Source organism: Nicotiana tabacum, chromosome 2, assembly GCF_000715075.1.
Source record: "Nicotiana tabacum cultivar K326 chromosome 2, ASM71507v2, whole genome shotgun sequence".
Lineage (NCBI taxonomy): Eukaryota > Viridiplantae > Streptophyta > Magnoliopsida > Solanales > Solanaceae > Nicotiana > Nicotiana tabacum.
The window spans coordinates 31,655,876-31,727,964 of record NC_134081.1 but is presented as its reverse complement, the minus strand read 5'-3'; the positions used below and the strand labels follow the sequence as shown (position 1 = coordinate 31,727,964).

The 72,089-nt window shown below is 38.8% G+C and overlaps 3 protein-coding genes and 1 long non-coding RNA gene across 4 annotated transcripts; 1 reads left to right on the top strand and 3 right to left on the bottom strand.

Annotated features, from left to right (window-relative positions):
* The first annotated feature begins 11,906 nt into the window (after nt 1-11,906).
* LOC107828770 (KH domain-containing protein At2g38610) lies at nt 11,907-18,085 on the top strand. The gene is made up of 7 exons (XM_075232353.1): nt 11,907-12,179; nt 12,307-12,398; nt 13,574-13,725; nt 16,547-16,663; nt 16,773-16,889; nt 17,151-17,294; nt 17,380-18,085. The coding sequence occupies exons 1-7, from the start codon at nt 12,100-12,102 to the stop codon at nt 17,524-17,526; spliced, it is 849 nt and encodes a 282-aa protein (XP_075088454.1). The 5' UTR covers nt 11,907-12,099; the 3' UTR covers nt 17,527-18,085.
* Nucleotides 18,086-25,398: 7,313 nt separating this feature from the next.
* On the bottom strand, nt 25,399-31,286 carry LOC107825479 (uncharacterized). Its single transcript, XR_001657082.2, has 4 exons — nt 30,736-31,286; nt 28,086-29,452; nt 27,957-28,014; nt 25,399-26,370 (listed from the first exon to the last, which is right to left on the bottom strand). It is a non-coding gene; the product is annotated as an uncharacterized LOC107825479 (long non-coding RNA).
* A 3,069-nt stretch (nt 31,287-34,355) lies between these two features.
* Nucleotides 34,356-34,712, bottom strand: LOC142166406 (uncharacterized). The gene has a single exon (XM_075225610.1). It carries the CDS (start codon nt 34,710-34,712, stop codon nt 34,356-34,358), a length of 357 nt encoding a protein of 118 aa, XP_075081711.1.
* A 36,679-nt stretch (nt 34,713-71,391) lies between these two features.
* LOC142166405 (uncharacterized) lies at nt 71,392-71,806 on the bottom strand. Its single transcript, XM_075225606.1, has 2 exons — nt 71,565-71,806; nt 71,392-71,488 (listed from the first exon to the last, which is right to left on the bottom strand). Exons 1-2 carry the CDS (start codon nt 71,804-71,806, stop codon nt 71,392-71,394), a joined length of 339 nt encoding a protein of 112 aa, XP_075081707.1.
* Between the last annotated feature and the right edge of the window lie 283 nt (nt 71,807-72,089).

The window sequence follows — 72,089 nt, the reverse complement described above, 5'->3', positions numbered from 1 at the left end:
TGCTTAAATTATTGTTTTGTACTCAGTCACAGTTTACTTGATTATTTTATATTAGTCTCTATTGTTCATTATTGATGTATCATATCATTGTTGTTTGGGATGATTTCATGATTGTTGAGAGCCCGAGAGACTGGAGAGCTTTATGACCGAGCGAGGCCGAGGGCCTGACTGTGAGATATTATACTATAGCACGTGAGTTGGTCGTGCAGCACGTGAGTTATCCGTGCAGATCCTTATATTATACTATAGCACGTGAGTTGGTCGTACAACACGTGAGTTGGCCGTGCGGATTCTTATATTATACTATAGCACGTGAGTTGGCCGTGCAGCACGTGAGTTGACCGTGCAATCCAGATATTTATATTATGGTACGTAAGTTGTCCGTGCAGCACGTGAGTTGTCCGTGCAGATCATAGCGCTTGGGCTGTAGGAGCCCCTCCGGAGTCTGTACACCCCCAGTGAGCATGGGTACCCATTGAGTGTGAGTGCTGAGGGATGAGAGCTGAGAGCTGAGTGGTTGAGCTGTTATGACGAGTTGAGTGACTGTTGCCTGAGGGGTTGTACTTGCTTTTCATTTGTTATTGCACTTAGTTGCTATCTGTCATTGTTGTGAAATTCTCTGAAAGATTTTATATCCGGATTACATGAACTTGAACTGCATAAAATTGATTTGACTTAAACTGCTGGATTTGAAAGCATGTCTATTCTTTGCTGGAATTACTGAAAGCGAACTATAATTGTGTAGCTCGTCACTATCTTCAGTTCTTTATTTATTATTGTTACTTGCTGAGTTGGTTGTAATCATACTACACCCTGCACTTCGTGTGCAGATCCAGGTATTTCGGGATATAGCGGGTGTTGATTCTTTCGCACGGTTGACTTTTCAGAGATTCCAAGGTAACTGTTGTATTTCACAGACCTTGCCTCTCCTTCCCTACCTTCTTATTTACTGTATTTAGTCTTAGACTATTATGGACCGTATTTCCAGACTTGTATTCATATTAGATGCTCATGTACTCAGTGACACCGGGTTTTGGGAGTGTTTATATATGTAATTCTGAATTTTTTTTCGCTGAATTTAATCATTTTGTTTTTAAACATAAAAGATATGGGAGTTTATTGAGATTGTCGACTTGCCTAGTATTGAGATAGGCGCCATCACGACAGGTGAAAGTTTTGGGCCGTGACAATAAAAGGAGATAGAACGAAGCACATTTCACCAAAATTATTCTACACACATGATCTTCAGAAAAATGGTGATATTAATGTGCAACAAATCCGTCCAAGTGACAATCCGACAGATTTGTTCACTAAATCTTTGCCAACTTCAACTTTTGAGAAGATGGTATACAAGATTGGAATGCGGAGACTCAAATATTTGAAACGAGATTTTTATCAGGGGGAGTAAAATACGCACTATACTCTTTTTCCCTTACTAAGATTTTTCCCACAGGGTTTTTCTTATAAGGTTTTTAATGAGACAACTAGTTATGCATATTACTAAATATGTGTACTCTTTTTCCTTCACTGGGATTTTTTTCCCACAGAATTTTTCCTAGTAAGGTTTTAATGAGGCACATTATCTTTTAATGAACATCCAAGGGGGAGTGTTATAAATATATTATATTATAGATGTTCATTTAATACTCTATTGTAAATAAGCTTCCTGAACAAGCTTATCCATATGAGACTCCGCCGTAAATATATTTATCTATTTAGTACTCTATTGGAAATAAGCCTCCTTAAGAAGCTTATTCTTTCGGTACTCCATTATGGATAAATATTACCCCGATAGAAGATTATTTATATCTGGTACAATAGTAACTTATAAGCAGCTTACACAACAGCTTAGAGTAGTAGCTTACACAGCAGTTTACAGTAGCAGCTTACACAACAACTTCATTTCTTTTATAAATAAAGGAGATTTCAATTCATTATGTACACCAATTTGAAGTTGAATAATATATCAGTTTCTCTCTGTACTTGTCTTTACTTTACGGTCTTTATTTTATAACAGACGTTTTCTTTTTATTCATAAAAATCTAATATTTCCATTCATATTAGGAAGAGTAATATGAAATATATTATAGTTATGTTACCTAGTAGAAATAAGGAAAATATTCAAATAAAGACTTAAATATTAGGACTATTTATATATTTTAAATAAGAAAAGATCTAATAAGTAAAAACTTTAGTTTATTTTAAAGTTCTAATCCTTGGAAAATGATTAAATGTTTATTTAGTCCATTGTAAACTCTATTTTTAGAGGGCAAAAAAGGCTAATGATATTTCGATAAGGGCCTTTGTGCTTTTAATATAACTAGTTAGAGTACGTGCTTTGCATGTGTACCATATATTAATGAATATACAAATTTAAAAAATTGCATAACTAAAAAAGTATAAATTTCTTAAAATGATGAATGTTGATCCTATTTAGCTAGATTAACAAAAGAAAAAAAAATATTATTCCATAGAAGCCCTTAGATGCGTTATTCTGATTTCGAGGACTTCTATAGGAATACCTTATGAAAATTATTATTATTTCCACGACCCAATAATGAAATAATCAAATAACACAAAAGTACTTCTCCCACGATCTTTCAAATATTTGTCAAATAACACAAATTAAAATTTTAATTCTCTTGGTCATTTAGAGATTTAAAAATGAAGAGGTATGCCTTATAACTCCTAAAGAAATTGATAATTGGCAATGAAAAGGCTAAAAATGTGATAACCCAAAATGTAATCTTTAAATTTAATAAATAATTATGTATTCTAAGACCTCAAAAAATACCATTTATCATTTCTCGACTTGCGTGCACAGTCCGTAAAATTTTTCGGAAAGTTTTCATGTGAAAAATGGAATAAAATGTGAAATAGAGCTTTAAAACTCAACTGAGTTGACTTTGGTCAACATTTTTAGCAAACAGACCCGGATCAATATTTTGACAGTTCTGGTAGCTTCGTATCGTGATTTGGGATATGGGCGTATGCTCAGAATTTAATTTGGAGATCCTTAGCTCAAATTATGACCATTTAACGGAACTAGCAATTTAAAGGCTAAAGATTCCAAGTTTGACCACGGAGTTGATTTTTTGATATCGAAGCCGAAATCCGGTTCTGAAAATTTAAACAGCTCTGTTATGTCATTTATGACTTGTGTGCCAAATTTGAAATCATTCCGGATTCATTTAATATGTTTTGGCATGAGATTTGCAAATTGAAAAGTTTAAAACTCAAAGTTCGAATCGGGGTGTGAATTGTAATTCCAGCGTTGTTTGACATGATACGAGACCCCGAGTAGGTCCGTATTATTTTATTGAACTTGTTGGTATATTTGTACGGGGTCTCGAGTACCCCGAGAGTGATACGGATTGAAATAGGATCAAGAATTGGACTTAAGCAAAATTTAAAATTTTGCCTTCTGTTATAATCGCACCTGCGGATTTTTGACCGCAGGTGCGAGCTCGCAGAACCGAGCCTTCGATCGCAGATGCACCCGGGCATGGATGGGCAAAATTCCGCAGATGCGAAAACCTGCACACACCCGCGTGTCCGCAAAAGCGGACAAAAGAATCGCAGAAGCGAAGGCAGCGCAGGTGCGCACTTTTCCTCCGCAAGTGCGAGGCCTCGCCTGGCAGCCCCATTTCGCAGATGCGGGATTTTTCTCGCAGATGTGAGCTCGCATGTGCGAGCCCAGGCACCGCAGGTGCGAAAATGCCTGGGCATTGTATATATCGAATAGTCCGATATTATTTTCACAGTTTGGTCGTTTTGAGCTCGGTTAAGGCGAATTTTTGGGTGATTTTCACGGGAAACATTGGGGTAAGTGTTCCTTATCTTATATTGATTATATTTCATGATTCCATACTCGTTTATATCATGAATCCGTGAATTTATGGAAGAAAAATCAGATTTTTCTAAAATCTTCAAAAAACGAAAAATTTAGATTTGAAAGTCCATTTGATATCAGAATTGGATAATTTTTGTATGGTTGAACTCGTAGCGGAACATGTGTTCGGATTTCACGAGTTTTTCTGGGATTTGAGGTGTGGGTCCCACTGTCGAATATTTAAATGAATTTTGGATTTTAATCCGAAAAATTTGTAAATTCATATGGAATTAATTCCTATGATTAGTATTGAATATATCGAATTGTTTGTGAATAGATTTGAAACTTTCGGAGGCAAATTTAAAAGGAAAAGATGTGGTTGAATAATTAATTGGAATTTGCAAAGTGAGGTAAGTACCGTGGATAACCTTGACTTGAGGGAATAGAACCCTTAAATTATTTGTTATGTGAAATGCATGTGAACGACGTATAGGCGAGGTGACGAGTATCTATACATTGTCAAATTAATTGGTTGCCTGCTTACTTGAAAAATCATAAATTGTTATAAATCATAAATTAATTATTATAATAATTGTTTCTCTCCTATTCTTTGTCAAATATTAATTCTTGAATTCCTGCATTAATTGTTACATGCTATTTGAATTATGTGTTTTAATTGTTATTTGACATTTAGCATATTAAATATTAAACTGCCTATTTTTTTCCTGATTTCTATAATAATTTACTATTTGTCATTGTTGATTCATAATTAAATCATAATTATTGTATGCTTGTTGTCTTATAATTTTATATTAATTATTGTATTTATTGGAAAAATTTCTTCTATAAGAATTGATTGAAATGGACATATTAGAGGATCGGGTTGCACGCCGCAACAGACTTATTAAAAGTCAATATTGGAGGATCAGGTTGCACGTCGCAACAGACTTATTAAAAAGTCTATATTGGAGGATCGGGTTGCACGCCGTAATAGACTTATTAAAAGTCAATATTGGGGGATCGGATTGCACGCCGCAATAGACTTATTGAAAAGCCAATATTGAGGGATCGGATTGCACGCCGCAACAGACTTATTTAAAAGTCTATATATATACTTGATTGAAATAAATATATGACAGACTTGATTAAAAGAAAAATATTGGGAGAGCGGGTTGCACGATGCAACAGAATTGAATGTGAATATATTGTGAGAGCGGGTTGCACGCTGCAACAGAATTGGTTGAAATAATAATGGATTATGACTGCTGGGTTGGCTTCAATTATTATAAATGAGTTACCTGATTTATTTCTATTATTTGTTGTTGTTATTAATATTGCGTACAGGTTAATGTAAATAAACCGCCTTAGCCTCATCACTACTTCGTCGAGGTTAGGCTCAGCACTTACCAGTACATGGGGTCGATTGTACTGATACTACACTCTGCACTTCTTGTGCAGATTTTGGAGTTGGTCCCAGCGGCGTACCATAGACTTGCTCGGATTTCAGCTACCAGAGGAGACTTGAGGTATAACTGCATGGCGTCCGCAGTTCTGAAGTCCCCATCTATTTTACTTTAGCTGTGTGTTTATTTCCAGACAGCTTTATTTTATTCAGACCTTTATTTGTATTTATTCTAAAAGCTCGTGCACTTATGACATCAATTCTGGGATGGTATTTAGATACCGTTATTTTTATGGATTATTTCACTATGTTCCAAACTTTGCTTCCGCTTTTGTTTCCTTGATTATTAATAATTTAAAAATAGTTTAAAAATTTGTTAATATTATTCTAACGTTGGCTTGCCTAGCAAGTGAAATGTTAGGCGCCATCACGGTCCGAAGGAGGGAATTTCGGGTTGTGGCAAAAAATGACTAATATTAAGTTAATATTTTACAATAAATAACTTAATTTATTAAAAATATTAGAAATTATCATTTGTTGGAATTGAATGCAAAAAGAAAGAAAAATAATTAATGACAACGCATCTAGAATATATTTATCTTCTAATCTAATGTTTCATCCTTATTGCTTCAAGTTTATATTTTTATAAATTTGATTCTTAATCTCTCTATTAGCATAAAAATTGCAGGATGAATTAGTAACTTTAAGTTCATTAATTTACTCCTTTTCACAGGATATACATCCATGAAAAAGTAACATATAAAAAATATTATTATGTTATATATATAGTTTAAATAAAGAAAAAAGTTTATGTAAGGTAGAATTTTAATTGACTTTAAATTCCTAAATTTTAGGACTTCTTACCTAGTTCAAATAAGTAAATATTTAATAATCAAAATTTTAGTGAATTTCAAAGTACTAAATATTAGGATAATAATTAAATGACTATTTTGTTTAGTGCGAACTCTATTTTTTAATGGTAAAAAAGACGAACGACATTTCACTAAAGACCTTCGTGCTTTTAATATAGTACTAGTTCCTATATTCGTACTTTGCACGAATATCTTGAGCAATGTCGCTTGTCAAACATTTAAAAATACGTTTAAGCAAAAATAAATTTTGTTCAGTAGTGTTTTATGTTCCTTTGATTCTTCAATACATATACAAAAGCCATACGTTTAGTGTTCGATTCCTCTTTTCTTTTGTTTTTTCTTTTAAAAATAATCTACGTGGATGCATTATTTTGATCATGTTTTAGCAATTCGTGTATTTGTAAACTATATTTTTTTTAATCTTCTATTAGGTAGTTGTGATTTTCTTTTTCATAAAGTATTAATCATATAAATCATAGTCCCTTCAAAGACATATGATAAAATTAATATAAATCATAACTAATAGATTTTGCTCTCGCTATTAACACTTTCTAGTACTTTTTATTATTACACAGACTTCTATGGTTGGATTTCTCCAATGAAATAGACTATTAATAGTAAGTATAAAAAATCTCTACTCAAACTTAAAAAGTTACGGAATGTTATGATGCTTTTTTAATCGGAATAGGATATCAAATTGGCTTCCCGACTAAGATTAATTTTTTTTATATTTTCAACATTTAGGTCGAGATTTCGAAGTGTTACCAATGTATTACAAATCCAATTCTGAAGTGCATTCAATCTTATTTAGCACATTTAAAATATCATGAAAATACAGTGCTAAAATTTTTTGAAGTTAAAGAAAGATTAATTTTCTAATCCATGCGATACAATTTATTACAATCTCATTGAGAACTCAAAACCAAACTCTAATTTTTCTCATACTTTCATCGACACATGAAGACGTCAATGGTGCTAAACATCAAGAGCAAAAGTTTGATCATATTTAACTTGATGTGATAGTGATTCTCTGGCAGTGGGCAGTATATTTTGCTACAACTTAACAATTTTGTAAGTACCTTTTTTTTTCATAGGAAAAGTGTGTATCAGAATAAAACTCATGTAATAAATAAATTACGTAACCACCTTTATAAGGAATGTTAATAGTCTAATAGGTGGTTCAAAGTATTCCCGTTCATATAAAATTAGTATATCTTTATACAATATATCAACTAATAATGAAAAAGCTAGAACGTCATTGGTACTAAAATATATGATTTTATTCAATTGGATATTAAGTTTTCAAATCAGATACATATACTGAATCATAATTGATTATAATACGATAAATAATAATATTTTTAAAAATTAGTTCTAGTTACATTTTATCTCAACATGGAATATGTTTACAAAGTGCAAAAAAGTCTCAACATTTCACGTTTTGATTTTTAAAATTTTATAATTAAATATAGACAACTTCTTTAAAGAATCCTTTTCTTGAAAAGGTAAATTACCTTACATATAGTAGTGAAAGATGTGATTGAACGTGTTCTTGTTCATATAGAATTGGTATAGGTTGGAAGTTCGGAATAGGTGGACATTAACATGTGAGAAGTTTAATTTAATTAAGATTAGAAACCCATGTAATTTCTAATTGAGTAAAGTTTTAAATGTTACGATTTTATCCAATATGAAATTACTTTTTAAAGAAATACTTTAGTTTTTTAAAGGCATAAAAGTCGATCAATATTTTGGGGATGTTTTAGTCATCCAACATTTAGCATGGAACATTTGTGCTTTTATAATAACTAGTATCTATGAACGTGCGTTGCATGTTAATAATGACACGTGATGATTTAAAAATTTATTTATATGAAGGAACAATAAAATTTAATTAATAGGAGAAATTTTAAGTGTAATAATACACCAATCGTCTAAATGCCGAAAAATATTACTGTATTAGCATAATACATGAATTTAAAATAAAAAGACATCATAAAAATTTACACAAATAATTAATTTTGTCATGTTAGCTGGATAATTGTGTATTATAATTTTAAAGTATTTAATGTGATGGTATCTTAACGAACACTTCTTTTTGGACAATATTTTTTTGTGTATGTTTCCTCCTAATGCTTTGGTTGTTCTGCCTTAACCAGAACTCTTGTTGTCGATCCTGATATTTCTCTTGAAAGTGAAACATAGAGTTGTTCGTGCAAGAAAATATATTGCGGTAAATATAGTCCAATATTTAGGACGTTTGTCCTTGTGCTTTATTATTATATTTTCAAAACATAAACATACTGAAAATTATTTTCACACAAATTTAAAAGGATATTGCTTAGTTTCGGGAGACGAAAGTTGAATTCAGGGATAAGAATATACTTAGAAGCATATATCAGTATTATAATTTTTGCATGTATGGCGTTATTGTCAAAACTTCTATATACCATCTGTGTGCTATTACATAAGTTATTCGGCGTATCTAACTTTTTCAGTAGCATGACATGCATATTTTCTTCAAAATCAACCTATATACAATGGAAGATCAATTTTTACTTAGTCTATTATATAAACAGTGACACTAACATATGTAAGAAATAATAAACTTGGCAACAAACATGTATGGTAGAAGGTCATTTGGTATTAAAGTATTTAAGTATTCTTCTTGGTAGTAACTAATGATATCATTTTCTGCTGAGTCAAAAATAGAAAAATATTTTATTTTTACTATAAATTTTTGCAATCAACTTTTTATTTAATTGATCAACATATTCATTCTTGCTAGCTAAGACATCTTTTCAATTCTATCATATGATTTGCACAATTTGCGTCTTAATCTAATAATAGAAATATTTCTCTTATTAAATGCACTACCATTACCATTGAGATTGATAATCAAGTGTTCAGGAAGAGCCAAATCATCTTTTATTGGATGTTCTTCTTCGTTTCTAACACGAAGCAAGAAGACACTGAATACTCGATCTGTTCTTTCTTACTTTATATTTCTTGTCAGTTAAAACTTTTTCATTTGAGGCCAGAAGTATAACTTTGGAAAGCTAGCTTTACACTACTTTTGTCGATTTTGGAACTACTGGTAGTACTTGACATAAATCACTTCCCAAACCATAAATTTTTCACCAAACGGTTCATTAATATCCAATATATCTCTAGAACTCCGGACAATTATTTCGATCATTTGAAACTTAGCCATGAGTGCTTCATCCCATATTATCAATTTTGCTTTCCTTATAAATTTAGCACCATTACTCTGCTTTGATATATTTGTGATGGTTATTTAAATTGTTTGAAGAGGTATATCAAATCTAAAGTGGGTTGCCTCACAATAAAATCGTTGTAGGTACACCACTTGCTATTATTGCTAACAATGCCATGCCTCTTGATATGATATTTGCAAGTAATGCATGACATGAAAATATTATTTCGATTCTGCCGGAGGCAACTACAAAAAATAATCTCGTTATAGTAGAGTCCACTCTTTATAATATAGTCTTGAAAGCTAGTTCTTGTTTAGGATTTGGTTTTGATTGTACTTCCTCAAACACTTGTATAACATTGTGATTCTTAATAATATACTAACCTTATTACTTTGTGTTCTAACGCTCTTTTTATGGAATAAATTTATGTACCCTAAGATTTTTTTTTAAACTTGAATAAGAATTTTACTCATATGATGAATTTAAAAAATAATTGAATTGGATTCTCTTGCTAAATAATTAATTATAAAATTTAATTATTTGGTTTTAATATAAAAAATAATTTATTCTATGTTGATTCACATCTTAATATTAGTTCATCTTGTTTTGAATATTTAATCTTAATTATAATTTTGTCTACCATAAATTTTATTTTCAAAGAGTAAATGATTGATATGACATTTCACTTTAAGATCTTTATATTTGTAGAATCATTAGTGCTATTGACTCTTACCAACATTTTTTTCTCTTTCTCACACATTTATATTCTTAAATATTTTCTTAGTTGTTGTTTAATAATTGGGTATTTTTCAATATTACACGAAAAATTGATTAAAAAAATATTATTAGAGTAGAAAAATAGTTCAAATATAATATAAAAAATATATTATCATGGGGGTATTGTTTATCTCAATTTCAACTCTTTATGCAGTCTATTTAATATTACTTTTACTTTTTTTAGTATTGGACATTATGGAGTGGTAATGTATTGCCAATATGGAGGATTCTTATGAAATTGATTTTATTAAACCTTACTACATATTTGTAATAATAATTTAATAGACAAAATTTTATTAATTTAATATCTTAAATATTAAAAATTAGCATAGAAGATATTCTTGTCCAAAAAATAGGTTATTGCAGTTATGTCCTCTTCCTATGAGTTCTTCTGTTTAATAATTTAGGGCTATTTTAGTATATTAATATTGTATTTATGCTTTTATAATAATATAAGATCTCATTTTTCTAAATGAATTTGGACAATATAATACATTCTCAAATTAAATTAGTAATAAGACATTATAATACGTTTTCAAATTAAATTGGCAATAGAAATTTTTAAGAAGTATATCCTAAAAGTAATAGGATTACATGACTAAAGATATTTACTTGTTCAATTTTATATGAATTAGACAGCCTGAAAGTAATTATACTAATAGGATTCCTAAAGGTAATCATGTAGGATTCCTAACGTATAGTATTATGTCCTAAAACTAATAGGATTATAAGACTAATATCTAGAATTTCGGTTATATCCTTTTATTATGAATTACTATGTTTAATATTATAAGGTTATTTTTGTAAACCGATATTCTATTCATGCTTTTATATAATAATATAGATAGATATAGATTGATAAGATTGTTGGCCTTTCACGCTCTTCACATTTGACCCATATTTTTCTCTTTTTTCTTTTCTTTCAAATAAACGATATTAAACTTTTTTCCTCTTAACGGTTTCTTTTTTAATTTACAATACGACAATTTTTTTTTTATAATATTAGGAAAAGCAATATGAACTATATTATAATTATGCTACCTAGTTCAAAAGGAAAATATTCATATAGAGTCCTAAAATATTAGGGCTACTTATGCAGTTTAGATAAGGAAATATTTAATAAGTAAAATTTTAGTTTATTTTAAAGTTCTAAATCCTAGAAAAATAAATAAATATTATTTTGTCAAGTGTAAACTCTATTTTAGAAAGTTAAAAAGGCGAACGATATTTTGCTAAGGGTCTTCGTATAAATATATAAAAAATATATATTTTATATATATTTTGACTAGCGAATGTAATTAGTTTTAACCGACCGGTCAATTTTATATTTTTTACCCATCTAAAATTACCCTCATGTTGTATCTTTGTTAGAGATGAAGAATAGAAACAATACATTTTTCTAACTATGAGGGCAATGAACAAATAATAAAATTTCTGAATTTCAGATATTAGCATATTCAACCCTTTTCCGTTGAAAAGAACTGGAGTATTGGTCTTTCCTTAATTTTTGTGGAACGGCGAGTATGATAAAATCTCTTGGTTAGGCACCGAACGCAAATAAATCAACTTTATAAAATTGGTTGATTTTTAATCTCATTTTTCTTGCATTCACACACGTTAGGCAGAAACGGAAGGAGACAGCACAGTCTGTGTTGACATACAATTATTAGGAGACTAATAACTATCATCAATTACATACCTATTCTTTCATAGATTTTTCTCAATTATCATTATCTGATACACTACCTAAATACTCCTACTTCTATAGTAACTTCTTCAAATAGCAGAGAAAAAAAAAAGGTTTTGGCTTTCTTTCTGCCAATTTCACAGGCTTTTAGACTTTTCACCCTTTATTTACACAAAACCCTTTTCAAGGGTTCTCTCTCATTCTGTTTCTTTTCTTTTCTTTTCTTTTCTTTTCCTATCTTCTGCCGCTATACTATAACCCAGCAGGGGGAGCCATTTCAGTCTAAAAGCTTGTTCACCTGAAAAAAAGCTATGTCAGGTTTGTATAATCCCAACTTTTCACCTGCTAGAGCTGCTTCTCCTCAGATTAGAAGTACCCCTGATGTTGACAGGTATATATTGTTTTTTCCTATCCTATCATTTACTAATTAGTTTTCTCTTTTAGCTGATTTTTTCAACTTGTGTATTTGAATTTGGCTATGTGCGTTTTGATCTTCATGTGTTTCTTTTACATCTTAGCAATCAGTACTTGTCAGAGCTGTTGGCGGAGCATCAAAAGCTTGGACCTTTCATGCAAGTTCTTCCCATATGTAGCAGACTCTTGAATCAAGGTTACTTTTTTGAATCAATTCCTTGTCTTGGATCTATGTTTCTTCAGTTTTTGTGGGGTTTAGCTACATTTTCAGTATGTTCTTATGGTTTCTTGTGGTTATGGATGGCAAGCTAGATCTGGCCCGATTGTTTCTTACCATCATGAGGAAATTGGACTACTATATATATATATATATCTGTTCTTGCCCATCTTTTTCTCCAGGATGGGGCGTTGGAATGGAAAAATTAAATCTTTTTTACATTTTACTCTTCTTGGATTCTGTCTGGACTGAAGTTTCATGTATCCTTCTGCTGTTGAAATGGAAAACAATTGCAATCCCTCTCATTTGAGAAACATTCTAACTCTGGTTCATTTGCAGCTTGAGGTTCACAATTCACAAGCAAGGCTCTAATTACTATATTAAACAGATAAAAGGAGAAGATTATAGGGGCGCAAAAGAATTCCTTTATTCAGAAAGTTGCATCTTTTCTAATAGATATAACACGTTTCGGCCAACCATCCGCGACTTTTGTGCCAGTAGTTTTGCAATTAAAAAAAATCCTTTTGTGCCAATAATTATTGGGAAATCGTGATTCAAGCTTAGTGGTACTTGTTTGGTCTGCGAATTGTCGATCATCTCAATTAGCTGTTCAAGTTTGAAATGTTATCCTAAGGGCACTTGAAACCTTTGGCTGTTTCATTGTCTTGTCGCATGTTTTCTGAAAAAGCTTAAAAATAGAAAAAGAGGAAACATGAGTAAGGCAATCAAGAAGTCATTTGTGGAAGGCAATCAAGAAGTCATTTGTGGAATTACCTGCTTTGGGTTTTGGGGGTGGGGGGGTGGGGGGTTGACGCTGATCTTTTCTGGAAAAGAAGATATCTGGCCAATTGGTGACCTTCAGATTTGCTCACGGTGCAAATAATCAAATTACATGCTCTTCTTGTTTAGGAACCCTTGGTTTAGAAATCAAGTCTTGTGATATTTACAACTTGTCCTCATCCTTCCAGTGTACACGACATGATATGCTTATCTTCTTAATCTTGTCGAATTTTATCAGATTTGTTTCCCAACCTTTAATGATAATTATAGTGGTTATGGTGTCAAGCTGTATTTTCTTCAGGTTCATGGTCATCAAGCTATTGCAATTTTATTGAGTGGTGCTTGGTTTCTAAATATGATTTGGTGTTTTTCAGAGATTTTAAGGGTTTCCGGAATGTTGCCGAACCAAGGATTTGGTGAACTTGACAGATTGCGACATAGAAGTCCTAGTCCTATGGGTTCAGCAAACCTTATGTCAAATGTTGCTGGAGCAGGATTGGGTGGTTGGAATGGACTTCCCCAGGAGGTAATTGTCTTTTTCATGTTATCTTTGACACTTGGCTCAATGTGGTAAACGTCTTCTCTTAACCAGACTGTCCGTACATATCTTGCGGGTCATGTATAGGTATGAAATCCTCTTATGTCTGCCTAACAGTGATCATGCTGTTCGGTCTAAGTGAAACAAATGGATATGAATTTTTAGTGTCTTCACATTGATGAACAGTGTGTTGTCGCAACTATTGTTAATAAGCTTTTAGAACCAATAAAATGTATTGATTAGCATGTTTGCCTGTTTCTTGACTAAGTGTAGTTTACCAAATAAAGTCAGCTTCTTTTTCTTACTTTGGATCCATCCCTATTCTTTTATTAAGTGCAAAATGATGGGTACTGAGGGGAGTATCAACCATGTGATGGAGACCCAATTAAAATAAAAATAAAAAGAGATGGATTGCGAGTTCATTTTTAAAAATTCAGCAATATAAGTGGCTGATAGGGCTTCTATGATTTTGCGACAAGTGCAAGGCGGATTACAAGTGGTTGTTGAGCTGACAGAAGCTATATTCCAGTCTTTCAAAGGCTTCTCTATTCCTTTCTTTCCGTACAAGCCAGCTAAGACATGCAAGTGATTAAGCAGCACATTTTTTCATCCATTAGAGTACATGGACCAAGTTTACAAGAATTCCTTACCCATGGAAGATTATGCCCAATTGATGTTCAATAGGTTAAGAAAAGAAGATATGTTTTGGCCACTTATTTCAAAACACATCTGGTGACAAAACAGTCTAAATAGAGCAATCTTACTGTTTCAATTATCCTCACTATTCTTATTAGTGGAACTTAATAGCTGCTTTATTTCTTATTGATCATAAGCTATTAAGTAACTCTTTTAGGAGCCGAGCTGCGTTCTTCTCTAATGAAAAGACTCGTAAGTTTCTCGATGCTGCTAAATGAAACCATAACAGTGGCTAGATATCGACTGCCAATGGAGAGATAATGTCTGTGCACCCCAAGGTACATGGTGTAAAAATGTAGCAGTATTCACGTGCAATGGGAACAATCTTGTCATGGAATCAAAATAATTTTAACTTAAGCAGCTATACGCTCTTGATTTCCGTCTTTCTGAAATATGTTTATGCTGCTAGATATCTCAATCTGGCGTACATGGTTAGGTTACGTATCAAATAAAATTAAAATTTCATTGGACTGAACTGGGCTAACATGTATAGCTAATGCATAGGTCTCTAAAAAGAGATACTTCTTTTATGAGGCTAATTTAGGCTTGACTTTATTTTCTAATTTAAGTTTCTATAAATCATGTAAATTTTTTTCTCGTCGCCATGTAAGATTTTTGAAGTACTTTACTTTTTAAATAAAGTTCTTAGTCTCTTAAAAAAATGTTCAAGCTACTTTTATATAGCCCATTTGCTTAGTTATTGACTGTCTAATTCTCAACAAACCTCTAGAAATATTGGATTGCGTGTGTGGACATACGAGCCGTCACCTCATATCCACTTGTTGTTGAAAGTAAGATTAACTATTTCAGTTGTGTTTGGGTTTTTAAGTTAAAAAAAAGAAGGGAAAACTTATAAACCATTTTAAGTTTTGGTGAGAGATCTTAGAGAATTGCAGCAAAAGTACCGAATCAGCTAAAGAGAAAACCATAGAATTTCTCTTCTCCATGTGCATCTTGATGTCCCTTCCCAAGGTAGAGGTAAGATCTGCGTACACACTACCCTCCCCAAACCCCACTTGTGGGGACTCCACTAGGTTTGTTGTTGTCATGTGCATCCTCAAGGTTTGAGCAAGGTTTGCTGGACCCTGAAATTACATGTCTTGTCCTTGTCTTATTCGTTTCTTGTAAAATTTCGATTGAAAAGCTTAGATATGTTACTATTCTACTAGTTTTAATATTCAATTTTAAAAGGGAGGATGTTTTGCTGTGAAGACGTCTTCTTCAGACGTGGAAGTTCTTTAGGTCTTTGGTTTCGCTTCTCAGGCATTCCGTTTGGGTGTCATATGTGTCCATTAGCGGCAGAGTATGGTAATCGGATTGATCTAGAATTTAAACAAGCATACGAGGCCAGTAGGGATCTTAATTTTCTGATGCATTCCATGTATGATATTGAAGCCTTAAGGATGTGGATGGCACAGATTATGGACATAAAATTTTGGAAGCTTCAGCATATCTTTCGGTTAACAAGGGTGATGCGAATGTTGAATTTGCTATATTCTGAATATAGATTTTTGTGGGACAAAGATGTTTGGTTCAAAGATGAATGATGATTCATTGTATGTTGTGTTATCTTGTTGCTTCTCCATCTAGACGTCAATTTCTCATAATACCAGAAGATTGACCTCCTAAAAGAATATAGGCAAATCCGTAAAATGCAAAATTAGTTCCCTGAAGATTCTAATTTTATCATTTCTTCGGGTATAGTAATCTTAAGGTAGGGAAGTGGAATTTTTGCTGGAGAATGAGTGAAGATACAGACGGTCTCTAGCTCGTTTTGGAGGCTGTTATGTTCGGTCAGTGGCAGTGCACACTGGTTGGAACATTAATAACAGTTGAGGTCGATCTCTCTGACTGGTTTCAGCTCTATAGCTGTGTACATCCCGTTGAACATTTTCAGAAGGATTGGTAGTTACTTTTATTTATTTATAAAATACAAGTAAAAGGAGTGGTTGATAGTTTCTTTTGTGTTCTTAATACTCTTTCAGTTGGCATATTTTCCTATTTTACCATCCAAAGTACCAACCATTTTGTTGTCAGCTAACTGGTGCTCTTCTTTTTTGCTAGTTTATTTTCGTAATGTTCTCTAAAATATCAATTTCTCAAATTGTGCCAGAGGTTAAGTGGACCTCCTGGAATGTCAATGGACTGGCAAGGGGCCCCAGCAAGTCCTAGTTCGTACACTGTGAAAAGAATATTGCGCTTAGAAATTCCAGTCGACACTTATCCGAATGTAAGGCTGTTAGTGTTGTTGCTTAGTTGCAGTTTTCTTTGGGATAGATAAATGCTTAGTAGTATATAGCCTTGTCTGAACTTTGGACCAACTTCTTTGTGGATTTCAGTTTAACTTTGTCGGGCGACTTCTGGGTCCCAGAGGAAATTCATTGAAACGGGTGGAAGCTACTACAGGATGTCGTGTTTTTATTAGAGGAAAAGGGTCAATAAAAGATCCGGACAAGGTAGTTTTCATCTTCTTTTCTTTCTTACAATTTTTGTTTATTAATACTGACAATTTTAATTGGAATATGGGACGGACTTTTGGTATTTGAAAATTTAGTTTATCCAGAACTAAGACTTGTTATTGAAAAAAAGGTCGATGAAAGACTATTCAATTTCTAGACTTACTTCTAGCTCTAGGTAGATCACAGTCTTTTGTGGAGTCGTATGTGTGAACTGTATCATTGAAGTTCTAATATATTTTCGCGGTTGATAACTTCAAGGAGGAGAAACTAAGGGGAAGACCAGGATATGAGCACCTGAATGAACCACTCCATATTTTAATTGAAGCTGATTTGCCAGCCAGTGTTGTGGATATTAGATTGAGACAGGCACAAGAAATAATAGAGGAGTTGCTCAAGCCTGTGGTATGTATCTCAAATTTCGTTGCCTCTTTGGGGTTTCAATTTTTATTTTTATTTTTATTTTTATTTGCAATGATTTCATCTACAGGATGAATCACAAGATTTCATAAAGAGACAGCAGTTGCGTGAACTTGCGCTGCTAAATTCAAATTTTAGGGAAGAGTCTCCTGGTCCAAGTGGCAGTGTCTCTCCTTTCAATACTAGTGGAATGAAACGTCCCAAGACTGGCCGTTGAGAGAGGAGAGACATTGAAGTTGTTGATGCTAAGAGAGGTTTGTACTCCTCGGATAGTGAGAGGCATGCCTCGAGATTCCTCTTAACATACCATCCGTATCTGCATCACTACCTAAACCCAAGATATAAAATAGACACAGGTCATTGCGGGCGATTTTTGGTTTGCCTTTTGGGTTTTATTTATCTTTTCAGCGACAGAAATGAAACTGAGTAAAAAGGGAAAAAGAAAAAAGAGATAGAACTTATGGTTTATACAGTTGTCTTTCTGAATTAGGTTTGGTCATGTCAGTCCCTGTAAACGTCATTAATTTATTCTTGTATTAGTAATTGTAGTGTGAAGCTGTTATTGGTACATTGTAGCGTTTAGTGGTTTGAAGCCAATAGGTTTTTCCTTGACTTGCCCTTTGTGTTCGAGCTCCATTGGTCAATTATTATCAAAGAGACACCAATATTGGTGCTTTTACTAGAAATTGGATTTATTTATTCTGTCCTAATATATGACTACTTGATATGTCAATATGTAATATGTTTCTTCCTGTGGAAACAGGGATATTCTTTAATTCTTCCTTCCATTATTATATTTGCTCTTCGTTTCTTCTTGAGGAGTGATTACAATGGTGTTGCAAATGTTTAGTGATGAATTAGCCTTACTTAGCTGCTACTTAGCTGATGTGGCAACGCAATTAGTTAATTTGGTAGAAGGTTTCGGAAGTTAGTTAAAGTCAGAAAATTAGTTAGGAGTTAGTTACACTGAAGGGGGAAGATCCGTGAGCTTAGAGACATTTATATATAGTTTGTATTGTTCACATTTGATTCATTCATTACATAATACTCTTCTCCTACTTTTGAATTCTTTCCTCAAGCTAATATCTCGGTGACAACCCTCTTCTGTATTAGTGAAAAAAAGGCATGATACGTGGATTACCATCGAGGTGACCGGGCATGGTACGTGGACCATTAATATAGCGACAAGTAGCGTTCTTAATTAGAAGAGTTAAAGAATGCGAAAAGGCATGGGAGGAACACCCTCGGGGTTACACTGAGAAAGGAATCGGTTACACTGAGAAAGGAATCGGACCTGACAAGTAAAAGGAGAAACAAGAGCGGAATGAATAAAGACCGTTAAGCAGGGAAGATGCACGAACCTGTCATAAATAAGTAAGGAAAATCGATACGGTTACGGGAAATCCTCAGCCATAAATACTTCCGTTACAATTGTATATGGTAACGGGTAATCAAGTAGGGGTGTTCAAAACCGAACCGAAAACCGAACCGAAACCGAAGCTTAATGGCTTATTGGTATCGGGTTAACGGTTTAACGGACGGGGAACGGATTGAAATATTTTTATTAACGGCTTATCGGTTTGGGGGCGGATTATTCAATTTTCTTAACGGATAATCCGTTAACCCGTTAAGAATATATATATAAAATATCAAAAACCCTTTCACTTCTTCCAGTACTCCATCTCTAAGTTCTATTTTTATCCGTATATATATTAAATATCAAAAACCCTTCCACTTCTTCCAGTACTCCATCTCTAAGTTCTAACGCCTAATTCCTAAATAATCAGAACCCTTACGTACTATGCATCAGAAGATCCCAGGCTTGGCTTAGCTTAGCTTATTCTCCCACCCTACAACAAGATTGTTTAAGATGTTGTCTATGGTTCACCTCTGCTTTTGTTTTTTTTAAACTAATGCATGTTGTCTATGTTTAATAGAAGAACAACAGTGTTGTGCCACAACTTTTTTCACTCTACAACACATGACACACTACATCATTCTTATGTAGGCGTTAACAGACATGTATGTCTGGACTCAATGTGTAATTTTCTATTCTGAATTTGTATGCTAGGTGGTCAACAAACAATTAATGAACGCAATATAGATTGAATTAGGCCGATAAACCGCCCAATAACCGCCCGATAAGAGCTAAACCGTTACCAATCCGCCCGATATCTTATCGGGTGGCTAGCGGATTAATACATTTAAAAGCCGATAACCGTTAAGTCGTTCCATTAAGAGTAATTAACCGCCCAATCCGCCCGATAAGCAGCCCTATAATCAAGGCAATTAATGCCATTAGTGAGCCTCAATTAAGTAAGGAATTTCTCGGTCTAAGTCAATATCAAGAATGAATCGGGTTATCGATAACCGAGATTTACTTCACTTTTCCAACAATTGGAAGAATAAAACAGGGAATGGAAATAATTGACAAAGAAAGAAAAATATGAAATATATTGATAATTACACCAAAAATTGCGGTTAGAACCTTGAGAATAAAGTAAAGAATGATTGCATAATTTTGGGTGTGATTATTAATATATTTTGTATTTTTCTTTCTTTGTCAATTATTTCCATTCCTTGTTTTATTCTTCAAATTAATGGGAAAGTGAAGTAAATCCGCCCGGCGTGGTCACATGCATAACAACACAATCCGCCCGGTGTGGTCACAGGCATAACAATACAATCCGCCCGGCGTGGTCACATATATCCAATCCAAATCATATCACACAGAAAAAAATATATAAGATTACATGTATGTAATGAACGAATAATGGATCTCATGCTCCTGGACTGATATGAATGACCTACTAAAGTGTAAACATGTGCAAAGAGTGCTATCATAGCTCAAATCGGTGATTTCATCACTGAAATAACAATTATCAAGTTCATTCAGAGAATTAGCCTCTATGTAGCCTCAAATGTGGCTCAAATAGTTCACAACAAGGTTACAAGTATGAGATGTTGTAAAGCTTTAAGCTTAACAGTCAATTCTAGGCATATCATTGCCTAAGCACTACCCCGAGCATGAATAAATACCCCGGTGTTAGCACATGGGTTCAAACCCCACACATGTGCGCATCCATAGCATGCAGATATCACAAACAATTCAGGCAACTAGTGCCTCAACTAAATTTAGATAAGATACTTACCTCAAGCAAGCCAAATCACTCCTCTAACAAGCCCTTCCCGCGCATATAAATCTCCAGACGGCTCGAATCTTGCCAAAACAACGCAATACCATCAACAAAAGCCACAGGAAGTGATTCCAAAAGACAAAGGTAAGATCTTTAGCTCAAATAAAAAAGTCAACCCAAAAGGTCAACCCCGGGCTTGCACCTCAGAACCTGACAAAATTAATAAATTCCGAACATCCATTCAATTTCGAGTCCAACCATACCAAAATCATCCAATTCCAACCACAAATCGACCCTCAAATCCTCAAATTTCACTCTCCAATAACATAGTCCAAAAATTCCCAAATTATATCTTAGATTCATGAAAATTAGGTGTAATAATCAATGGGTATTCAATATCTAATACCAAATTCGAATAAATATCACTTACCTCTTCAATTGGGATGAGAAAAGCTCCAACAATCGCCTTAGACCTGTTCTACAAATTCCAAAAATGAGAAAATAATGAAACCCTTCGATTTTTATTAACCTGCCAGCGATTCCGCTTCTGCCTCCCCTAAACATGCACTTGCGATACCGCTTTTGCGGTCCAGACCTCGCTTCTGTGAATCCCAATAAAAATCCTGACCTACCGCTTCTACGGTCAGGTCCCCGCATCTACGCGCCCGCTCCTGCAGAAATTCTCCGCACCTGCGGTCCTCGATCCTCCGGTCCAATTCCGCTCCTATGGTCTCCTAGCCGTTTCTGCGGCCACGCACCTGCGGCTCCTTTCTCGCAAGTGCGATCACACCAGGTTATCAGAAACTTCAGCCAAGCTCCTAAGTGCAAACATGTTCCGCCATCCATCTAAATCATACCCGAGGGCCCCGGGGCCCTACCCAAATATACCAACTCATCCTAAAACACAATATGAACTCACTCGAAGCCTAAAATTACATCAAACAACACCAAAACAACGAATCACATATCGATTCAAGCCTAATGAACTAATGAACTTCCAACTTCTAAAACTAATATCGAATCATATCAAATCATTTTCGAATGAACTCAAATTTTACACACAAGTCATAAATGACACAATGGACCTACTCCAACTCCCAGAATCGAAATCCAAACCCAATATCAAGAAAGTCAACTCTCGGTTAAACCTCTCAATCTTTCAAACCTTCAACTTTCGCCAAAAAGCCTCAAACCAACCTACGGACCTCCGAATCCATATTCGGACATATGCTAAGTTCAAAATTACCATACGAAACTATCGAAACCATCAAAACTCCATTCCATAGTCGTCTACATAAAAGTCAAACTTCGGTCAACTCTTCTATCTTAAGCTTCCAACCTTGGGACTAAGTATCCCAATTCACTCCGAATCATCCCCAAACAAAACCAAATACCCCGGCAAGTCACATAACCAAAAATAAACATAGAAGAAGCAATAAATAGGGGAACATGGCTACAATACTCAATATAACCGGTCGGATCATTACAATAGCGCACTTTGCACATGCATACACCTTAGCATGTCACCTATACCAGTCCACGAGTATAAAATTTGATTTTCATTGATCATGTACATGTATTTTTGTATATCTGCTTTCTTTGTGATATGGATCTGACTGGTAGCTTTTGACCACGTCGAGCGGATTATGACTACGCTGCACGGATTATGATATTGGCACGTGAGTTGTCCGTGTAGCACGTGAGTTATCTTGCATTAATATTATTATCACGTGAGTTGTCCGTGCTGCACATGAGTTATCCGTGCAACACGTGAGATGTCCGTGCGGTTGATATTATTTGCATGTGAGTTGTCCGTGTAGCACATGAGTTGTCTGTGCATCGTGTGAATATGGATCCACCCCCTAGGGTCACCCTTTCATGTTCCTTCTTGATGGTGTACACAAGATTGTGAGAAACCGACGGGTTTTTGGTTGATGTGGACTTTGGAAAAACTGATCAGTGGTTTGGTTTGGTTATTGAAATTCTGTTGTGGGCCTGCGATTTCTATTTGAATCGGGTTACGCGCCGCAACAGGTTAATATTTGGTTATTGCATTTCATCTTTACTTGCAATTTTTCTTGGTTGTTTATCTGATTTATTTGCATACAGAGTTATATGCCAGATCGTTGACTGGGCAGAGTACGTTAAGTTATTGTGTGGATCAAGGTGGTCTTCTTATCTGTGATATCTTGATTTGATCATATTACTGTTCTGTACTTGTTGGAATTATAAACCGTGCAAGTGATTAGCGAGTATCATTTATAATTCTTGCCACTATTATCTCGTCGAGGTTAGTTATGATACTTGCTGAGTACATGTGGTCGGTTGTACTCATACTATACTTCTGTACCTTGTGTGCAGATCTTAGAGCTGAGATGTTGTGGATGACGGGAGCTGGCACTGAAGATGTACCTTCCTTTCGGATATAGCTACCACTTGTCCTTGGTAGTTTTAGATTCGAATTTTGTTTATGTACATTGCAAAAAGATTTTGTATTTATTTCATATCAGCGTTGTTTATGTCTTAGTGACTCGTGACTTGTACTACCAATCCTTGGGTTATTGTATGGGAATTCAGTTATTTCACTTATTGTTTTCTTATTATTTTCATTAGAAATATGTTGACTGTTATTTGGATTACCTTGCGGGTTGGGTTAGGTGCAATCACGACTAGATAGATTTTGGGTCGTGATAAATAAATGCATCAGACGACCTCAAGCCTACCCAGAAATGCATAACATCGGGGCTGAGCCCTACCAACCTATCTCCTCCACCCTATCACCTCTCACTGAGCCTCCACCTCTAATTAGCTAGCCTACACCTCTGGCAGGCCAGATCCTACCTCTAGTTTGCTGGGCGGGTAATGTAGAAACTGGAACTAGAATAATGGCCTGGCTACGCTACAATTCCCTACCCTACAATCCTGCGCAATACCTCTTGTAATGCCCCATATCCCCATACTTGAAGCAAACCTTAACCAAACATAGCTGATGGGTCTGAGGCTGTCCCTGATAACCCGAATCACCACTGTAGATGCTCTATATCGGAGTTGCACTGATGGGAGCTGGAGATGCAGTGAATGATGGCTGACTTGAGCAAGAACCATAGGTACCATGACTGCCTGAAGTACCATGAAAAACCTGGAGTGCAGACTAAACCGACCTGATAGCAACAAACCCCTGTCTCCAAACGAGCAACCATTGAAACCTCCAAAATGATGGGGTCTCTTATGAGAGGTCATCTCTCTCATGTGGCCTCTAATGTGCTCAATCCTCGAAGAAATCTCATCCACCTGAGTGAAAGAAGTCTTAATATCGCCTCCATGACCATCTCAAGTCTGATACCATAGGTAAGACCCTCTATGAACCTCCACACCTTCTCCCTTTCAGTAGGGATTAGGATAGATGCATGGCAAGATAAATAAACAAATCTAGTCTCATTTTGGGTGACTGTTGTATACTCTCAAACTAGCTGCGCAGCTCATCCCTCTGAGTGAGTGGAATGAACTTCTCCAAGAACAACTATGAGAACTGAGCCCAAGTAAGAGAAGGTAATCCTGCTAGCCTGCCCATCTCATAAATCTGCCACCACCTCTTGTTTGAACCATGCATCTAAAACACAGTGAAGTCAACTCCATTGGACTCAACTAGTCCTAGGTTGCGGAAAATCTCATGGCTACGGTCCAAGAACTCCTGGGCATCATCTGAAGGCGCACTGCTGAAGTGAGGAGGATACAACTTCGTGTACTCAACCTCTTCATCTCATCAGCTCACATTGCAGGCCTAACCTCAGGCTGCTCGACAACAATAGACTTGACCATCCCAACTTGTAGAACTCCTAGGGTCTAATAACTATGGGCCATCTTCTCTAGGTGTGAGTAGCGGGAGTCTGAATTCCTCCCCAGCCTGAGAAGTAGCTTATGCTATAGGAATCACACCGGCATAAATAATACTCTCCATAAGGCCAACCATGCGGACTAGGGCATCCTGAAGCACTGGGTAGCAATAAACTCCTTAGGAACCTGATCCAGTCCAACTGGCTCAACTTGAACTGGAATCTCACCCTCCGGAGCTAGCTGAGGCTCGACTGTAGGTACCGCTGCATGTGCTATAAGCCTCAGTGCTACTCCAGCCCTGTCCCTACCCCTGTCCCTCTACCCCTGTCCCTACCACTAGTAGCGGCTGTAATCTGGGGCTCCGACTCCTGCTTGGATGCGACTGAAATGCATCTGTGATAGAATAAGAGAGTAAAGATTCAAACTTTAGGATAGAATAAAGTCGCACAATAGAGAAAGAAAGAAAGTGGAGTTTTTCTAAAAGCCTTATAGTCTCTCGAAGATAAGTGCAGACAGACATCAATCCATGAGACCTAGGCAACCTAGTGCTCTGATACCAACTTATCACGACCCAAAATCCCAACCAACGGGATAATGATGGTGCCTAACACCTTTTAATAGGCAAGCCAACACTTAACATAGATAAGGAAACTAGACTAACAAATAACCGCAAAATAATATGGAATAAGAGTAATACTCAGAAATATATATAAATAAATCTAACACCAAACGATGTTTGGTTTTACGGAGTACATGAGCTAATAAGAATACTACATATAATGTCTGAAATAAAATGTAATACTGTTTGATACAAGAAAATACCAATAACAAGAGCAAATGTGACTCCGAAGTCTGCGGACGAAAAGCAACACTACCTCATGTACTTCTAGGACCCATACCAGAATCTTCACTGGATACTTCTAGGACCCATACCAGAATCTTCACAAGAAGTGCATGCATGTAGTATGATTACAACTAACCTTGTACTTTGTAAGTATTGAGCCTAATCTCGACAAGCTAGTGACGGGGCTAAGAAATAGCAATAGAGGTAATAATTAATTAGCAATAGAAATAGCAATAGAGGTAATAATAATAATAACAAGAATAAAAGTAGGAAATAGTAAAAAGAATCATATTACAAAAGTGATAACCACATTTCTTGAATAGAGCAACAAAAATCCTTCTCGGAAGCTCAAATAAACGGCGAAGAAACAATACACGTAATAAGCACAACCAAAAGCAACAAGGAAGGCTATATCACAAACAACACTAACATCTCATAACACATACATTGTGGCGCACATCCGAGCCAACACACACACAAACATTGTTGCGGCGGCAACCTAATCCCATGGCCATATTGTTGCGGCGAGCAACCCGATCATTATCATAATATTGTTGCAGTGGCAACCCGATCCAACATAGCGACTCACATAGAATCATCCAACAACACATGCATATATTGCAAATTTCATAATAATTAACAAGAAGAATAAATAAGCACAATTTACTATGGAAAGGATGAGAAATGGCAAATCCCAAATTTCTAGAGCTAATCATACTCATGTAGCACAGTAAGGATCCAAATAAGGTATTTAGCATACAAACGATTAAATGATCGTACAATCCCAAACATAACGTAGGAAAGTAAGGCATGAAACAATTATGGTTTGGAACAAGTCTAGTAAAGTCATTTTATAGGCATGAACAAGTAAAAGCATATGACAAGCGAAATCACGTATTCAACAGAAGACATGAATCATATAAAGGCTAGCAAGTAAGAACATGTGTCATGTAAAGGCACAACATGTAAATCATGTGTCAAGTAAGAACAAATAAGGGCATGGAACAAGTAAAATATGTAGTAGATTAAGGTATAGAACATGTACGAACATGTAATATATGAGACATAAAATAAACTAGTTCCACCCGTATGCTTTATTCACATATGCACTCGTCACCTTGCATATGCATGATACACCTAATTTCTTAAAAATTAAGGTTAACTACGATACTTTACCTCTTTCTGGAACCAAATCAACAATCCAATACTGCTTCTCCTTTAGCACAAGCCTCCAAACAACTAGAATCTAGTCAAATAGTGTTTAAATAAGTCAAAACAAACTTTAGAAACTATCCTAGTATAAAAAAGGTTCGATTTTTATCACATTTGGAAAACTCAACAAAAAGTTAACTCAGGCCCACATGGTCGAAATCTTATTAAGACCAATTCTCGTTTACCCATTCTCCCCCGAGTCCAAATATGTGATTTGTATCAAGATTGGACCTCAAATCAAGGTCCAAATCCCCAAAATTAGTCCTCATAAGTTTTTCCCAAAACCCTAATTTCTACCTCATAAGTTTTTCCCAAAACCCCAATTTCTACTCTTTATAATACTAGATATTGGGATACAAATATATGGGTATTTATGGAAAAAGTCAAAAATAGGTAAAAATTACTAAGCAACGAAGTTGGGATAAAAATATCTTCAAATATCTCCTCAATTCGTGATCTTGCTCTCAAAAATGGTAAAAAGTTGCTAAATCCCGAATTTTAGCCCTTTAAATACCTGGGCTTCGGGTGTTCTTCGCGTTTGTGATGGCTCCTCGCATTCGCCAAGGAATCTCCCCTCCCAAGCCTTCGCGTTGGCGATCCACTGGTCGCGTTCGCGATGAAGAACCAATTGACAGTCCCCAAGATCTCCCATGCATGCGCGTTCGCGTGAGGTTTGCCGCGTTTGCGGCCAATTCGCCCAGGACCTCGCGTTCGCGAGCTTCCCCTCATGTTTGCGTAGTGTAAATCACCCCTGCCCTAATTTCTCCCTTTACGATCGCGAGACATACTTTGCGATCACGAAGCACTATGAAACACCAGAAAATCAGTTAACTCAACAATGCCAAAAAATGATCTGAAACTCACCCGAGCCCACCGGGCCCACTCCAAACACCCACACAAGTATAATAACATTATACAAACTCTCTTGCAAGCTCAAAATGCTAAAATAACATTTGAAATCAAGAAATAAGCATCAAAACTCAAAGATTTCAAAGTTCTTAAGTTCAAATTCTCAACGTTTTAAAATTGGTGCTGAAACAACTTCGGGTCACTTGTGACTCAACCAAACGTGCGTACAAGTCCAAAATCATCATACAAACCTACCAAAATTATCAAAACACCGATCTGAGGTCGTTTATCAATAATGTTGACTGTGGCCAACTCCAACCATTTTCAAGTTCAAAAATCAGGCTTTCTTTGAAAAATCACATTTAAACTTTTCGGAAAACAAAACGAACCACGCACGCAAGTAATAAATAATTAACGCTATGTAAAGTCTCAATCATGAAATGGGAAGGTAGAACTCGAAACGACTTACTACGTGAATATCATCCCATTCCACACTATAACTGTCACGACCCAACACTACCATCCGGTCGTGATGGCGCCTAACTCTCTTGCTAGGTCAGCCAAGCATAAAAATAACAAATCAAGATAGCGAATTACAAAATAATACAAGTCTAGAAGCAAAAATATCATAAATAAAGACTGCGCCAATACAATAAATCTCCCATAACTGGTAGTATAGAGTCATGAGCTCTACAATAGGAGTACTAGTCTGATAATAACAGTAATTGAATTGAAAAGAGACGCCAAGGTTTGCAAACAGGATGCAGTTACCTCGTCTCTCAGCAACTAAACAATGATCTAAGCTCTCAGCTAGGGCCCACACTTGGATCTGCAAAATTAAGTGCAGAGTTTAGTGTGAGTACAATTGACCCCATGTAATCTGTAAGTATCATGACTAACCTTAGAGAGGTAGTCGCAAGAATCACCAATGATACTCACTTGATGAAATCTATACAAGTCATGAAACATACAAAAACGCAGTAACAATACCAAAATCTATGCATAACTTCTAGTAAAGCTCATGGTGCACATAGAGAAGATATGAATGAAAATTAAACAAGATAACCGTTTAGCATATAGAGAAGATATGCATAAAAAGGCCAGTACATAGGTACGAAGCCAGCATATAGAGGAGATATGCAGTAAAATCATGTATACACCCAAGAAATTTGCATATAGAGGAGAGATACCTATCCAACACTGATTAGTTTTTCACAACCGTGTGTAATAAAGGAGAAACATGAGAGGACGATCACCTAGGGGGATGAATCCTTATCCACATGCTGCACGGATAACTCACATGCTATAAAAATCGTACGGACAACTCACATGCCACAACCAACTCAACCCGCACGGACAACTCACTTGTTGTCAAACCAGTCTAGAATACCGAAAGTGAAATACAAGTGTATGCATGTTTGAAGTGTACAACTACGGCTCAGATTAGACGGATATGCCACAAATAGAAATTATCATGTTTGAAATGGAGATTAACCTACACATAAATCTCCAACATATTTCCCGAAGTCACATACTCGTACAACATATAAGCATTGTTATACCCCATTTTAACACGGGTCAAATTAGAACATAACCTATTGGTAGTTCTAGAGGTTTAATTGATTAAAAGATTCGCCACCTAATTGATTAAGGGTGAATTAGGAAACCTTATTTTATTAAAAAGTTAACTCCGCTTTTATGGTCTTAACCTAAAGATTATGAGTACAGGTTATATGATCCGTTAATAACGGTTAACCGATCAAACTTAGGTTGTTAATTGGTTAGTCTTAAAAAAATTCTTGGTTTAATACACCAAAGCCAAAAGAACTTAGATGTTTGAAAAGAACTTATTTTGGTTTAAAACTCAAATCTGGATACGTTATTCATATCAAAAGACTTACCAAGACCCTGGCAGAATCCAAATCCTTGAGTGTTCACGAGTTAGAAAGTAGAAATAAAGAGAAGGTTTCAAGTCTTCATATAAGTTAATGTTAATCCTATGTGATAAATGAGTATTCTATTTGGCAGAAATAATTAAATAAACTTAATTACCAAAACATATGCTAAACATTAGAAAAGCACAAGTACAAATAAAACAGCGGTCATAAAGAAGTTATATAAAATGAATGCAATAAAAAGATAAGAAAGACGCCATAGGCGCCCCAAGCGTTTCACTTTTTTTTTCTTGCTATCCGGTGTATCTATAGGAGTGTGGGATGTGATTACTCCATGCTCGGGTATGGGAGAGTCTTGCATTAAGACTCCGCCTGCTCCAAAGTGTACATGCAAAGAAAGGGAAAAATAAAGAATTAGGAGTCATCCTTAACAGTAATAGCATATAAAGGCAATAAAAACTATTATACTTCTTTTGATTCATAACAGGACCTTAGTAGTATATAAGTCCTATTTCTTGCAGATATTACCGATGATGATCTGCTTTAGTTAGTTATCCTCTGTACTAAATGTGTTAGGTGAATACATAATGAATGCACTTTAAATTATCGGATTCAAAAATAAAGAAGATATGCTGTCATACAATCAAGATTTCAGGACTGAGAGGAAAAGACTTAAATTTATAATCTATTTACAATCCAACAATATGTATTCAACAGTTAGTGATAACCATTAGACAATTTCTATGGTTCGATAAACCTACATGCGTACTCTTCTATGGTTAAACGAATCCAAACAGTAAACTACAAAGCATTCTATATTACTCAAAACCAATAGTCTTCTACTTTCAAATTCTATTACTATTATTCAAAGGAAATGGACACATAATTTCTAGATTATAACTTGAAATTATCATGCTCCTTAAAAGATAAAAAGAGACAGTATTTGGCATGGTAGGTTTCGCATACTCATGGTAACTAGACATGAATTATACTCTCTTAAAATTCTCAGCTAAATAATGGGACCTATAGGCATAGTATTTATAAACAAGTAGTTTGACTAGCCTATGACCAGAACATAACTTCCAGTAAATAATGGTAGGAATTTATTAAAAAAATGAGACCTAAATAACTAAATCACGATTTATATATTTAGATAAAAATACCGCTTAAGATACGACTTTTAACAAACTCAGGAATCACAGAATGTCATATTAACTTAATGGTTTATCAAACACATGCCGAATTCCTATTTTCATGATATCTAGGACATAAGACATGAATTAATCTCAACTTAAATCAAATTAAAAAGTATTCAAAACTAGCAGATTCGAAAGAAAAGGTAAAGGATGCAAAGGAAGAAAACACTGACCACTCAATCTTTTAAAACTACATGCTCATCTTATAAAATGCTTAAAGGCATGATTTTCACACAACTCCTAAAACATGACTCTTATACTTAAATCATAATTCGTGGCTAAAACAGCATGACCCATTTCATAGAGTAATTTTAACAAACATGTCTTCTTCACGTTTAGTAAGTAAACAACTAGAATACGACTCACTAAGGAACGTGATTTCTACAGAAGACGAAACAACAAATACTTTACATCTAATAACAGAATAAGGGAAGATTAAAGTTTAGAAAGAAAACTGACCTATTGCGGAGCAGCGAACCGAGGCACGGATCTTAGATTCCGATTTCAAGCCCGCTCCTTCGCCTCGGACAAAAGCAGATTCGACTAAAATAAATAAAGATAATCGATTTTATGCAAGGTTAAATACCCAACAGAAACAGCAGGGGAGTCAAAAGAATGAAGCTTTTCTGACTTCTGAGATGAATATCAGTTAATAGGCAAAGGATGATTTATAGAGGGGAAGAGCGGCGGCTCCGAGTTGTCCCAAAATTATTGCCAAACACGGGTATTTATAGCGGCAGATTTGAGATAGGGCTTCTTGAGCGGGAATTCTTCAGATTTTGATTTTGAAATGGAGTCAAAGCTATTGAACCGTTTGAAATTTGAACGTTGATCTTGCAGAAGAATTAAATGAGGTGCAGAGCTTCTTGTTCTAAAATGGTAATGGCAAGTCTGCCATGGCTGAGCAACATTGAAATTTTTGTAAAGAAAAGGAAAGGAGGAGAAGAAGCGACCGTTGAGGAGAGTGGAAAAATTAAAACGCTTATTGTGTTTGGGTATTTCAGTCGTTGGATTAAGAGTTTATACGGCTGAGAAAAAGTCTGGACTATTTATCAAAACGACGTAGTTTTGATGGGGTTCTAGAGTGTTCTATTGTTGGGCTAAAGTAGAGGACTTTGGGCTGCTGGTTGGGTGGATTTTCGCCGACTTAGGCTTGGGCAAACTGATTGAGAAGGCAATATTTTGGTGTTTAGCCTCCTGGGTATTTCTTTGGGCTTCTACTTAAATAAAATATTTAATAACCATATTATATAATACTACGTAATATTAGCATATAAAATATCCATTACATTAATTGATAATTATAAAACTCTAATATTCTTGGAACAAATATTTATAAAGCGTAGAATTAAAGAAACGTTACTATTTAGCTAAATAAAGGAAAATGATATGCTTTTTCACAAAATGCGATAAGAATGAATGAACGAATGAATAATAATGATAATAATAATAATAATAATAATAATAATAATAATAGTATGCATAGTAATAGTTTTAATAATAATAATAATAATAATAATAATAATAACAAATAGGCATAGTTTGTATTAAAACAAATAGTAGAATAATTATCTTATATTATTAGTGATATTAGAAGCTTAAAGAAATAATTTGGAAGAGAGGAGGGACAAAATTGGATGTCAACAGTTGCTCCTCTTTGACCGGAGACGACGAAAGAGTTTTCGGACAAAGAATATTGACTTAGTAGCCAATTTTGTCCCGACCATGAATACATGTTAAGGGTCTGGACAGAATCTTGGAAAAGTACAGGAGCAAACGGGAATTTTGGATGGTTATGGCCGCACTCCGGTCTCTGAGTTGCCTACATATCTAGGGTTGCACGAGAATCAGGCCATATGTAGTTCAAAACTTACGGTACCCTGGAGTAGGACTTAATTATTTATGCGGATCCTAAAATGCTGCCCCAATGTTGAATTATAGAGACACTAGGTACCATGATTGAAAGAAAGATGTTTAAAATAAGAATTTGATTAGGAATTCTGAGGGTCTGGCCGAGCGGAGTTCGAAGTAGATCCTTGACCTTTGTCGGAGAGTTTGGTATCCCTGTCCAACAAATTGCCCCAGTTAACTGCTAAGATATAGTTCCACGTTGTGCTATGTTTCCTGCAAAGCTTAACATGCTAGGCAAATTCGTCAGTAAAGTAGATATTGAAATGCATTGTGTTGTAAAGAAATCTTATGACACCTTTCAGATGTTAACTTATACAATGCGGCCTCGTCAGCCAAAATAATTTGATATGCATTGTGTTGTAAAGAAATCTTATGACACCTTTCAGATGTTAACTTATACAATGCGGCCTCATCACAAAGATTCGAAATAAGTCATAAAATAGCCTAAAACTACCCTGAACATGAATAAACTCGGTGCACGCATATGGGCTCGACCCCTCGCATGTACGCCACCCCAAGACCATAGACAACATCAACAATTCAAGTAACTAGTCCCTAAAGCCAAGGCTTGTCATGATACTTACCTCAAACAAGTCAAATCAATACTCCAAGAATGCCTTCCCATGCGAATCGATCTCCGAACGGCTCGAATCTATCCCAAAATAACTCAATGAAGTCAAATAAAGCCATAAAAAACAACCCTAAACATTAAAATTCCAATCTTTAATCAAATCCATAAAATTCAACCCCGATCCACACAGTCAAAACTCGAGTCAAGGGGTAGATACCAACTACCCATAACCCCGCAAGTCTAAATATGTGATTAGATTTCAAACCAAGTCCAAATCGACCTTCAAATCTCTAATTTTCACTCTTTTAAGTTGTAGGAAACCCCCCCAAATTTTCCTCAAAATCCCACATTTTGGGTGTTAATAATCCACGTAAATTCTTGAAATAACATAAAAAATATGTAAAAATCACTTACTCCAATGTCTTGCATGAAAATCTTCAAGCCAAAATTGCCTCTCCCAAGTCTAGGATTCAAAATATGGAAGAATGGGCTAAAATCCCGAAATACAACTCTTAAATGGTCTGCTCACGGGTACCCTTCGCGAACGTGGCACGTGCCTCGCATTCACGAAGCACGAAAAGTCACTGCCCAAACATAAACCTTTGCGTTCGCGGACTCCCCCTCCCAAATGCGATGCATAAGCATGCCCCTCCGCGAACGCGAATACTAGGCGTGAACCCAAAGAAGGAAACTGCCCAGATCAGGATCACACTCCGCGAACGCAACTGCCCTATCACGAACGTGAAGAAGAAACCTCCCCAGCACCAAAATATGCTCCGGGATCGCGACCATGCCTCCACGATTGCGATGAAGACCTGACACCAGTAAATTTTCTGCAACACTAACAATGCTCTGGGTGGTCGAAAACTCACCCGAGCCACCCGGGACCTCGTCAAATCATACCAACATGTCTCAATACTTATTCCGAACTTATCAAAATGCTCAAAACACCTTGAATAACATCAAAACCACGAATAGATGATCAAACCACAAGTTAAGCTTCTCTTAAGTTCATCAAATTTCAAACTTCAAACCATGCGTCCGATTCAAGTCTAACCATTCTGGATTATAACCAAATTTTGAACACAAGTCCCAAAATGACAAAACAAAACTATTCCAACCTCTGGAACAACAATCTAAGCCCGATATCATCAAAGGCAACTTCTGGTCAAATTTAGGAACTCTCCAAACCTTTAAATTGCCAACTTTCGGCAAAGAGGCCCAAAACATCCTCAGAACCTCAAAATCAAAATACGGACATACGCCTAAGTCCAACATCACCATGCGAACCTATTAGAACCATCAAAACTAGAATCCAAGGTCATTTATACAAAAGACAAACCTTGGCCCACTCTTATAACTTAAGCTTCCAAAATGAGACTAGGTGTCTCAATTCACTCAATAACTTTCCCGACACCAATCCCAACCATCCTTGAAAATCACCAAACATCAAATTCATATACGGGGGACATCAAGTAGGGGAACGGGGATAAAATACACAAAATAACCGGCCGGGTCGTTACATTCTCCCCCTCTTAAAAAAACATTCATCCTTGAACTAGTTTAGAGTCATACCTAAAGTGCCAAAAAGGTGAGGCTATTTGCTCCGCATATCATGCTCGGTCTCCCAAGTTGCCTCCTCTACCAGTTGAACTCTCCATTGAACCTTAATCGATGAAATATCCTTTGACCTCAGCTTTTGAACCTGCCTATCCAAAATTGCCAACGGCTCCTCATCATAAGTCAAATCATTGTCCAAGTGCACCGAGCTGAAATGAAACACATATGACAGATCCTTATAGTACTTCCGAAGCATGGAAACATGGAACACCATTTGAACTCCTGACAAGCTGGGTTGCAAAGCAAGCTTATAAGCCACCTCACCAACTCTCTCCAAAACCTTGAATGGACCAATAAACCTTATGCTCAACTTATCCTTCTTCCCAAACCTCATCACACCCTTCATAGGCAAAACTCTGAGTAGAACCTTCTCACCCACCATGAATGCCACATCACGAACCTTCCTATCAGCATAACTCTTCTGCCTGGACTGAGTGTGCGAAGCCTCTCCTGAATCAACTTCACTTTCTCTAAAGCATATCGAACTAAATCTGTGCCCAATAATCTAGTCTCACCGAGATCAACCAACTGAAGAATGATATTGCCTCCAATATAATGCTCATACAGAGCCATCTGAATGTGAGACTAGTAGTTGTTGTTATTTGAAAACTCTGCTAATGGTAGAAACTAATCCTATTGGCCTTCGAAATCTATAACATAGGCTCTTAACATATGCTCCAAGATCTGAATGGTCCGCATAGACTGCCTGCCCATCTGAGGATGAAATACTATACTCAACTTAACCTGCATTCCCACTCACGCTGGACAGCCCTCCAGAAGTGCAATGTAAACTGAGTGCCACGATCCGAGATGATAGAAACAGGTACACCATGCAAGCGAACAATCTCCTAGATATAGATCATAGCCAACTGCTCTGAAGTGTAGGAAGTCATGACAAAAATTATATACGCCGACTTAGTCAGCCGATCCATAATGACCCAAGCAACGTCGAACTTCCTCAAGGTCCATGGCAACCCTACCACAAAATCCATAGTGATACGCTCCCACTTCCATGCTGGTATATAAATCATCCGAAGTAAACCACTGGGTCTCTGATGTTTATACTTGACCTACTGACAGTTCAAACACCGTGCAACATGCCTAATAATGTTTTTCTTCACCCTTTTCCACCAGTAATGTTGTTTCAAATCATGATAAATCTTCGTAGCACCTGGATGAACAAAATAGAACAAAATACAGTTAATTATGAGCCTCCTTAAGAATCAAATCTCTCAAGCCATTCACATTAGGAACACAGATCTGACCCTGAAGCCTCAATACCCCATTATCACCAATATTCACCTCCTTAGCATCACTATGCTACACCGCGTCCTTAAGGACAAGCAAGTGGGGATCATCATACTGATGAGCCTTAATGCGCTCAAATAATGACGACCAAGATATAACACACGCAAGGACTCTGCTCAGCTCTGAAATATCCACTTTGTCCAACCTATTGGACAATGCCTAGACATCTATAGCTAAAGGTCTCTTCCCAGTTGGAATGAAAGCCAGATTCCCCAAACTCTCTGCCTTTCTACTCAAGGCATCTACCACCACATTACCCTTCCTCGGATGATAGACAATACTGATATCATAATCCTTCAATAGCTCCAACTATCTTCCCTGCCTCAAATTAAAATCTTTTTGTTTAAGCAGATGTTGGAGACTTCAATTCTCACAAGACATGCCATATATCTAATGCCTCTAATTCTTGAGCCCGTATATAATTGCTGCCAGCTCCAAATCATGCACTGCATGGTTCTTCTCATGAGGCTTCAACTGACACGACACGTAGGTAATCTCCCTACCATACTGCATCAATACACATCCAAGACCAGCCCACGAAGCATCACAATGAATTGTGTACATCTCCGACCTAAAGGTTATACCAAAACTGGAGCCGTTGTCAAGGCAGTCTTGAGCTTTCGAATGATCTCCTCACACTCGTCCGACCATCTGAATATAGCAACCTTCTGGGTCAATCTAGTCAATGGAGCTGCTATTGCTGAAAACCCCTCAACAAACTTACGGTAGTACCCAACTAAACCGAGAAAAATTATGATCTCAGTAGCGCCAGAAGGTCTAGGCCAACTCTGAACCGCATCTCCCAAGAATGCCACTGAATCCAACTAGAATTCACACTTGGAGAAATTTGCATACAGCTTCTTCTCTCTCAAAATCTGAAGCACAATCCTCAAATGCTTCTCGTGCTCCTCCCTACTACAAGAATATACCAAGATATAATCAATGAACACAATAAAGAAAGAGTCCAATTAAGGCTGGAACACACAGTTCATCAAATGCATTAATGATGTTGGGGCATTCGCCGAACCAAAAGACATCACCATGTAATGAGCAAAGTATGATGACATATAAGAATAAGTAGAACCAGGGTAAAATAACACTGAAGCATCCCCGTGGCACATTGTAACAATACATGTGTCACGGCATATGAAGCAACTGCCTCTGGTCTGGCTGGAAATGCATAGCAACGAGCCTGTCCACCCCTAGGTGACTATATGGGTGGTGTAGCTGCTGGAAATGGGACCATGGGCTGGGTGCCCTGACGTGGTGTACTACTCAGAAATCTGGGACAATCCCTATTGAGATGACCCAAGTCCCCACACTTAAAATAACCTCTCCTCTGTCGAAGCCGCTGACTCTGTGACTGGCCCTGAGAACCTGAGTATCCGCCCATATAAAACTAAGTAGATGGAGCACAATATGAACTCTATGCTGGTAGTGCACTGAAGGATGACTGTCCTGGAGCACTGTAGGAACCATGGCTAACTAAAGAACCACGATGATTCTGCTAAATTGATTGAGCGAGCCTGAAGGATGGACTCTATTGTGATGTCCCTGGCCTCCAAATGAGGCATCACTGAAACCACCTGAACCACGGGCCATCTTGGAATCTCTCTCTCTCTCTCTCTCTCTCTCTCTCTCTCTCTCTCTCTCTCTCTCTCTCTCTCTCTCTCTCTCTCTCTCTCTCTCTCTCTCACTCCCCCTCTCCCTCACCCGCTCCTAGCAATCTCAAATTCCTGATGAAAGGTTGTATCGGTCTCCGCCTCTTGGGCCATCCCATACCGGATACCATAGTTGAGGGTCTCAATGAACCTCCTAACCCTCTCCCTCTAAGTAGGGATCAAGAACACTGAATGATGTGCCGGCTTTGTGAACCTCATCTCATACTGAGTCACGGTCATACCCTCATAGCGTAGGAGCTCAAACTCCCTACACAACTCATCTCTGCAAGTTTGTGGAATAAACTTCTCTAAGAAGAGAGTTGATGCCATGTAGTGGTGTTGTGCCAGCTGGCCTGCCCGACTCATAGGCCTGCCACCACCTGTAGGCTGGCCCTGTTAGCTGGAAAGTAGTAAAGTCAACTCCATTTGAGTCCACTAGACCCAAAGTGCATAGAACTCATTGGCACTAATCAAGTAGACCTTTTGCATCCTTATTAGGCTCACCCCTAAAATGGGGAGGATGGAGTCTATGATATCTCTCTAGCCTCTTCTGCTCCTCAGCAGTCAAAGATGGTCTAACCTCGGTTTGAGATGCAATGATTGGCTCCACCGGCACAACCCCTGGTGTCTAATAAGCTCTGCTAACTACTCTGGTGTGCGTGAGGTAGGAGTCTGGGCTTCTCCCCCATCCTATGAGGTAGCTGGTGCAACTGGTATCATACCCGCCTGAGCCAATCTCGAATACACACTCAAAATCTGAGCGAAAGTCTCCTGAAGACTAGGCGTAGCAATAGGTACCTTCAGAACTTGAGTTGGTCCCACCTGCTCGAAAAACCCAAAACCTGCTCCTCAACTGGAGCAACTAGCAGTTCCACAGCTACTGCTCTAGCTGGGGCTCTAGCTGTGGTGCGTGCCCTACCTCGGCCCTGGCCCTTCACAACCCAGACATGAGGCAGTGGTGCCTGCTCAACTGATCTGGCAGATCGTTTATTCACCATCTGTGAGAGAATAGAAGAGAAAAGATTCAAATTTTAGAACAAACAAATCTGCATGATATGGAATGAGAGAAAGAGAAGCTTTCGTAACTATTCGGTAGCCTCTTGAAGATAAATACAAATGTATTCATACTGATCCACAAGAATCTACTAAACTTCCTCATGACCCATAGAACCTATGAACCTAGGGCTCCAATATCAACTTGTCACAACCCAAAACCACCATCCGGTCGTGATGGACTAACCCCTTGCAAGACAAGCCAAGCATAACAATAACAAATCAAGATAACAAATTACGAATTAATACAAGTCTAAAAGCCAAATATCATAAATAAAGACTACGCTAATACAATAAATCCCCCAAAACTGGTAATACAGAGTCATGAGCTCTAAAATAGGAGTACTAGTATAATGATATAAAAGTATTGTCTAAACACTAATAACAGTAATAGAAATGTAAAGAGACGCCAAGATCTGCGAACGGGATGCAGCTCTACCTCATCTCTCAGCAACTCAATAGTGATCCAGTACAACTCTCAGCTAGGCCCCACACCCAGATCTATATAATTAAGTGCATAGTGTAGTACGAATACAATCTACCCATGTACTTTGTAAGTATCATGACTAACCTCGGAGAGGTAGTCGCAAGAATCACTAATGATACTCACGTGATGAAATTTGTACAAGCCATGAATACATAAAAATACGAAGTAACAATACAAGAATCTATGCATAACTGTAGGTAATGGTGCACATAGAGAAGATATGCAAGAACATTAAACAAGATAACCGCTCAGTATATAGAGGAGATATGTGTAAAATGGTAAGGCTAGTTACATAGAGAGAAGATATATATTGTGTATCATTTCATTAACAGAAGAAACATACATAAAAGATATGCATACAAAGGCATATATACAGGAATAGAGCCCGAATATAGAGGAGATATATAGTATATCATATATACACCCAAGGAATTTGCATATAGATGAGATATACAAAGACCCAACACTGATTAGTTTTTCACAACCATTTGTATGTCATCATGGAGAAACATGAAATGACGATCCTACGGGGATGGATCCTTATCCACACACTACATGGATAACTCACGTGCTATAATAACCCCACGAACAACTCATGTGCCACAACTAACTCAACGTGCACGGATAACTCACGTGCTGTCAAACCAGTCCAGAACACCAAAAGCATATACAATGACATATGTATACAGTCAATGGATAATAAATCATATACTCCTTGACTAATAAAATAACATGCTAAAGTGTATGCATGTTCTAAGTGTACAACTACGGCTCAAATTAGGCGGATACGCCACAAAATAGCAGTTATCATGTTTGAAATGGATATTAACCTACACACGATCTCTAATATGATTCCCGAAGTCACGTAGTCGTACAACATATAAAGCATGATCGCAAGAATTAAAAATATTTGAAACAAGGCATAATATAGCCTAAAAACTACCCCGAAAGTGAATAAACCCAGTGCGTGCACATGGGCTCGACCCCTCGCATGCACGCCACCCCTAACATGTAGCACACATCAACAATTCAAGCAACTAGTCCCTCAAGCCAAGGATAGGCAAGATACTTACCTCAAACAAGCCAAATCAATACTCAAAAAATGCCTTCCCATGCGAATCGACTCCGAACGGCTCGAATATAGCCAAAAAGAACTCAATAAAATCAAATAAAGCCATAGGAAACAACCCCAAACAATAAAGCGTCACTCTTTAATCAAATCTTCAAAAGTCAACCCGAGCCCACATGGTTAAAACTCGAGTCAAGGAGTAGACCCATAACTCCACGAGTCCTAATATGTGATTAGATTTAATATCCAAGTCCAAATCGACCTTCAATTCCCCAATTTTCACTCTCTTAAGTTGTAAGGAAACCCCCCCCCCCCCCAAATATTTCTCAAAATCCCACATTTTGGGTGTTAATAATCCATGCAGATTCTTGAAATAACATTAAAAAATGTGTAGAAACCACTTACCCCAAAGTCTTGTATGAAAATCTTCAAGCCAAAATTGCCTCTTCCAAGTCTAGGGTTCAAAATATGGAAAAATGGGCTAAAATCCCAAAATACAACTCTTAAATGGTTTGCCCAGGGGTACGCTTCGCAAACGTGGCACGTGCCTCGCATTCGTGAAGGACAAAAAGTCACTGCCCAAAAATAACTCATTGCGTTCCTAAACTAGCCCTCACGAATGCGATGCACAACCAGCCTGCCCCTACACGAACGCGACCAAGACAATGCAAACACACAGGCCAATGGCCCCCAACTTCTAGCTGCCTCCGCGAATGCGAAACACTAGGCATGAACCTAAAGAATGAAACTTCATAGCTCAAGATCACACTCCACGAACGCGACTGCCTTATCGTGAACGTGAAGAAGAAACCTCCCCAGATCCAAAATATTCTATGCGATCGTGACCATGCCTCCGCGATTGCGATAAAGACCTTACACCAGTGAATTTTCTGCAACACTAACAATACTCTGGGTGGTCTCAATCTCACCCGATCCACCCGGGACCTCGTCCAATCATACCAACATGTCCCAATGCTTAATCCAACTTGTCTGAGTGCTTAAAAGACCACGACTAATATGAAAACCATGAATCGATGATCAAAACACAAGTAAAGCTTCTCTTAAGTTCATCAAATTCCAAACTTCAAACCATGCGTCCGCTTCAAGCCTAACCAATTCGGATTATAACCAAACTGTGCACACAATTTCAAAATGACAAACCTATTCCAACTTTAGGAACAACAATCTGACCCCGATATCATCAAAGTCAACTCCCGTTTAAACGTAGGAACCCTCAAAACCTTCAATTGCTAACTTTCGGCAAAGAGCGCTAAAACATCCTAGGAACCTCCTAATCCAAATCCAGACATACGCCTAAGTCAAAAATTACCATACGAACCTATTAGAACCATCAAAACACTAATCCAGGGTCGTTTGCACAAAAGGCAAACCCTGATCAACTCTTACAACTTAAGCTTCCAAAATGAGACTAAGTGTCTCAATTCACTCCATAACCTTCGCGAATCCAATTCCAACCATGCTCGCAAATCACCAAACATAAAACTCACATACGGGGGACATCAAATGAGGGAATGGGGATAAAGTACACAATACTTGTAAGGCCCCGTAAAATTCTGCCTAAAAACTAGGGGTTTCGTGGTGCCGAAGTAGGCTTATAAGTTGACGAATGTAGAGATTCTTCTATGGACTTTTTGGGTTGAACAGTGCGCTAGGGAGTAAAGGAAAATTTTTGGCAGAAAAAGACACTTCAGCAGCCCACTATGCGGCCGCAGAATCACTTTGCGGGCCACAGAATCACTTTGCGGGCCGCAGAATGGCCGCATAGTGAAGCACAAAAATGGGCAAGTTTGGTTGATATTGTGCAGTCCACTATGCAATCGCAAAACCGTTTCGCGGGCCGCACATCGACCACAGAACCAACATGAAAATTTTTGGTGGGAAGTTCTGCGGTGCATTATGCGACCGCAGAACAGGTCTACAGGCCGCATACTGGTCGCAGAGTGGGGCAGCCTTGCCCAGTTCCGGAGGGTCAATTTTGCGGCTGATTTACGGACCGCATATCCATTCTGCGGTCACTCTGCGACTGTAGATTATGTTTAGGAGCTTCATTTTTCTGATTTTATAAACCTGACCCCATTCTTATAAAACAATGTTAAGGGTCATTTTAGAAGGTTCAAACTTACATTTTAGAGAGAGAGGAAGGTGGTCTAGAGTAAGAAGAGGAGTTCCAAGTCATTTTTTCATCAATATTTGTTCAAACCTTGAAGATTTTTCTAGGGTAACTCACAAGGTCTTTAACCAAAAGGTAAGATTCTACACCCTAACCCTTAATTTCGGAATTTAACTAAACCTGGGTAATTAGTAAAGCAATTCTTGGGTGTGGGAGTTATTTATTTTACATGTATGTACCATCTAGGGTAGTGGGGAGATTGTTGAGCCCGTTTGGGTGAACTTTAGGTAGTGGGATGAAAGAATCCACCATAGGAGGAACTTGAAACCTTAATGCACACCTAGTGTTTGATAAAATGCTCAAGTGAGATGGAACTATGAACTCCTTCCGAATCTGTGCTCAATTTTGCTATATCTCTTAATAGATCGAAGTGGCTAGGATTTCCCGAATATTGTAGTAATTTAAAAAGCTCGAGGTAGTGAAGCTTGTGCTTCGCGAACGCGTAGAGTGGGTCACGTTCGCGTACTAGGAAGTAAGGCACTTGGGGTCACATGAAGTTTTTCTTCGCGATCGCGTGGGCATGTTCGCGATCAGGTAGGTCTGTGTATCGGTGAACCGCGTTCGCGAAGGCCATTTTTGGGGGCAGCTTTGTTTTGTTCATCGCGATCGTGAGGGACTTTCCGCGATTGCGAAGAGTAATTACTGGGCAGCAGTGTTAAATTTCCAAAACGAGGGTTCGAATCCGTTTATCATATTTTGAGTTAGAGACCTCGGATTTGGGCGATTCTTTAAGGGGTTTTCATGGAGTTGATTGGGGTAAGTGATTCTAACTCAGTTTTAGTTGTATTACATGAATCCATCATTATTTTTGTCATTTAATTAGTGATTGGAGTTGGAACATTTTGGGGAAAATGGTAAAACTTCTTAGGCCGAATGTTGGGGATTTGAGTGGCGTTTTCGTGTCGGAATTGAGTAATTTTGGTATGGTTTGACTCGTGGTTGAATGGGTGTTCGGATTTTGTAAATTTTTTTGAATTCCGAGATGAGGATCCGGGGTACAGTTTTTGACTTTTGATTAAGAACTTAGCTTTTTCATAAAATTTTTATTCCTATAGCTCGTGTTTATTGTATCGAATTGTTTGTGGCTAGATTTGAGGCGTTTGGAGGCCGAATCGTGAGGCAAGGGCCTATTGGAGTAGAGATTTGCACGGTTTAAGGTAAGTAACATTTCTAAACTTGGTTCTGAGGGTATGGGTCCCTGAATTTCGTGTTATGTGATCAGAGTTTACGTGACGCACATGCTGGGTGACGGGCATGTGAGCGTGCACCGTAGTACTTATGACTTAGTCGATTTCGTGGGACTGTGTAGTCACCTTATCTGAATATTATTATTGTACTCTATGTATTAGAGCACTTGAGCTGTGAATTATGTTAGAAATTATGTTTAGGCTATAAGCTGGTACTATTGGGACAGATAGTGGTCGTTTTTTTGTTGTTGATATTATTTGCATGATTTGCAGTTACTTACTCCGTCACATTCATCATTGCTTATCATATCTCAGTCTCGGTATCATTTATTGTCACATCGGTTATCATTTATTTGGGCTGCTTAGCATGAGTGAGGTGAGCCCAAGAGACTGGTGAGATTGATGACTGAGTTGGGGCCGGAGAGCCATGCTGTGAGTGAGATTTATGGATCGGGTTGCATGCCGCAACAAGCCTTATGTCTATATGTAGATCGGGTTACATGTCACAACAAGCCTTGTGGCTATATGTGGTCGGGTTGATTTGATAGGTTTAGACATCGATTATAGTAGTTGGAATTCATTAGTTTTCATTAGGCTTGAATTTGAGCGCGATTCATGTTTTTGATGTTGTTGATGTGATTTGAGGCCTTCACTAAGTTCGTATCCTGTTTTAGGACTTGTTGGTATGTTCGGTTGAGGTTCCGGGGGCCTCAGGTGGAATTCAGATGTTTATCGGATTGGAATTTGACTTGGAAGATTGCTAAAGTTTTCTTATCTTGTTTCCTTCTATGCAATCGCGAGGTTAGGTCCGCGATCGCGAAGGGTCTTTATGGGCTGTTGGTTTTGTCCTCTTCACATTCGCAGAGAGAGGGTCACGATCGCGGTGGTAGTGAAGCTTGTACTTCGCGAACGCGTAGAGTGGATTGCGTTCGCGTATAGGAGGTAAGGCACTTGGGGTCACATGAAGTTGTTCTTCGCAATCACGTGGGCATGTTCCCGATCAGGTAGGTCTGTGTATCGGTGAACCGCGTTCGCGAAGGCCATTTTTGGGGGCAGCTTTGTTTTGTTCATCGCGATCGCGAGGGACTTTCCGCGATCACGAACAGTAATTACAAGGCAGCAATGTTAAATTTCCAAAACGAGGGTTCGAATTCATTTTTCATATTTTGAGCGAGAGACCTCGGATTTTGGCGATTCTTTAAGGGGTTTTCATGGAGTTGATTGGGGTAAGTGATTCTAACTCAGTTTTAGTTGTATTACTTGAATCCGTCATTATTTTTGTCATTTAATTATTTATTGGAGTTGGAACATTTTGGGGAAAATGGTAAAACTTCTTAGGCCGAATTTTGGGGATTTGAGTGGCATTTTCGTGTCGGAATTGAGTAATTTTGGTATGGTTGGACTCGTGGTTGAATGGGTGTTCGGATTTTGTAAATTTTTTGAATTCTGAGACGTGGGTCCGGGGTTGAGTTTTTGACTTTTGATTAAGAACTTAGCTTTTTCATATAAAATTGATTCCTATAGCTCGTATTTATTGTATCGAATTGTTTGTGGCTAGATTTGAGGCGTTCGGAGGCCGAATTGTGAGGCAAGGGCCTATTGGAGTAGAGATTTGCACGGTTTAAGGTATGTAACACTTCTAAACTTGGTTCTGAGGGTATGGGTCCCTGAATTTCGTGTTATGTGATCAGAGTTTAGGTGACGCACATGCTGGGTGACGGGCGTGTGAGCGTGCACCTTAGTACTTATGACTTTAGTCGATTTCGTGGGACTGTGTAGTCACCTTATCTGAATATTATTATTGTACTCTATGTATTAGAGCACTTGAGCTGTGAATTATGTTAGAAATTATGTTTAGGCTATAAGCTGGTAATATTGGGACCCACAGTGATCATTTTTTTGTTGTTGAGATTATTTGCATAATTTGCAGTTACGTACTCCGTCACATTCATCATTGCTTATCATATCTCACTCTCGGTATCATTTATTGTCACATCAGGTATCATTGATTTGGGCTGCTTAGCATGAGTGAGGTGAGCCTAAGAGACTGGTGAGATTGATGACTGAGTTGGGGTCAGAGAGCCATGCTGTGAGTGAGATTTGTGGATCGGGTTGCATACCGCAACAAGCCTTATGGCTATATATAGATCGGGTTACACGTCGCAACAAGCCTTGTGGCTATATGTGGTCAGGTTGATTTGATAGGTTTAGACATCGATTATAGTAGTTGGAATTCATTAGTTTTCATTAGGCTTGAATTTGAGCGCGATTCATGTTTTTGATGTTATTGATGTGATTTGAGGCCTTCACTAAGTTCGTATCCTGTTTTAGGACTTGTTGGTATGTTCGGTTGAGGTTCCGGGGGCCTCAGGTGGAATTCAGATGTTTATCGGATTGGAATTTGACTTGGAAGATTGCTGAAGTTTTCTTATCTTGTTTCCTTCTATGCAATCGCGAGGTTAGGTCCGCGATCGCGAAGGGTCTTTATGGGCTGTTGGTTTTGTCCTCTTCACGTTCGCAGAGAGAGGGTCACGATCGCGGTGGTAGTGAAGCTTGTACTTCGCGAACGCGTAGAGTGGATTGCATTCGCGTACTAGGAGGTAAGGCACTTGGGGTCACATGAAGTTGTTCTTCGCAATCGCGTGGGCATGTTCCCGATCAGGTAGGTCTGTGTATCGGTGAACCGCGTTCGCGAAGGCCATTTTTGGGGCCAGCTTTGTTTTGTTCATCGCGATCATGAGGGACTTTCCGCAATCGCGAAGAGTAATTACAAGGCAGCGGTGTTAAATTTCCAAAATGAGGGTTCGAATTCATTTTTCATATTTTGAGCGAGAGACCTCGGATTTTGGCGATTCTTTAAGGGGTTTTCATGGAGTTGATTGGGGTAAGTGATTCTAACTCAGTTTTAGTTGTATTACATGAATCCGTCATTATTTTTGTCTTTTAATTAGTTATTGGAGTTGGAACATTTTGGGGAAAATGGTGAAACTTCTTAGGCCGAATTTTGGGGATTTGAGTGGCATTTTCGTGTCGGAATTGAGTAATTTTGGTATGGTTGGACTCGTGGTTGAATGGGTGTTCGGATTTTGTAAATTTTTTGAATTCTGAGACGTGGGTCCGGGGTTGAGTTTTTGACTTTTGATTAAGAACTTAGCTTTTTCATATAAAATTGATTCCTATAGCTCGTATTTATTGTATCGAATTGTTTGTGGCTAGATTTGAGGCGTTCGGAGGCCGAATTGTGAGGCAAGGGCCTATTGGAGTAGAGATTTGCACGGTTTAAGGTATGTAACACTTCTAAACTTGGTTCTGAGGGTATGGGTCCCTGAATTTCGTGTTATGTGATCAGAGTTTAGGTGACGCACATGCTGGGTGACGGGCGTGTGAGCGTGCACCTTAGTACTTATGACTTTAGTCGATTTCGTGGGACTGTGTAGTCACCTTATCTGAATATTATTATTGTACTCTATGTATTAGAGCACTTGAGCTGTGAATTATGTTAGAAATTATGTTTAGGCTATAAGCTGGTAATATTGGGACCCACAGTGATCATTTTTTTGTTGTTGAGATTATTTGCATAATTTGCAGTTACGTACTCCGTCACATTCATCATTGCTTATCATATCTCACTCTCGGTATCATTTATTGTCACATCAGGTATCATTGATTTGGGCTGCTTAGCATGAGTGAGGTGAGCCTAAGAGACTGGTGAGATTGATGACTGAGTTGGGGTCAGAGAGCCATGCTGTGAGTGAGATTTGTGGATCGGGTTGCATACCGCAACAAGCCTTATGGCTATATATAGATCGGGTTACACGTCGCAACAAGCCTTGTGGCTATATGTGGTCAGGTTGATTTGATAGGTTTAGACATCGATTATAGTAGTTGGAATTCATTAGTTTTCATTAGGCTTGAATTTGAGCGCGATTCATGTTTTTGATGTTATTGATGTGATTTGAGGCCTTCACTAAGTTCGTATCCTGTTTTAGGACTTGTTGGTATGTTCGGTTGAGGTTCCGGGGGCCTCAGGTGGAATTCAGATGTTTATCGGATTGGAATTTGACTTGGAAGATTGCTGAAGTTTTCTTATCTTGTTTCCTTCTATGCAATCGCGAGGTTAGGTCCGCGATCGCGAAGGGTCTTTATGGGCTGTTGGTTTTGTCCTCTTCACGTTCGCAGAGAGAGGGTCACGATCGCGGTGGTAGTGAAGCTTGTACTTCGCGAACGCGTAGAGTGGATTGCATTCGCGTACTAGGAGGTAAGGCACTTGGGGTCACATGAAGTTGTTCTTCGCAATCGCGTGGGCATGTTCCCGATCAGGTAGGTCTGTGTATCGGTGAACCGCGTTCGCGAAGGCCATTTTTGGGGCCAGCTTTGTTTTGTTCATCGCGATCATGAGGGACTTTCCGCAATCGCGAAGAGTAATTACAAGGCAGCGGTGTTAAATTTCCAAAATGAGGGTTCGAATTCATTTTTCATATTTTGAGCGAGAGACCTCGGATTTTGGCGATTCTTTAAGGGGTTTTCATGGAGTTGATTGGGGTAAGTGATTCTAACTCAGTTTTAGTTGTATTACATGAATCCGTCATTATTTTTGTCTTTTAATTAGTTATTGGAGTTGGAACATTTTGGGGAAAATGGTGAAACTTCTTAGGCCGAATTTTGGGGATTTGAGTGGCATTTTCGTGTCGGAATTGAGTAATTTTGGTATGGTTGGACTCGTGGTTGAATGGGTGTTCGGATTTTGTAAATTTTTTGAATTCTGAGACGTGGGTCCGGGGTTGAGTTTTTGACTTTTGATTAAGAACTTAGCTTTTTCATATAAAATTGATTCCTATAGCTCGTATTTATTGTATTGAATTGTTTGTGGCTAGATTTGAGGCGTTCGGAGGCCGAATTGTGAGGCAAGGGCCTATTGGAGTAGAGATTTGCACGGTTTAAGGTATGTAACACTTCTAAACTTGGTTCTGAGGGTATGGGTCCCTGAATTTCGTGTTATGTGATCAGAGTTTAGGTGACGCACATGCTGGGTGACGGGCGTGTGAGCGTGCACCTTAGTACTTATGACTTAGTCGATTTCGTGGGACTGTGTAGTCACCTTATCTGAATATTATTATTGTACTCTATGTATTAGAGCACTTGAGCTGTGAATTATGTTAGAAATTATGTTTAGGCTATAAGCTGGTACTATTGGGACCCACAGTGGTCATTCTTTTGTTGTTGAGATTATTTGCATAATTTGCAGTAACGTACTCCGTCACATTCATCATTGCTTATCATATCTCACTCTCGGTATCATTTATTGTCACATCAGGTATCATTGATTTGGGCTGCTTAGCATGAGTGAGGTGAGCCCAAGAGACTGGTGAGATTGATGACTGAGTTGGGGTCGGAGAGCCATGCTGTGAGTGAGATTTGTGGATCGGGTTGCATGCCGCAACAAGCCTTATGGCTATATATAGATCGGGTTACACGTCGCAACAAGCCTTGTGGCTATATGTGGTCGGGTTGATTTGATAGGTTTAGACATCGATTATAGAAGTTGGAAATTATTAGTTTTCATTAGGCTTGAATTGGAGCACGATTCGTGTTTTTGATGTTGTTGATGTGATTTGAGGCCTTCACTAAGTTCGTATCATGTTTTAGGACTTGTTGGTATGTTCAGTTGAGGTTTAGGGGGCCTCAGGTCGATTTTGGATGGTTATCGGAGTGGAATTTGACTTGGAAGATTGCTGAAGTTTTCTGATGTGGTTTCCTTCAATGCAATCGCGAGGTTAGGTCCGCGATCGCGAAGGGTCTTTGTGGGCTTTTGGTTTAGTCCTCTTCACGTTCGTAGAGAGAGGGTCACAATCGCGGTGGTAGTGAAGCTTGTGCTTCACGAACGCGTAGAGTGGATCGCGTTCGCATACTAGGAAGTAAGGCACTTGGGGTCACATGAAGTTGTTCTTCGCTATCGCGTGGACATGTTCGCGATCACGTAGGTCTGTGTATCGATGAACCGCATTCGTGAAGGCCATTTTTTGGGGTAGCTTTGTTCTGTTCATCGCTATCGCGAGGGACTTTCCGCGATCGCGAAGAGTAATTACTGGGCAGTAGTGTTAAATTTCCAAAACGAGGGTTCGAATTCATTTTTCATATTTTGAGCGAGAGACCTCGGATTTGGGTGATTCTTGAAGGGATTTACAAGGAGTTGATTGGGGTAAGTGATTCTAACTCGGTTTTAGTTGTATTGCATTAATCCATCATTATTTTTGTCATTTAATTAGTGATTGGAGTGGGAAAAGTTTGAGGAAAATGGTGAAACTTACCGAATTTTGGGGATTTAAGTGGTGTTTTGGTGTCGGATTTGAATAATTTTTTTATGGTTGGACCCGTAGTTGAATTGGTTTTCGGATTTTATAACTTTTGTCGAATTTCGAGATGTGGGCCCGGGGTTGACTTTTTGTGTTTTAATTAAGAACTTAGCTTTTTCATATAAAATTGATTCCTACAGCTATTATTGATTGTATCGAATTGTTTATGGCTAGATTTGAGGTGTTTGGAGGCCGAATTGCGAGGCAAGGGCCTATTGCAGTAAAGATTTGCACGGTTTTAGGTATGTAACACTTCTGAACTTGGTTCTGAGGGTATGGATCCCTGAATTTCATGTTATGTGATCAATGTTGAGTTGACACACATGCTGGATGATGAGTGTGTAAGCCTGCACCGTAGTACTTATGATTTAGTCGATTTCGTGGGACTGTGTAGTCACCGTATCTGAATATTATTATTGTACTCTATGTGTTAGAGCACTTGAGCTGTGAATTATGTCAGAAATCATGTTTAGGCTATAAGCTGGTACTATTGGGACCCACAGTGGTCGTTCTTTTGTTGTTGAGATTATTTGCATGATTTGCAGTTACGTACTCAGTCACATTCTTCATTGCTTATCATATCTCAGTCTCGGTATCATTTATTGTCACATCAGGTATCATAGATTTGGGCTGTTTAGCATGAGTGAGGTGAGCCCAAGAGAATGGTGAGCTTAATGACTCAGTTCAGGGACGTGCTGTGAGTGAGATTTATGGATCGGGTTGCATGCCGCAACAAGTCTTATGGCTATATGTGGATCGGGTTCCACGGTGCAACAAGCCTTATGGCTATATGTGGATTGGGTTGATTTGATAGATTTAGACATCGATTTTAGAAGTTGGAATTCATTAGGTTTTATTAGGCTTGAATTGGTGCGCGATTCATGTTTTTGATGTTGTTGATGTGATTTGAGGCCTTGACTAAGTTCGTATCGTGTTTTAGGACTTGTTGGCATGTTCGGTTGAGGTCTCGGGGGCCTCGGGTGGATTTCGGATGGTTATCCAACTGGAATTTGACTTGGAAGATTGCTGAAGTCTGCTGAAGTTTTCTGATCTGGTTTACTTCTATGCAATCGAGAGGTAAGCTCCGCGATCGCGAAGGGTCTTTGTGGGCTGTTGGGTTTGTCCTCTTCGCGTTGGCAGAGTGAGGGTCACGATCACATAGGTAGTGAAACTTGTGCTTCGCGAATGCGTAGAGTGGATCACGTTCGCATACAAGGAAGTAAGCCAGCTGGGGTCAAGCGAAGTTTTTCTTCGTGATCGCGTGGGCATGTTTGTGATTACGTAGGTCTGTGTATCGGTGAACCGCGTTCGCGAAGACCATTTTTCTAGGTAGCTTTGTTATGTTCTTTGTGATTGCGATGGACTTTCCGTGATCAGGAAGAGTAATCACTGGTCAGCAATGTTAAATTTCCAAAATAAGGGTTTGAATCAATTTTTCATATTTTGAGCTAGAGACCTCGGATTTGAGCAATTCTTGAAGAGATTTTTAAGGAGTTTATTGGGGTAAGTGATTCTAAATCAGTTATAGTTGTATTACATGAATCCATCGTTATTTTTTTCATTTAATTAGTGATTGGAGTTGGAAAACTTTGGGGAAAATGGTGAAACTTCCTAGGCCAAATTTTGGGGATTTGAGTGGTGTTTTGGTATCAGATTTGAGTAATTTTGGTATGGTTGGACTCGTGATAGAATGTGAGTTCGGATTTTGTAACATTTATTGAATTCTGAGACTTGGGCCCGGGGTTGACGTTTTGAGATGAGTTTTTGACTTTTGATTAACAACTCAGCTTTTTCATATAAAATTGATTCCTATAGCTTGTGTTGAATGTATCGAATTATTTGTGGTTAGAACGAGGCTGAATCGTGAGGTAAGGGCCTATTGGAGAAGAGATTTGCACGGTTTAAGGTAAGTAACACTTCTAAACTTGGTTATGAGGGTATGGGTCCCTGAATTTTGTGTTATGTGATCAGAGTTTAGGTGACGCACATGCTGGGTGACGGGCATGTGGGCGCGCACCGTAGTACTTATGACTTAGTCGATTTCGTGGGACTGTGTAGTCACCTTATCTGAACATTATTATTGTACTCTATGTATTAGAGCACTTGAGCTGTGAATTATGTTAGAAATCATGTTTAGGCTATAAGCTGGTACTATTGGGACACACAGTGGTCGTTCTTTTGTTGTTGAGATTATTTGCATGATTTGCAGTTACGTACTCAGTCACATTCTTCATTGCTTATCATATCTCAGTCTCGGTATCATTTATTGTCACATCAGGTATCATAGATTTGGGCTGCTTAGCATGAGTGAGGTGAGCCCAAGAGACTGGTGAGATTGATGACTGAGTTGGGGCCGGAGAGCCATGCTGTGAGTGAGATTTGTGGATCGGGTTGCATGCCGCAACAAGCCTTATGGCTATATATAGATCGTGTTACACGCCACAACAAACCTTGTGGCTATATGTGGTCGGGTTGATTTGATAGGTTTAGACATCGATTATAGCCTTGTGGATAGATTTGATAGGCTTGAATTGGAGCGTGATTCATGTTTTTGATGTTGTTGATGTGATTTGAGGCCTTCACAAAGTTCGTATCGTGTTTTAGGACTTGTTGGTATGTTCGGTTGAGGTTCCGGGGGCTTCAGGTGGATTTCAGATGGTTATCGAATTGGAATTTCACTTGGAAGATTGCTGAAGTTTTCTGATCTTGTTTCCTTCTATGCAATCGCGAGGTTAGGTCCGCGATTGCGAAGGGTCTTTGTGGGCTGTTGGTTTTGTCCTCTTCGCGTTCGCAGAGAGAGGGTCACGATCGCGGTGGTAGTGAAGCTTGTACTTCGCGAATGCATAGAGTGGATCGCGTTCGCGTACTAGGAAGTAAGGCACTTGGGGTCACATGAAGTTGTTCTTCGCGCTCGCATGGGCATGTTCGCGATCACGTAGGTCTGTGTATCGGTGAACCGCGTTCGCGAAGGCCATTTTTGGGGGAAGCTTTGTTTTGTTCATCGCGATCGGGACTTTCCGAGATCTCGAAGAGTAATTACTGGGCAGCAATGTTAAATTTCCAAAACGAGGGTTCGAATCCATTTTTCATATTTTGAGCTAGAAACCTCGGATTTGGGCGATTCTGTAAAGGGTTTTCATGGACTTGATTAGGGTAAGTGATTGTAACTCAGGTTTAGTTGTATTACATGAATCCATCATTATTTTTGTCATTTAATTAGTGATTAGAGTTGGAAATATTTGGGGAAAATGGTGAAACTTCTTAGGCCGAACTTTGGGGATTTGAGTGCCGTTTTCGTGTCGGATTTGAGTAATTTTGGTATGGTTAGACTCGTGGTTGAATGAGTGTTCGAATTTTGTAATTTTTTTGAATTCGGAGACATGGGTCCGGCGTTGAGTTTTTAACTTTTGATTAAGAACTTAGCGTTTTCATATAAAATTGAATCCTATAGCTCGTGTTTATTGTATCGAATTGTTTGTGGCTAGATTTGAAGCGTTCGGAGGCTGAATCGTGAGGCAAGGGCCTATTAGAGTAGAGATTTGCACGGTTTAAGGTAAGTAACACTTCTAAACTTGATTCTGAGGGTATGGGTCCCTAAATTTCATGTTATGTGATCAGTGTTTAGGTGATGCACATGCTAGGTGACGGGCGTGTGAGCGTGCACCGTAGTACTTATGACTTAGTCGATTTTATGGGACTATGTAGTTACCTTATCTGAATACTATTATTGTACTCTATGTATTAGATCACTTGAGCTGTGAATTATGTTAGAAATCATGTTTAGGCTATAAGGTGGTACTATTGGGACACACAGTGGTCGTTCTTTTGTTGTTCAGATTATTTGCATAATTTGCAATTACGTACTCAGTCACATTCATCATTGCTTATCATATCTCAGTCTCGGTATCTTTTATTGTCACATCGGGTATCATTGATTTGGGCTGTTTAGCATGAATGAGGTGAGCCCAAGAGAATGGTGAGCTTAATGACTGAGTTCAGGGACGTGCTGTGAGTGAGATTTGTGGATCGGGTTGCATGCCGCAACATGACTTATGGCTATATGTGGATCGGGTTACACGCCGCAACAAGCCTTGTGTCTATATGTGGTCGGGTTGATTTGATAGGTTTAGACATCGATTATAGAAGTTGGAATTCATTAGTTTTCATTGGGTTTGAATTGGAGCGCGATTCGTGTTTTTGATGTTGTTGATGTGATTTGAGGCCTTCACTAAGGTTGTATCATCTTTTAGGACTTGTTGGTATGTTCAGTTGAGGTTCTGGGGGCCTCAGGTGGATTTCGTATGGTTATCAGAGTGGAATTTGACTTGGAAGATTGCTGAAGTTTTCTGATGTGGTTTCCTTATATGCAATCGCGAGGTTAGGTCCGCGATCGCGAAGGGTCTTTGTGGGCTGTTGATATTTTCCTCTTCGCATTCGCAGAGAGAGGGTCACGATCGCGGTGGTAGTGAAGCTTGTGCTTCGCGAACGCGTAGAGTGGATCACGTTCGCGTACTAGGAAGTAAGGCACTTGGGGTCATATGAAGTTGTTCTTCGCGATCACGTGGGCATGTTCGCGATCACGTAGGTCTGTGTATCGGTGAACCGCATTCGCGAAGGCCATTTTCGGGGGTAGCTTTGTTTTGTTCATCGCGATCGCGAGGGACTTTCTGCGATCACGAAGAGTAATTACTGGGCAGCAGTGTTAAATTTCCAAAACGAGGGTTCGAATCCATTTTTCATATTTTGAGCTAGAGACCTCGGATTTGGGCGATTCTTGAATGGATTTTCAAGGAGTTGATTAGGGTAAGTGATTCTAACTCGGTTTTAGTTGTATTACATTAATCCATAGTTATTTTTTCATTTAATTAGTGATTGGAGTTGGAAACTTTTGGGGAAAATGGTGAAACTTACCGAATTTGTGGGATTTGAGTGGTGTTTTGGTGTCGGATTTGAGTAATTTTGGTATGGTTGGACTCGTGGTTGAATTGGTGTTCAAATTTTGTAACTTTTGTCAAATTTCGAGATGTGGGCCCGGGGTTGACTTTTTTAGTTTTAATTAAGAACTTAGCTTTTTCATATAAAATTGATTCCTACGGCTCGTGTTGATTATATCGAATTGTTTATGGCTAGATTTGAGGCGTTCAGAGGCCGAATTGCGAGGCAAGGGCCTATTGCAGTAGAGATTTGCACGATTTGAGGTAAGTAACACTTCTGATCTTGGTTCTGAGGGTATGGATCCCTGAATTTCATGTTATGTGATCAATGTTGAATTGACACACATGCTGGGTGACGAGCGTGTGTGCCTGCACCATAGTACTTATGACTTAGTCGATTTCGTTGGACTGTGTAGTCACTATATCTGAATATTATTATTGTACTCTATGTGTTAGAGCACTTGAGCTGTGAATTATGTTAGAAATCACGTTTAGGCTATGAGCTGGTACTATTGGGACCCACAGTGGTCGTTCTTCTGCTGTTGAGATTATTTACTTAATTTGCAGTTACGTACTCAGTCGTATTCATCATTGCATATCATATCTCAGTCTCATATCTCTTATTATCACATCAGGTATCATTGATTTGGGCTGTTTAGCATGAGTGAGGTGAGCCCAAGAGAATGGTGAGCTTAATGACCGAGTTCGGGGACGTGCTGTGAGTGAGATTTGTGGATCGGGTTGCATGCCGCAACATGCCTTATGGCTATATGTGGATCGGGTTCCACGGTGCAACAAGCCTTATGTCTGTATGTGGATCGGGTTGATTTGATAGGTTTAGACATCAATTATAGAAGTTAGTTTTTTCATATAAAATTGATTCCTATAGCTCGTGTTGATAGTATCGAATTGTTTGTGGCTATATTTAAGGCGTTCGAAGGCCGAATCGCGAGGCAATGGCCCATTGGAGTAGAGATTTACACAGTTTGAGGTAAGTAACACTTCTTAACTTGGTTACGAGGGTATGGATCCCTGAATTTCATGTTATGTGATCAATGTTGAATTGATGCACATGCTGGGTGACGAGCGTGTGTACCTGCACCATAGTACTTATGACTTAGTCGATTTCGTTGGACTGTGTAGTCACCATATCTGAATATTATTATTGTACTCTATGTGTTAGAGCACTTGAGCTGTGAATTATGTTAGAAATCACGTTTAGGCTTTGAGCTGGTACTATTGGGACCCACAGTGATCGTTTTTCTGCTGTTGAGATTATTTGCTTAATTTGCAGTTATGTACTCAGTCGCATTCATCATTGCATATCATATCTCAGTCTCATATCTCTTATTATCACATCAGGTATCATTGATTTGGGCTGCTTAGCATGAGTGAGGTGAGCCCGAGAGACATGTGAGATTGATGACTGAGTTGGTGCCGGAGAACCATGCTGTGAGTGAGATTTGTGGATCAGGTTGCATGCCGCAACAAGCTTTATGGCTATATGTGGATCGGGTTGCACGCCGCGACCAGCCTTATGGCCATATGTGGATCGGGTTACGCACCGCAACAGGTCTTATGGCTATACGTGGATTGGGCTGCACGCCGTAGCAGGCACCATACAGTGCTGAGTGACTTAGTGTGACGAGCGAGAATTGAGACAATCAGATTGAGTGCTCTGAAAGTGTGAGTACGTAAGGTTTTCATTGTGTTGCATCACATACTGTATTATTATGGGAATATAGATATAGAGATGTAATATTTCTCATATCAGTCATACTTGGCATATTTTATCTGTGTTGAACTTAATTGTTAAGCCTGGAAGCATGTCTACATTTTCTGTACTATTAAAATCTGTATTTGTACTATATTGTTGAGCTCGTCACTGTTTTCAGACCATAGGTTAGACTTGTTACTTATTGAGTTGGTTGTACTTACGCTACACCCTGTACTTTGTGTGCAAATCCTGGTGTTTCCGGGCACGGTGGTTGCTGATCTTTGAGTTTCACCCATTCGGAGACCATCGAGGTAGCTGCTTTGGCGTCCGCAGACCTTGACTCTCCTCCTCTGTCTCTTAGTTTTATTTATGTTGTTCTACCTTTATAGACGGTGTTTCAGACTATGTTATTGCATATATGCTCATGTACTCAGTGACACCCGAATTTTGGAAAAATTGTATTCGAGTCGCAGTTGTTTATATCAGCTATTTATGAGAGTTATTACTGTTAAACTTGCTTCGTCTTATTTTAAAACAAAATGCCTAGTTTTATTGTGAATGTCAGCTTACCTAGTTTTGTGATAGGCGCCATCACGACATGTCAAGTTTTGGGTCGTGACAAGTTGGTATCAGAGCCTAGGTTACATAGGTCTCACGAGTAATGAGCAAATTTAGTAGTGTTGCGGATCGGTACGGAGACGTATGTACTTATTTTCGAGAGACTACCGAACCCTTAGGAAAACCTAACTTTCTTGTATTCTTGTCGTGCGAATTTGTTTATTCCGGGAACTAAAATTCTGTTATTCTATTCTCTCATAAATGGTGATGACACGTGCTACCGGATCGGGCAAACGACCACCAGTACTACCAGTTAGGGCCACGAGAGGCTGGGGTCGCGGTAGAGGCCGAGGTGCAGCTCGTACAAAAGCTAGAGTAGCACCCGTAGACCCACTAGTTGCTCCAGCTTAGGAACAAATTCCAGATATGGTTGGGCCGGTGGGACCAGCTTAGGCACTAGTTGTGCCCATTGTGATTCCAATATTGACTATTTGCAATAGCCTTGCTCAAGCGGTTTCAGTTCCGGCCGCAGAAGCCACTTCTCAGGCCAGGGGAGATGCTCAGACTCTCGTCACCCGTACTCCAAAGGAGGTAGTGCAGGGACTCCAGACACTAGGGGTATTTCCAGCCCAGCCGGTTGCAGTTGCTCAGGCCTAGGTGGGTCCCTTAATGAGTGATGAGGAGCAGAAGAGACTAGAGAGATTTGGGAGGCTCAAGACTCCATCATTCAGTGGGGATGAGTCAGAGGATGCTCAGGACTTCTTGGATAGGTGCCAACGAATTCTTCGCATGGGGGGTATTCTAGAGGCCAGTGGAGTCTTATTTACTAGTTTTCAGTTGTCGGGGGAAGCCTTTAGATAGTGGGAGGCCTATAAGAGGAGCAGCTCAGTCGATGTTGCACCACTTTCATGGCACGAGTTCTCCATTCTCTTCTTGGAGAAGTTTGTGCCACCAACCCACAGGGAGGAGTTGCGTAGGCAGTTTTAGCAGCTATACTAGGAGGGCATGTCTGTGACCTAGTATAAGATGAGATTTTTAGAGTTGGCTAGTCATGCGATCTGGTTGGTTCCCACTGAGAGGAAGATGATTAGGAGGTTCATTGATTGCCTCAACTCTCAGTTGCATTTTGTTATGACTCGGGAGAATGCATCAGGTGCTAGGTTCGACTGGTTGATATTGCTAGGCGGCTAGAGTTGGTCCGTAGTCAGGAGCGTGAAGAGAGGAAGGCCAAGAGGCCTCGTGGTTTGGTTGGTTTCTACGGTGTTCCTTCTAGGGGAAGTCCTACCACAGCAAGGGTCGTCCTTATAGGCTCGCTCAGATGGCTTGTCAGGTTCATCGTGGTGCATCAGCTAGCCATGGTTCATACAATGCTCGATTGGTGAAGTAATCTCTTAGTGCTCTCCCAGCTCAGAGTTCATCTCATGCTCCTTCAGTTCAGGGTTCATCTGCACCAGGTTCCTCTAGCAGTTATTCTGGTTATCGGGGTCCGATTAAGTCCCCACCATCATTGACGGATTGGAGTTGCTATGAGTGTGGGGAGCTTGGGCATATCAGGAGCCAGTGTCCCCATCTCTTGGGAGATCCAGTTCAGCAGAGAGGTCAGGCTATGACTTCTTCACCAGTCACTTCACCACCCGCGCAGCCAGCTCGGGGTGGGGCTCAGGCAGTTAGAGGTCGCCCTAGAGCGGGAGGCCGATCAGGTGGCGGTGAGGCTCGATTCTATGCTATTCCTGCCAGGCTAGAGAACGTTGCTTCAGACACAATGATCACAGGTATTGCCTCAGTATTCAACTGGGATGCTTCTATATTATTTGACCCTGGTTCTACTTATTTGTATCTGTCATCATATTTTGCTCGTTATTTGGATATGCCCCTTGAGTCCTTAGTCTCACCTACTCATGTATCTACACTGGTGGGCGATACTATTGTTGTGGACCGTGTGTATCGGTCGTGTGTAGTGATTATTGGGGGATTGGAGACTAGAGTTGATCTCTTATTGCCTAATATGGTTGATTTTGACATAATTTTCGGTATGGATTGGTTGTCTCCATGTCATGCTATTCTAGATTGTCACGCTAAGACCGTGACGTTGGTGATGCCGAGATTACCGACGATCAAGTGGAGAGGTTCTCTAGTTTATGTTCCAAGCAGGGTGATTTCATATTTGAAGGCCCAACAGATGGTTGGGAAGGGGTGTTTGTCATATTTGGCCTTTGTGAGAGATGTTGGTGCTGATACTCCTACTATTGATTCTGTCTCGGTAGTGCTAGACTCTTCGGATGTGTTTCCTACAGACCTGTCGGGCATGCAACCCAACAGGGATATTGATTTTGGTATTGACTTGGTACGGGGTACTCAGCCCATTTCTATTCCTCCATATCCTATGGCACCAACAGAGTTGAAGGAATTGAAAGAGTAGCTTCAGGAGCTCCTTGATAAGGGGCTTATTCGGCGTATGTGTCGCCTTGGGGTGCACCAGTTCTATTTGTAAAGAAGAAGGATGGTACTATACGGATGTGCATCGACTATAGGCAGTTAAACAAAGTTACAATCAAGAACAAGTATCAATTGCCACACATTGATGATCTATTTGACCAGCTTCAGGGAGCAAGGAGGGTGTTCTCTAAGATCGATTTGAGGTCTGGGTATCACCAGTTGACTATTCAGAAATCGAATATTCTAAAGATGGCATTCAGGACCAGCTATGGTCACTATGAGTTCCTTGTGATGTCTTTTGGGCTGACCAACGCCCTAGCAACATTCATGCATCTGATGAACACTGTATTTCAGCAATATCTTGATTCATTTGTCATAGTATTCATTGATGATATCCTGGTGTACTCACGTAGCCAGGAGGAGGATGCCCAACATTTGAGGATTATACTACAGAGGTTGAGGGAGGAGAAGCTTCATGCCAAGTTCTCCAAGTGTAAATTTTGGCTCAGTTCGGTGGCGTTCTTGGGGAACGTGGTGTCCAGTGAGGGAATTAAGGTGGATCCAAAGAAGATAGAGGCAGTTCAGAGTTGGCCCAAACTATCTTCAACTACTGATATTCGGAGTTTTCTCGTCCATTGCAGTGCCTTTGACTAAATTGACCCAGAATGGTGCTCCATTCAGGTGGTCGGATGAGTGTGAGGAGAGCTTTCAAAAGCTCAAGACTGCCTTGACCAAAGCTCCAGTTCTAGTTTTGCCTTCAGCGTCAGGCTCATGTATAGTGTATTGCGATGCTTCTCAGATTGGCATTGGGTGTGTCTTGATGCAGGAGGGTAGAGTGATTACTTATGCTTCGCGTTAGTTGAAGCCCCATGAGAAGAACTACCATGTTCATTATTTGGAGTTAGCAGCCATCATTCATGCATTGAAGATTTGGTGGCATTATCTCTATGGAGTGTCTTGTGAGGTATTTACGGATTATCGGATTCTCCAGCACTTGTTCAAATAATGGATCTTAATTTGAGGCAGCCGAGATGATTGGAGCTGCTAAAAGACTATGATATTACCATTCTATAACATCCCGGGAAGGCCAATATGGTTATCGATGCCTTGAGTAGGAAGGCGATGAGTATGGGTAGTCTTGCTTTTATTCCGGTTGTTGAGAGACCACTTGCATAAGATGTCAGGCCTTGGCCAATCAGTTTGTGAGATTAGATGTTTCGGAGCCCAGTCGTGTTCTAGCTTGTGTGGTTTCTGGGTCTTCCTTATATGATCGCATCAGAGAGCACCAGTATGATGATCCCCATTTGCTTGTCCTTAAGAACACAGTTCAGCACGGTGATTCCAAGGAGGTTACCATTGGGTATGATGGGGTATTAATGATGCAGGGTCGGATCTGTGTACCCAATGTAGATGGGCTACGTGAGTTGATTCTTGAGGAGGCCCATAGTTTGCAGTATTCCATTCATTCGGGTGCCACAAAGATATATCAGGACTTGAGGCAGCACTATTGAAGTACGAGCATCAGAGACCGGGCGGATTACTTCAGAGGCTTGAGATTTCAGAGTAGAAATGGGAGCATATCACCATGGATTTCGTAGTTGGGCTCCCACGGACTTCGAAAAAGTTTGATGCTATTTGGGTGATTGTGGATCGGTTGACCAAGTCCGCACATTTCATTCCAGCTGGGACTACCTATTCTTCAGAGCGGTTGGATGAGATCTACATTCGGGAGATTATTCGCCTTCACGGTGTGCCGGTGGCCATCATTTCAAATCGGGGCATGCAATTTACATCATAGTTTTGGAGAGCAGTGCACTGAGAGTTGGGCACACAGGTTGAGTTGAGTATACTATTCCACCCTCAGACGGACAGACAGTCCGAGCGCACTATTCAGTACACTATTCCATAGTTTTGGATATGCTACGCGCTTGTGCCATAGATTTCGGGGGTTCTTGGGATCAGTTTCTGCCACTTGCAGATTTTGCCTACAACAATAGCTACCAATCGAGCATTCAGATGGCTCCATGTGAGGCTTTGTATGGGAGACGGTGTCGGCCTTCGGTGGGTTGGTTTGAGTCGGGTGAGGCTAGGCTATTGGGTACTGACTTGGTTCTGGATGCTTTGGACAAGGTTAAATTGATTCAGGATCGGCTTCGCACGGCGCTGTCTAGACAGAAGAGTTATGCCGATCGAAAGGTTCATGATGTTTCTTACATGGTGGGGGAGAAGGTACTACTCAGGGTTTCACCCATAAAGGGTGTTATGAGGATTGGGAAGAAGGGAAAGTTGAGCTCTCGGTACATTGGCCCGTTTGAGGTGCTTGAGGGGATTGGAGAGGTGGCTTATAAGCTTGAATTGCCGCCTAATCTATCGAGTGTTTATCCAGTATTTCATATTTCCATGCTCCGGAAGTATATTAGCGATCCTTCACATGTTTTGGATTTCAGCACGGTTCAGTTGGATGGTGATTTGGCTTATGCTGTGGAGCCGGTGGCCATTTTGGACCGGCAGGTTTGAAAGTTGAGGTAAACGAACATACCTTCAGTGAAGGTGCATCGAAGAGGTCAGCCAGTCGAGGAGGCTACTTGGGAGACCGAGCAGGAGATGCGGAGCAGATATCCACGTCTATGTAAGACTCCAGGTATGATTCTAGACCCGTTCGAAGACGAATGTTTGTTTAAGAGGAGGAGGATGTAATGACCCGGCCGGTCATTTTGAGTGTTATAGCCCCGTTCCTACCTTTAGTTCTTATTTTATGCTTAATTGTTGTTATGTGACTTGTCAGGGTAATTAGTTTTGTCCCGAGAATGTTTCGGAATGAATTGGGACACTTAGTCCCAAGGTTGGAAGTCTAAGTTGAAAGAGTTGACCAGATATTGTCTTTTGTGTAAATGGCTCTGGAATAGAGTTTTCATGGTTCTGATAGATCCGTAGGGTGATTTTGGACTTAGGAGTATGTCCGGATAGTGATTTGAAGGCCCGTAGTTGATTTTGGCTTAAATTGGCAAAAGTTGGAAAAATGGAAGTTTGAAGAGTTGAGAAGTTTGACTGAGAGTTGACTTTGTGATTTCCTAGCTCGGATTTTAGTTTCAAAAGTTGGAGTAGGTTCGTTGTATCATTTATGACTTGTGTCAAAAATTTGAGGTTAATCGGACTTGATTTGATAGGTTTTGGCATCAATTATAGAAGTTAAAATTCATTAGTTTTCATTAGGCTTGAATTGGAGCGTGATTTGTATTTTTGATGTTGTTTGACTTGATTTAAGGCTTCGACTAAGTTCGTATCGTGTTTTAGGACTTGTTTGTATGTTTGGTTGAGGTCTCGGGGTTATCGGAGTCGAATTTGACTTGGAAGATTGCTGAAGTCTACTGAAGTTTTCTGATCTGGTTTCCTTCTATACGATCGCGAAGGGTCTTTGTGGGCCGTTGGGTTTTTCCTCTTCGCGTTCGCAGAGAGAGGGTCGCAATCGCGGAGGTAGTGAAGCTTGTGGTTCTCGAACGCGTAGAGTTGATCGTGTTCGCGTACAAGGAAGTGAGGCAGCTGGGGTCACGCGAAGTTGTTCTTCACGATCGCGTGGGCATGTTGGCTATCACGTAGGTCTGTGTATCGATGAACCGCATTCGCGTGGAGTCAATCGCGTTCGCGAAGGCTATTTTGGGGGGAAACTTTGTTTTGTTCTTCGTGATCGCGAGGGACTTTCCGCAATCGCGATGAGTAATCATTGGGCAGTAGTGTTAAATTTCCAAAACGAGGGTTTGAACCCATTCTTCATATTTTGAGCTAGAAACCTCTGATTTGGGCGATTCTTGAAGGGATTTTCATGAGTTCATTGGGGTAAGTGATTCAACTCGATTTTAGTTATATTACATGAATCCATTGTTATTTTTGTTATTTAATTAGTGATTGGAGTTGGAAAATTTTGGGAAAAATGGTGAAACTTCTTAAGTCGAAATTTGGGGATTTGAGTGGCATTTTGGTGTCAGATTTGAGTAATTTTTCTATGGTTAGACTTGTGGTTGAATGGGTGTTCGGATATTGTAACTTTTTAAGATTCCGAGATGTGAGCCCGGGGTTGACGTTTTGAGGTGACTTTTGAGTTTTGATTAAGAACTTAGCTTTTTCATATGGAATTGATTCCTATAGCTCGTGTAGATTGTATCGAATTATTTGTGGCTAGATTCGAGGCGTTTGGAGGCCGAATCGTGAGGCAAGGGCTTATTAGAGTGGAGATTTGCATAGTTTGAGGTAAGTAACCCTTCTAAACTTGGTTCTGAGGGTATGGATCCCTGAATTTCGTGTTATGTGATCAGTATTGTGGTGACGCACATGCTGGGTGACGGGCGTATGGGCATGCACTGTAGTACTTATGACTTAGTCGATTTCGTGGGACTGTGTAGTCACCTTATCTGAATATTGTTATTGTACTCAATGTGTTAGAGCACTTGAGTTGTGAATTATGTTAGAAATCATGTTTAGGCTATGAGCTGGTACTATTGGGTCCCATAATGGTCGTTCTTTAGTTGTTGAGATTATTTTCTTAATTTGCAATTACGTTCTCAGTCGCATTCATCATTGCATATCATATCTCAGTCTCGGAATCATTTATTGTCACATCATGTATCATTGATTTAGCTACTTAGCATGAGTGTGGTAAGACCGAGAGACAGGTGAGATTGATGACTGGGTTGGGGCCGGAGACCCAAGCTATGAGTGAGATTTGTGGATCGGGTTGCATGCCACAACAAGCCTTATGGCTATATGTGGATCGAGTTGCACGCCGCAGCAATCCTTATGGCTATATGTGGATCAGGTTGCACGCCACAACAAGCCTTATGGCCATATGTGGATCGGGTTGCGCGCCGCAATAGGCGTCATGGCTCTATGTGGATCGGGCTGTAAGCCGCAGCAGGCACCGTACAGTGCTGAGTGACTGAGTGTGACGATCGAGAATTGAGACAGTCGGATTGAGTGCTCTTAAAGTGTGAGTATGTGAGGTTTTCATCATATCATTCACACTTGGCATATTTTATCTATGTTGAACTTAACTGTTTAACCTGAAAGCATGTCTACATTTTTTGTACTATTAAACTCTGTATTTGTACTATATTGTTGAGCTCGTCACTGCTTTCAGCCCAAAGCTTAGACTTGTTACTTATTGAGTTGGTTGTACTCATACTACACCATGTACTTCATGTGCAGATTGAGGTATTTCCGGTACGGTAGTTGCTGATCTTGGAGTTTTACCCGTTTGGAGACCATCGAGGTAGCTGCTTTAGCATCTGCAGACCTTGACTCTCCTCCTCTATCTCATAGTTTTACTTATGTTGTTCTACCTTTCTAGACGGTGTTTCAAACTATGTTATTGTATAGATGCTCATGTACTCGGTGACACCCGGATTTTGGGAAAATTGTATTCGAGTCGCAGTTGTTTATATCTGCTATTTATGAGAGTTATTAATGTTAAACTTACTTCATCTTATTTTAATACAAAATGCCTAGTTTTATTGTGAATGTCCGCTTGCCTAGTTCTGTGATAGGCGCCATCACGACATGTCGAGTTTTGAGTCGTGACAAATATGAACTAACAACTTTAAATAAAGCATGTAAGGGTAAAATTTAATAATTGAGGATATAACATGATAGGGAAACTTCAATGAAATGTACTTAAGAAGCCTAAGGGTCTAAACCGGCCAAGTTTCCACACATAAAGCCGTGTACACACTTATCACCTCATGTACACGTCTTTCACGTAATTCAAATAGTGCAAATCAAACCAATCCCTAAGGGGTAGTTCCCTCACACAAAGATAGATAAGATACTTACCACAACTAGGCCCAATCAATACTCAAAAATAACCTTTCCTTTACAATTCACCTCTACTCGACTAAAATCTAATCAAAATCAACTTAATAACATCAAATAATGCAAGAGAAACCAATTCGAATAAGTAAAACTATGATCTTTGTACAATTTCTCAAAGGTCAACCCCAGGCCTGCCCAGTCAAAACCCGAGTCCAAGGGTAGGTCATGACTACCCATAACCCCACGAGTCCATATATGTGTTTTGTTTCAAAATTCGAGTCCATTTCGACTCTCAAATACCAAATTTTTATTTTTCAAAACATAGACAAATTTTCCAAAATTTCACTTTGATTCTCACAAATTTAATGTTAAATCTCATATATAATCATGAAATATAATTGAAAATTTGTTAAAACTACTTACTCAATAGTTTTAGGTGAATATCCCCTCTCTAAATCATCTCCTACTGAGTCTAGGGTTTAAAGATATGAAACTAAGACTAAAGTCCTGACTTCCAGCCCTTATGATCAGGCGCAGGTGTCGTAAATGCTAAGAATGATCGCAAAAGTGACACTCACCACACCCCTGCTAATGTCGCTAATGCGACAAAAAGTTTGCAAATGCGAAACAAGGAACATATCGCAAAAACGACCATTATGATCGCAAATGCGACCCAGCCTAGCCCAGGCCCCTATCGCAAAAGCGAATACTGTGTTCCCAAATGCGAACCTGATACTCCCCAGCATTTCTCGCAAATGCTATATCCCACCGCGCAAATGCGAACAAAATCTCGCATTTGCGAGACCTGCAACACCTGTTCAAAAGCCAGCAAAACTAAAACTATTCAAACACTCCGAAACGCGTCTGAAACTCACCCGAGCCCTCGGGGGTCCAAACTAAACATCCACACAAGTCAATAAACATCATAAGAACTTTCTCGTGTGATCAAAACAAAACAACTAACATCTAGAACCACGAATCAGACATCAAAATGTATGAAATTAACAATGAAACTCAAAACTACTAAAAACACAACCACGTGTCTGATTCCTATCAAATCAACTCGAAATAACGCCAAACTTTGCGAACAAGTTTCAAATAGCATAACGGACCTATTCCAAGTCCCAAAACCAAAATTCGAACCCGACAACCATAAAGTCAAACCATGGTCAAACTTAATAATTTTCTAAACCTTCAAATTATCAACTTTCGGCAAAACAAGTCAAATCAACCTAGGGAGCTCCAAATTCAATTTTGGGCGTATGCCCGAGTCCAAAATCATGATACGAACCTATCGGAGCCATCAAAATACCGTTCCGGAGTAGTTTTCACCAAAGTCAAAACTTGGTCAATATTTCGAACTTAAGCTCCTAAAACGAGAATCACTCATCCAAATCAATACCTAAATATCCGAAAATTGAATTCGACTGTATAAGCAAGTAGGGGTGGGCATAGGTTGGGCAAACCCGAAATCCGATTTTTTGGGTTTTTGGATTTAGATTTTCGGATTACCGTTTGGATTTTGGATATAATTTTTAAACTTTTTGGATTTCGGATTGGATATTGGATTTGGTACTTCGAATTTTTTGGATATACGAAAATCCAAAAGTCTTATGCTTTATATTTAGTCCATCATCCATATGTCAATAGTAATAAGTTCAACACCCTACCTATTAGATATTATCTCATGTGTTCAATATTAATTACTAAATTACTATGAGAATACTTTCTATTTAGTCATGGTTTTACTATTTCTACTTCTTATCGGCCGTATTAATACCTCTATTGTATTTTTTTGATAATAAATTTATTACTTGAATGCTTCATTTGGATAATTGTGGTGAGAATGCAGAACTTTTCAGGCAATTTAACATGAGTACTCATTTGGATATTCATTTTTGTAAAAAGAAGAAACTTCTCAACTTATAAGCTTAAAACCGAAAATCCAAAATATCCAAACCGATTAATCCGAAATCGAACCTAAAAATCCGATCCAATCCGAACTTATTTGGATTGTCATTTCTTCAATCCGAAAATCAAAAATCCAAATCAAAATTTTCATATGCAATCTGAACTGCCCGAACACCTACCCCTACACACAAGTCATAATACCTAATATGAAGTTACTCAAGACCTCGAACCACAGAACAGAATGCTAAAGCTCAAAACGATAGGTCGGGTCATTACAGACCATATCTAGATTGCTTCTTGAATTCTGTACTGGAGACATGTCGATTCTTCTATCGTCTTCCCAGTATAATTTGTATCCAGAGGCTTAGTGATTTCTGATTTAACAGTATCTGGTATGACCCATAAAGTTGTATCTGCTACAGAATTTACTTGCCCTTCATATGTTTTTAACTAATAGTCCTTTGTATAATAGACTGAGCAGAAAGATGATTTTGTTTTATATATGCTTTCAATTGCAGCAATTGCATGTTCACAAGGTAATTCATCTAGCTGAAATTCAGTACAATCACATGTTCTCTTGTCTAGATCAACAAAAAATTTCAGCCCCCCTTCTTTGACTCTGAATTTGAGTCGATCAATGGATGATACCCTAAATGTAAAATCTGGTTTTATTTTGTCATTCAGTGTTTCTTCTACCCAATTTGATAATTAAAGAAAATTCCTTTTATTGCCGTCCTTCTTTCATTGAACCAGGTTTGCAATTTTTCTTTTATGAAATCCATCATTGTCAGTAGAGGCAACTCCCTTGCATGTCTCAAAACATTATTCATTGACTCAAAAATTTATTGTTAGTATATCATATCTTCGTCTTGGGCAACGTGAACGAGCCCATCTTCTCGGTGCTTCCTCCATCAAGTAGTCGTATGTTTTATTATCAACAACAGCTATTTGGGACATAAAGTGTCATGACCCAAATCCATTAGTCATGATGGCACCAAACTCTAACCCGCTAGGTAAGCCAACAGTCACATAATAACAATAAAATCGAACAAAAACATGGTCCAATAACTTAACAACGAAAAAATATCATAAAATATCTGAAAATATATCCATAAAACAGCTACAACCATCCCCAAAATCTGGTATCAACGAGTACACGAGCACTACCGAATAACAAGATACAAGCAAAATCGTCTAATACAACTGTCTAAACAATAGAATAGTAAAGATAGAAATAACTGAAAGAGAACTCCAAGGACTACGGACGACATAGTAGTTACCTCGTAGTCTCCCAAAGGCTGGCAATAACTCAAGTCTGGAAATCATCTCGACTGGATGTACCTGGATATGCAAATGAAGTGCAGAGTATAGTATGAGTACAACCGACCCCATGTACTCATTAAGTAACAATATTAACCTTGGGCTGAAAGCAGTGACGAGCTCAGAACAATAGTCAAAGGCCAAAATCAATAATCGGTAATCGTTCATAATATAGAAGAACAACCGTAGAAACAAGTAGCTCAACGATATCATGTTCAACTTGTTCACATTTCAAAACTTTAGACATGCTTTCAAGTATAACTGTTAAAGCCCAACACAGATAAAGCATTTCAATTAACATCTATCATGTGGAAGGTACATCTTTATGCCTACATATCAAGTATACATGCCAATCAACAATATCATGGTAGATCCATCAATACTCACACTTAGTACTGTACGGGTGCCTGGCATAACTGCCCATCATCAAAGAACGTATATAAAACATTGTGCATGCGCCCACCGCTGGTATGTCAGACTCCGGAGGGGGAGGGGGGGGGATCCAGCCCAAGCGCTAATTATAATCATTTAGCCCAATAGTGAGGCCTGGTGCACGTGTCGCCCCAAAACAATAACACTTAGCCCAATATAGGCCTGGCATACGCGTCACCCCAAAATCAATACAAAACTGGCTCTATGACTCAAACTCAGTCATTTATTATTCATGTCTCAGATAACCACATCTCAAAATGCTCAGTTTAACGGTGTTACACATAAGAGGGATCAATCAACATGTGAAAAATCAAATAAGAAATACTGAGACAGAGATATGATACATGGATATAGCATTATGACTGAGAACATGTGTACAAATAAGGCTTATAGCTCTGAGACAGCAAGTATAGACCTATCAAGTCTCAAACAAACAGCACTTAGCCTAGACATGATGTCTAACATGAACCACTGTCAGATGATTAAGCAAGTATGGAAAATGCGGGGATAACAAGATATGATAGCAAAACAAGCCCGGTAATAGCCTAAAGGCCTCCCCAAACCATGAACACACCGGTGCACGCACACATGCCCGTCACCTAGCGCGTATGTCACCCTAATATCTTTCATATAACGTAGTTCTCAGGGTTAAATACCCTCAAATCCAAGTTTAAATGTGTTACTTACCTCAAAACGCACAAATCAATACTCCAAGAACCCCTTCCCATGCATATCGGCCTCTAAACGACCGAATATAGTCACAAACAACTCAATATCAACAAATAATGTCGTAGGAAACAACTTCAAATAATAAAGTTTTGATCTTTATCAAAATCAAAAAGTAAACCCAAAAGGTCAACCCTAGTCCGAGAACCCGGTCAAACTCACAAATTCTGAACACTCATTCAATAACGTGTTCAATCATACAAATTTCATCCAATTCTGACCTCGATTCGACCTTCAAATCCTCAATTTTCACTTTAGAGTGTTTTTACAAAAATTCCTCATTGCTTCACTTTAATTCACTAATTACATGCTAAAAACAAAGATGAAATCATGAAATAATAACAAATCCGAGTCAAAAATACTTTCTGCGATCCAAATATTGAAAAGCCCCTCCAAACTCGCCCAAAACTGAGCTCTCTACCTCAAAATGTAATATAATAACTCTAACCCTCGAAATGGGATTTAAAAATTCTGCCCAGGTGTTTACCTTTCGCGATCGCGTAAAGTCCTTCGCGATCACGAAGAACAAAGTTCACCAGCTGCCAAACCTTTTACGCGAATGCGGGGCGACTGTTGCAAACGTGATGAGCAACTTCCCCCAAGCTTCACGAACGCAGACCATACCTCGCGACCGTAGAGAACAACGTGTGCCACCACACAGCCTCACCTTCCTTCTACGCGACCGCGGACACATACACGCGTTCGCGATGAACAACACTCCAAGGCTTCGTGAACGCATCCATCACTTTGCAAATGTGAAGAGAAAAACGTCACCTGCCAGCAAAGACTCTACGTGATCACGTCCCTATCTTCGCGATCACGGAAGAGGAAACCAGAAGCACATAATTCAGTAGTTCTTCAAAGTCTAAAATGAATTCGAACTTGATTTGAATCATACCCGAGTCCCCAGGATCCCGTCTGAATAAACATACAGGTTCTAAAATACAATACGAACTTACTCGAAGCCTCAAATCACATCAAACAATACTAAAACCATGAATTGCACATAAATTCAAACCTAATGAACTTCCAACTTCTAAAACCAATGTCGAACCATATCAAATTAAATCCGAATGACATCAAGTTTTGCATGAAAGTCCCAAATGCCACAACAGATCTATTTCAACTCCTGAACCAAAATATGATTCCGATATCAACAAAGTCAACTCTCGGTCAAACCTTTCAACCTTCCAATCCTACAACTTTCTAACTTTCGTCAATTCAAGCCAAAATGACCTACGAACCTCCAAATCATTTTTCGGACATACGCCCAAGTCCAAAATCACCATACAAAGCTGTTGGAACCATCAAAACTCCATTCCAGAGTCGTCTACACAAAAGTCAAATTCCAGTCAACCCTTTCAACTTAAGCCTTCAACCTTGGGACTAAGTATCCCAATTCACTCCGAAACATCCCCGAAACCAAACCAACTACCACGGTAAGTCACATATCCATAAATGAGCATATAAGAAGCAATAAATAGGGGAATGGGGCTATAATACATAAAATAAATGGCCGAGTCGTTACATAAAGTTATCAGATTTTGATTCATTGTATACTCTTGCAGCACTCTAAAAAAGGTTTATGATAGTGCTTTTAACTCTTCTTTGCTTTAGATTCTTCTCTAAATAATATATGGAAATACCATGGTAGCATTCAGGATAAACTTCTGCAATTCCATTTGCAATTGCCTTGTGTCGATCTGATAAGAACACTAAGTCTTGACGAATGCCAAATTACTTTTCTTAATTCTCTGAAAAACCAGTCATACGACTCGTTATTCTCTGAATCTGATACTCCAAATATTATAGGAAAAATCTGATTATTTGCGTCCTTAGAAACGACCACTAGTAGAACACCTCTATATTTATTTTTTTAGAAAAGTTCCATCAACAGCAATAACTGGTCGATAGTACTTCCAGGCAGAAATTGACGCTCTATATGCAAAAAACATATAAGGAAACCTGTTACATTTAAAAGTAAATAAATTAAGAATATTCAAAAAGGATACATTCACCTAAGTTTTTTTGTTTTTTATACTTGTTTTCTGCATCTCTCTTAATTTTAGTATATGTTCCTGAGTTTTTATGTTCCACCATGTACAAATATGAAGGCAGCTGCTCATAATTTTCTTCTGTTGTTCCTCTTAATAAAGATATTCCTTTTTGAATAGCAAGCCATGCTTTTTCATACCCAACTTCTATTCCATGTGCTTTTTTCATTTCTGAGATAACAAACCTAGGCTTTGCTTCAATAGAAACATCTCGTAAATTGTCAATCATATAATCTCTTATCACATTTGAAGTCGCTTGCTTTTGATTTGACTTTCTAATGTCTACTTAGCATTCATGGTTTCTCTGAAATTTTACTATTCTGAAAAGTATTGACGTCTTAATTCTAGAACCACGAACAGTCCAACCATAATTTTCATCAATGCATATCAAAGAGTATCTTGTGGTACTTGATCTTTCAACATAGAACTCAAAATGTTCCTTGATTGCTGCTAAGCAAAAATATTTAATCAGTCTTTTTGTCTTGAAAAACTGACCCTAGTTTTACATCATC

Bases quoted from the DNA above. Each gene is read 5' to 3' on its own strand.
- LOC107828770 (XM_075232353.1), top strand. From the start codon at position 12,100: ATGTCAGGTTTGTATAATCCCAACTTTTCACCTGCTAGAGCTGCTTCT. The intron at 16,664-16,772 runs GTAAGGCTGTTA...TGTGGATTTCAG, and splicing joins CAGTCGACACTTATCCGAAT to TTTAACTTTGTCGGGCGACT. The intron at 16,890-17,150 runs GTAGTTTTCATC...GATAACTTCAAG, and splicing joins CAATAAAAGATCCGGACAAG to GAGGAGAAACTAAGGGGAAG.
- LOC142166406 (XM_075225610.1), bottom strand. From the start codon at position 34,712: ATGAGGTTTGGGAAGAAGGATAAGTTGAGCATAAGGTTTATTGGTCCA.
- LOC142166405 (XM_075225606.1), bottom strand. From the start codon at position 71,806: ATGATTGACAATTTACGAGATGTTTCTATTGAAGCAAAGCCTAGGTTT. The intron at 71,489-71,564 runs GTATAAAAAACA...TAAATGTAACAG, and splicing joins AAGAGAGATGCAGAAAACAA to GTTTCCTTATATGTTTTTTG.